The sequence below is a fragment of the Magnolia sinica genome, chromosome 2, assembly GCF_029962835.1.
Source record: "Magnolia sinica isolate HGM2019 chromosome 2, MsV1, whole genome shotgun sequence".
Lineage (NCBI taxonomy): Eukaryota > Viridiplantae > Streptophyta > Magnoliopsida > Magnoliales > Magnoliaceae > Magnolia > Magnolia sinica.
In genome coordinates this window covers 17,452,173-17,517,423 of record NC_080574.1, presented here as the reverse complement: position 1 = coordinate 17,517,423, position 65,251 = coordinate 17,452,173, and the positions used below count along the sequence as shown (strand labels likewise).

Here is a 65,251-nt window from a genome sequence, read left to right as displayed (position 1 = left end):
TCCATCTGCCTACCCTAAGTAGAAAGTTATTTGATACTCTGGCATAGTGCTATTCTCTGGCATAGTGCTATTCTCTGGCTGTTCCATCTGCCTACCCTAAGTAGAAAGTTATTTGATAGGTAGGCACTTAGAAATTGAGGTGCGCTAGCTCTGATTAAGCTGACTAAATATTGAAACCAAATGTGAGTAAGTCACAGGCCCCAGACTATGGAAGGACTGTTTTATTATTTTTCATCTTTAGCCGTCCAATAAATGTCCACCAATCTGATATTTAGATCATCCAATAATCATATTTTTTGGCTCATGATACATCTGAGGTGGGACCGATAATTTGGACGTTTTAATTTAGATACTTGTATGTAATTTCTCAGCTGATTATTGATCCCATTTTGCCTGGGTATAAAAGCTTTTCTCAAGCACGATTATTCATCTTTTTTTATTAGACTTTAACAAACTTACTTATCAATTTAAACCTTTACTTATATGGATAAATTCATAAAGTTGAAAATATTCCTAATCAAAATCTTCTTTCCATAACTTAAAAATCTACTTTTGTAACATAAATTTTTGAGCTTTCATAAAAAAATAAAATAATAATAATAATAATAATAATAATAAAGCATAAAATAAAAGGTAAGCGTCTACAGTGCTAATTTTTTCACAAAAAGAATATTACGAAACGAGGGAAAAGTGCTTCCCCTTGGATGAAATTGTGCTGGGAACTTAGGTGGGGCCCACCATGATGTTTGTAAGAAATCCACCTCATCCATCCGTTTTTAGAGATCATTTTAGATAATCCCACCAAAACTGAGCTGGATCTAAGACTCAATTGGGCCACGTGAGAGGGAAAACTGGGAAAAGAAATTCTTACCATTGAAACTTTCCTGGGCTCCAACTTGATGTTTATATGACATCCAAACCGTTTATAACGTCATTCCCAGTGGGATGAACCGATAACACAAAAAAGATAGCATGATACAAAAATTTTGTGGCCACACAAATGTTTCAACGGTGGTTGCCCAATTCCGACCTTTTCCTCTAGTGTAGGGTCTTGGATCCGGATCCGTTTTGGTCGCATGTCCTGAAATGAGCTCACAAAACGGATAGACGGGGTGGATTTATCACAAACATCATAGTGGCCCCACCTAGTTTCCCAGCGCAGGAAATTAGCGTCCCCGAAATATTAGGTCCCACCAGTGGACCATCTGTACGGAACCAATGAAGGCGGATATCACCGTTTCTTCAAGAGAAAGTGCTCCCATCATCAGAAATAAGTAGATGGGCTCTAACATCAGATTGGTGGAGTCACGTCAACGGTCAACCCACAGTGCTCCAGCATGCACCGTGGAGTGTGATAGTTCATGCGCATGCGCTCAGGAACTGAACAATTATCATGCTTGTGATTCAAATGAATCCGTTGAAATCGTGTGCCACCACCCTTCAATTTTCATTATTGCACTTACACACTGAACCCACTGAACGCATACTGCTAAATGGAAGATTTGTGGACATGACTCTCAAAATGAAAATCAGCCACTGGTTTGAATTAAAAAGAAAAAGTCCATTAATCAAAGGTTGAAATTGAATAAACAATCTCATTTTAATCTTATGATATATCCATGCTAGGATGCATGATTTGTACGGTTCTATTTAGGTAAGACAGATGCCACGTGTATAAATGCAAGTGCATGAACATGATACATCAAACTCCGTCAGGGCATCCAATTACTCCACTGCAACGCATAGTTCAGTTTACCCCGCAACAGACGGAATGGATAATGAGGGAGAAGTAAATGCCTCAGAAACGGACACATGGATGTTGAGCCCACCAACAAATGATCATCTTCCATCCTGTTCGGTGAAATCATGCAAATTCCAGTTTTCTTCTTGGGAAAGAGAGAGAGAGTACCAAACGGTACTCGAGATTTTGCATCGAGGATTTCCCACCGTCCGTGGATGTGGCTGGGAATCCCCATGCACTTCAATGCATAGGAGTCCTGAGGTTGGAGGTGTGAGTAGAGCTGTACAGATTTGGAAACGGATTGGCTACTTCCCCTGCCACCAGCCATCGGCTGATGGTCGGTGCTATGTGGGCCCCACCATGATGTATGTGTTTCATCCATGCCATCCATCTATTTTTATAGATCATTTTATTATATGAAAGAAAAAATGAGTTATATCTCAATCTCAAGTGGACCACATTAAAGGAAAAATTGTTGAATGAACGTTGACCATTAAAAACGTTTTGGTGGCCATAAAAGTATTGGATCAAGCTGATATTTATTTTTTTCATAGATCAAGCTGATATTTATTTTTTCCAGTCATCTGTGTCTTTATGTCCTAATCAACGGATTGGATGTCAAATAAACAGTACATTGGGCCTTAGGAGGATTTTAATCGTGGATATCCAATCATTATTATTTTCCTATGGTGTGGTCTACCTAAGAATTATATCCCTATAATGTTTTATATCAATCCCTAAAATGATTAAAAATGGATAAACGGAATGAATGAAAAATGTACATAATGGTGGGGCCCACAGAGCACTGACCACCAACCCCGAGGCTGATGTCGGGGTCAAGGGGAGTAGCCAATCCGTCTCCGGTTTGGCGGACCTTCCCAACTACCTCGAATTGGGACGCGGTTTTCCTGCGAAAGCCTTTCGCAAGAAGTTCCTGCGCTGAGAACCCAGGTGGGGCCCACTGTGCTGTTTGTGAAAAATCCTTCCCATGCATCCCTTTTGTGAGTTTATTTTAGGACATTTTGCTAAAAATGAATCGTATGTATCCAAAGCTCAAATGAGCTGAAAAAGTGATAATTAAACGTCCACAGTTGAAATGTTTATGGGGCCACAGAAGTTTCGATTCATGCTATTATTTTTGTTTATAGTTCATCCCAATAGGAATGACGTTATTAACGGTATGGATGGCATCTAAACATCACTGTTGAACCCAGGAAGGTTTCAACCGTGGGAATTTTCCTAACCACAGTTTCCTTTAGTACGGCTCACTTGAGCTTTGGATATGGTTCATTTTTGATAAAATGTCTTAAAATGAACTCACAAAAAGGATGGATGGAGAGGATTTCTCACAAACATCAGAGTAGGCCCCACCTTCGTTTTCAGCGCAGGAACTTCCTGCGAAAGGCTTTCCCAGGAAATCCGCGTATTGTGACTTTTCTGGGGCCCACCTAAACCTATCTTGATTATTGTTCGTTGGACCCATTCAGCTGGTGGGCCCGCTATGGATGGACCATCGTGTATCCAGTTGGCAGCTCGAGTACGTGGAATTTATTCCTTTTTTTGATGGGGTGATGATGAAACTTTTATAACGGGAGATGATGATGATGTGGGACATAAATCCCCTACCGGGCCCCACCGTGTTGCATCCGTTACACCCTTTCCATCTGTCCATTTTTCAACTCTCAAAGTAAGGCACTGGGAACAGTGGGGATGTGAGACCCCACCATACATTGTTTATGGGGCCATTGTCGTACATGTGACATCCAATCTGATGATCAGGTGGGCTCCCTCAGAATGAAGGGTCATAGTTAAAATTAATCTAATCGATATCCCAGGTGGGCCACACCATGTGAATTTAGATTTTTTTAATATTTTAATTTTATTTTATTTTTTTTACATTGTTTCATACAGTGTGACTCGCCTTAGTTTTGTATCAGAGATGTGCGGCGGAAACGAGGTTGAGCACCTGATGTCTGGATTGTATATCACGCAAACAATTCCCTACAACTGTTGTGGTAGGAGCCAGTGCAATTAAAAAAGAAACATGGGCCCACCAATTATGTGTGTGACATCAACCCATCCATCATTGGTGCCGGTTCATGTTAGGACGTGAGTTGATAAGTCAGGTCGTTCGAAAACGTAAGTGGGCCACACCACGGGAAACCATGGGAGTGGGGATGGTCGGGTTGAAACTTTCCCGAACCTACCATAATGCATGATATCCAACTCCATCACAAGGTGACTCGGTTGCTTGTTGTTCATTCAAACACAAAGCCACACATGTGATGAATGGCTAGTATTCGATCAAATGTTTACGGTTAAGATTAGTGTCGGGTTTGCTAAAGTCATACTCCTCTTAAATTGATTAAACACTTGCGACCCAAATGCAAAAGGCAACCAGATTAGGATTAGATCTATGACGGTTGATTGATTGTTTAGCCAGCAATGTTGCAAAGAATAGGCAATTGGGAAAGGAATGTTGGTCCTTTAAAGTGATCTTTGTGCCTTACGTTGACGTTGACGGCTTCTGAGGACTTTTCTTTTAATGGTGATCATAATGCCATGTTTCTCAATAATATGATGCTGGATGACTAAGATTAAATATAAGGTTGATCTTCAATGTTATTAATTTACATATTAGAATAATACAATCAGAAAATAAACTAAAGCAAAGAAAAACATTTTTTAAAAAAATAAAAAAATCCCTATGACTACATGTTCAGACAGATTAACAAGTAGAGATTTGATGATTGGAAGTATCCAATTATGACGGTCGTGAGATTATGATGGTCGTGACATATGGTAATGATGGCACTAGGTAATAGCATATCTAAACTAAACGAAATTTCGGGCTTCCTACAGCGTGACTGGACATAAGTGCATTGATTGGTTGTGTATGGGAAGCCTGTACGATTCTGAATCACAAGAGATTTGAGTAATCGGAGGTAAAAATATTTTTGATTTTCTATATAAGCATAGTTTAGCAATGCGTACAAGAGATTACTTATACATATTGCTATTCTGACCATACATAAGATGTTTTATTGGAGCGTCACATTATGACTTTTTTTGCAAAGATTTATTTTGATAAAATTCTGATAATTAATTCTTATAGAGAGACTTGCTTTACAGGAAGTTAGTTTTGATAGAAGTCTAACATTTAATACTTCATGCATGTATTTCTATAATTCTTCATTTTAAAGTCAATATTCACTACATGTCACACAACTGCTACATAATGCATTATAAACTATTTAATCTAGCTATGATCGGCCAGGCGTAAACACTCCCGTTAGGATGAATGGAAAACACTTAAGGCCAGTTTGGAACCCAGGATTAAACTAAATGGAATCAACACCATTATTACAAAATAATTGCATGTCTAGAAATACCATATTATTTTGATGCCCAAATCAACACTTGGGATCAAGTTTTTTATTTGGTAGAAATAGCGTTAAGTGAAACCTATAGTTAGTGGATCACAAAATTGTAATTAATTGTCTAAATTTCACAATTGATATCAGCTACTTCTATACTCATACAACTCAAATGTCATATAAAAAGTGCTTACGTGGACAGATTGCATGTAGCATGGATTAAATACATTCCTCATCAGGGCCACAAATGTAGTCAAAATCCACTGGAAATACCCCAATATTTAATATGGGAGTGGATGACATGATAGGTGAATTAATCCAATTATTCCAGGCATTTTCAAATGTCTGATGGAGTTTGCATAGACCAAATAATGCAATTCCATACCACCAAACCCCACCTAATCTCACGTTCCAAACGGGCCCGGGTCCTAGTCTTGGCTGAGCCGAAAAGATTTCTATGGTACACATTCCCATTACTATTTTTTTCCTGTGGCGTGGCCCACTTAGGTTTTCGATCGGCGTTATTTTCTTGCTCCTGTCTTAACATGAGCTGGCAGGACCCACCAACGTTTTTGTTTCACTTGACTCCTTGAAATCCATGTCCTGTAATCAATGGGCAACTGACTAACACGTACACATGCGCTTGAAGCAGTAAAACGCACTATCTCTGTGGAGCCCACCATGCAGTTTGTGAGAAATCCACTCCGTCGATCAGATTGGAACCCTTATATTAACCCTGCATACCCAAAGATCAGCCTACAAAAAATCTTCATATGGGCCACACTAACGGGAACTGTGTAAAACTGTGTCTAACATCTCTAAAAGTTCACGCGGTGTGGTCCACCTGATTTTGGACCAGGTTGATTTTTGTATATTCCCATCGTAGTTGTGACTCACACCTGATGAACGGGTTGGATGAGAGATACCATGATGGCCCCGCACACAAAGATAAGGTTGGTTTCCGGTATCCACCGTTCATTGTGGTGTGGCCCCCTGAATTGGCCTACATTGAGAAGCATACCTGATGGACGGAGAGGATGTCATACAGACAACATGGTGAACCCACATAGCTTGTGTATTTTAAGGGCCGTGGGATAGATGAGAAGATCACGGTCCCATGGGTGGTAATGTACAAATGTACACCAAAAGACAAGGCCTCGGTGAGGAAAAAAAAAAAAAGATAGATTCATTAGTTGGTGGGCGATCAATCATCCCCTATTTCCTGTGGCCTGATCCAACTTAGATTTTGATCTAAAAATGGATGGACGGCGTGGATATACAACACATACATCAAGGTGGGCCACGGTCACAATCTGACCAAACTCGGTGTTACCCCGACCGGACCTAATTCGTTTCCTACAAAGGCAAACTTTTAGTGACCAATCAATGGTCGAGCTTGCTTGATGCACGGCTAGGATCATGTCAGGAAGGAGACTGCCCTACAATCTCAACGCTAGGATCAGTGGCCCGCATTTTGAACAACTTTAGATCTGCCGCAAGGAACGTGGGTACCACGAGAGCTACTATTTGGAATGGTCACGAGAACCACAAGACATTTTGCTCATTCTGCTTATCCCATCTGCCCCACAACTTCATGATCCGGGCGGTTCATCTGGAATATCCCGCTGAGATGGCCCACTAGGAAAAAACCTGACAGATCAAAGATTCCGACTTTCCATATCAAGGTGAAGTAGTATGAACGGTCTAGGCACAGACTTGTATAAACGAACGATGGAGGTTGATGTGTGTCCCATCTTATAATCGTGTGGTGGGGACAACGTTGGAGCCTCTTTGGCTGTTTAAATGCGTACGTACACCATGCCACACGTGCCAGGGTCCCGGAATGAATGGACCCAGGTGTACCTTTATGGATGCATGCTCATGGTCAAACGGAGGCCAGGAAATTTTGGTCGGGTCGGGGCCCGACAGAGTTCGGTCAGGTCGTGACCCTGGGCCCACCTTGATGTACGTTTGGTATATGCACGCCGTCCATCCATTTTCCAGCTCATTTTAGATCGTGAGCGGAAAGCTGAAGTAGATCCAAATCTTAGGTGGACCACACCATACGAAATAAATAGTGATGATTGAACGCCTACTATTAAAAACTTCCTATGGCCCACAGTAATATTTACTTGACATCCAACCGTTTATAATGTCAAATAGACTAGGATGATGGTTAAAATACAGAATAGCAGTTTCATGAAAAAAATTTATGGCTCACGAGAAGTTTTTAATGACCAATCACCGCTGTTTCCTTTGGTGCGGTCCACCTGAAACTTAGATCTACTGCGTTTCCAAGGGACGCGGTTTGGCTAGTGACGCTGACACCGACCTCGTGGCTAGTGGTCGGTGCTATTTGGACCCACCATGATGTATGTGTTTTTATCCGCGCCGTCCATCCATTTTTTAAGATAATTTTAGGGCTTGATACAAAAAAATGAGATAGTTCTAAATATCAGGTGGACCAGACCATGGGCAGACAGTGGTGATTGAAAACCTTCCAGGGCCTACTGCAATGGTTATTTGACATCTATTCTTTTTTCTTTTTTTTAAACACACTCACGCTAGTGGAATTTCACCACACACCCCATATACTCACACGCTGGTGGAATTTCACCACCCATGGGTGCTCGGACTCTTGACCAGGTGTTGAAACTCCCGAGATATTACCACCCGAGCAAGAGCAAGGACCCATTTGACATCTAATCTATTGAATAGGTAATACGGACTTGATGAAGGAAAAAAATATATATCACTTGAGATCTGGATCAACCTCATTTTTGGGCTCGTACCATAAAATGATATGGAAGAATGGGTGGACGGAATGGATGAAACAAATACTTCATGGTGGGGCCCACAGAGCACCGACTACTAGCCATTGGCTAGTGGCAGGGGGAGTAGCCAATCCATTTCCAAAAATGAGCTGGGAAAACGGATGGATGGCATGGATATACAACATACAAGTTAAGGTGGGCCATGATCAGGACCTGACCGAACTCTGTCAGGTTCGGATATGACTGAATCCGTGCCCCAAATTGGTCTTCATCGTAGAAACGAATCACCGAGGACGGTGGATATACTCCATCCAGTCTACCCTTTTCTGGTAAAATAGTGGGACCCATCACATGAATACCCCGAATGACCAAAAAGTCCCTCCTTTTCGGACACTCCCTGAAAGGAAACTACCCCTCCATTTTCCTTGGGTCCATACCTGCGTTTGCTACAAGTCACTAGTCAGTGAATAATGTATGCACACCAATCCTAACCGTCTAAATCATGGGCCACAGAGACCAAGGATAAACGACTGAGAATCTCAATCCTCTGACGATCCTAACGGTACGATCCCTGTGGATGCGTGGTTGAGGAGGAAATGTTCCTAGTCAAGAGATACGATACGGTAGATCAGTAAAAACCGGGATGCGGTAGGGCCACCTCTCCACGTGGCAAGAAGATCTACGAATCGGAAGAAGGTCCATGTTTCAAAAGGAAGCGGATTCGTTGCTGCCTCGCCTGTCCGTACCTAGAAAAAGATAGGGGCTCTCAGGGGCAACCGTGATGTATATGTTTTATCCAAACCGTCCATCCATTTTGAGATATTATTTTAGGATGCTAAGTCCAAAAATGAGACAGATCCAAGGCTAAACTGGACCACACTATAGGAAGAAACGGTGACACCGTTGAAACCTGCCTAGGGCCCACCGTGATGGTTAACTGCAATCCAATCTGTTCATGAGGTCACATGGAAATGGATGAAGGGAAAACACGAAAAACCGGGATACGGTAGATCAGGAAATGTTCCCAGTCAAGAGATGCCCTGGAACTGCCTTGTTTTTGGGCCTATGTCTTAAAATGATATGGAAAAATGGATGGATGGTATAGGTAAAACACATACATATCAGTGGCTCCTCAGCGCTCTCTGTCCGTTCCTTGCTAGGGACTTGTGGGGCAGTAGCCAATACCCGTCCGTTTTTCTTGATGAATGTTAGCCCATCAACCATTTTCATCTCACATCGTCGCTTTGAAAGGCACCTCTCAGATGGACAGGATAATAAAATATCTGTGTATTTTGTAACACTGCCCATCTGAAGGCAAACTAGGTGGACGGACCGGACGGACCGGATTGATTCGTTACCGAATGTGGATTAGCTGCAACCCCGGAACCAGCCAGGCATGTGCGACCCTGAACGTGGGGCCACCTCGATGTATGGGTTATCTATCCACGCCGTCCATCCGTTTTGACAGCTTAGTTTAGTGCATGATCCAAAAAATTAAGCAGATAAAGATCTCAGGCGGACCACACAATAGGGATTAAATTCACACCGTTAAAAGCTTCCTGGTGGCCACAAAACTAAGTTTTGGATCAAGCTGATTTTTGTGTTTTCCCTTCGTTCAGGTCCGTGTGACCTTATCAAAAGACAGTAAATACATTGCGGTGAACCCTTGGAAGTTTTCAGTAGTGTGCGTTCAAATACTACTATTTCTTTCTTTTTCTTTTTTTTTTTGTTTGCTTGTTAATACACTCACCGGCGGTTCACACTTCACTGTTAGCCACCCCCACTAGGAAATCGATGTCAAGACCTCAGTGTTGAAACGAGACATCTCTCACTCATATTTGGGTGTAAAAGCCACTGTTTCTTGTGGTGTGCTACACCCGAGAATGTATCTGCTTCTTTTTCCGAACCATGCCCTAAAATGAACTGTAAAAATAAATGGACGGAGTAGATATACAACACATACATCGAGTGGTCCCACTGTCAGTGTCACACCCACCTTGCTGCATCTGGGGTCGCAACTAATCCACGCCCTCCATTACGCAGCCACATGTACTGTGGATGTTTCCATTACAGTTCCAACTTCCTTCCACTGACTCCACCTCATCATCTCACACTTGTCCATACACTACAGCTAATGGTCTGGCAATGAACATGTGTTCCGTTTGCATCCAGCCGTAGGTGGACCATGTGACGGATAGAGCCTAGAGGTTCGCTCGAACACACGTGTTGAAATGTGACACGCAGGGACGACTTTAGCATTTGATTGACGTGTAGAAATGTGACACGCAGGGACGCCTTTAGCTTTTGATTGTGGGTATACACGTGTTGAAGCGTGACACGCAGGATGATTTTGGCCTTTGATTGTGGGTCATCCTCCAATCATCCAAGCTGTTTACATGATAAGACCCACTTTGTACGATGGAAAGGCAACATACAAAGCTCTTTTACAATTATTTTCCTTACCTTACTTTAAGGTGGACAATGGACGGTCACCACGTTAGGCTTCGTGTGGCCCACTATATATATATATATTTTTTATGGTTGAGTTTATACATAAGCCTCTCAACGTGGAATAATAAGCTGGGTGGGATATAATTCAATCTATTGCTTGCCACCATCTAAAATTAATTAATTAAGCATCCACACATCTTAATGTACAGCCATAAATCATCCCATCATTGGTCGTGTAACGTGGCCAAGTTTGTAACCACATTATCAATGATGATCTAACATTGATGGTCAGGATCACTCAATCAGAGCAAATACACATGAAATGCCATATGGGCCCCACACGTGCAATCATGTAGGTGGGTGGATCCCACATATCTAACCAGTGTCAAAATCCAATTTTCATGACCATCAAGTGGTCATGAAATGGGACACTAAAGGGACATTAATTTAGATATATTTTTTTTTTGAAAAATAGTTATTTAAAATGTATTTTAATTGGATTGGATTGAAATTTTCTAATTTTGAAACGTGATAATTAAGGCGTAGCCACGAATTAAAGATACAGAGGTGAAAAGGGACTGGGACTGGATAGAAGAGAGAGTGGAGGTGCGCATCTGCCTTTTCCATCACTCTGAAACCTTGAAACAGAATGGGGGGGAGGGGGGTAAGCACATGGCCGCCCTTGTGTGGGTCCCACATGAGCCGTCAACAACTGTGAAAACCATTCATTCATCTCTCCTTTCCATGATCCTTACTACAAATCTTCAAAGATTGTCCAAGATCATTCTTTAAGGACTTGATTGACTCTTCTTAAATCTTATAATTAAGTCAAAATAATAATCAAATTAAGCCATCCTAAATAATCATCACCCATCACATACCATGTAATCAATATACAAACACATTCAATTAATTAAACCAATTAGATTAGCCTTAGTATTCCTAAATTGATCAACCATCCAATTACACCATTGGCCATACAGTGAAATTAGAACATTTGGATCTCCCAAACCATCCACCTAGTGGGACAGCTTCGATCGGCTCTGATACCAATTTGTTAGGTTTTTTTTTTTCATGAAACATAATAGAATAAAATTAAATATATATTTTTAATAGATTAATTTATGAATCACCATCGTGATTAAGACATATTTCTAAAAATAAAACTAACCATCCATCATGTGTCCATACTTGACTGATGATGCAATCAGAATGCCTGTACCGATCTTCCAATCGAGGAAATCTCTCCCATACCTATTTGAGGTTTAAGACAATGAGAAACCAGATCATTATCTCTTGTAGGGTTTGAGATTGGACGTGAGTCATCTCGAGGAGTGGACCCCACACCCAAAGGAGGGGTGTGCACACCTCTGATGAAAGATATGAGGTGGTGTGGCCCACCTTCTCCTCTCTCTCTCTCTTCCAATCTCCATAGCATCCCATGTCGCTCTATGGTCTAATTCAACTAATCTTAGATATTAAATATCCATGAAGTATGGTTTAAAATAATTTAACAGTCAAAACTCAAAATTAATGATTGAAAAACTACAATTAATCAATTAAAAACCGTAAAAATGTTATACAACCTTTAAAACACTTGATAAAAATTCCAAAATCCACGATCAAGCCACATGTAAATATTCCAAGTAAACTAAGTAGGTACCTTATTGAATAGTATGAATTTCGATGAGTCTGAAGAAATCTCTCAACTACACTCATTTTTAGTAGCTCCTAAATAGCTCGGTAAAATAAGTTAATTAAAAACTATTTATCAAAATCTCTCCATTCACACATCTTTGGATCCAAGGATTTAAAAGAGCTGATGCAACTGCAAGTATATTCTTGGTTGGGCATATGATAGGTATCCCTTGCTAGTACTTACTAGTGATTTTACCAATGTGATTGAGCAAAAGTTACAAGTTAGTGCATCATCCCCGATGCATTAACATACTCATGTAGATAGGGCTAAGGCAGAATAACACAAGTCAAGTTCAATGGTAGAAAATATATATCTATCATGCTACCAAGTTAATCTCATTATGATAGAATGAGAATATCCCGTTATCAAAGAAGATGTCTTAAATCTTCTGGGTTGCTCGACTGGTCGAGTGGACTGCTTGACCGGTCGAGCGAGTCGCTAAACTAGTCGAGGATTGCTCGACTCAAAGTCCAGCGTCTTATGATTTTTGGTGTCCAGGCCGCTCGACCAGTTGAGGGGATAGTGCAGATTCGATTCCTGATCTTGTGCGGACTGAGGAAATCTAAGGCGGTTTCGCAAGGGTGCGAAAGTGAAGTTTCCTAAACTATAAATAGGGGTCCCTAGAGCTATTCTAATGTATTCTAAGGCTTCTTAAAGGTATTCTAAAGGGTTCTAGAGTTATCAAAGGGTGTAGCAAGGGTAAGATTCGAGGTTGTTCGAATCGAGTAAGTCCTCTTTCTTTATAATTGATGCTTTCATAGTGGAATTATGTCGCTTTATGTCGTGGTTTTTTCTCAAAAGGGTTTTCCACGTTAAATCTGGGTGTTCTCTTGTGTTTGTTTGGTGCCATTGTATTGTTATCCTAGATCTAAATCTGTGTGATTCCGCAGGCCAAAATCTCAACAAGTGGTATCAGAGAAATCGTTGGGGCACATATCTGAATCTGAGGGATTAGTAATAATGGCAAGCACTATGTATGATATTAAGAAATACTCAGGGAAAAATAATTTTGAGTTATGAAAGATCAAGATGATGAGTTCCTTAATCAAGCCAGGTGAAGATGGTGTTCTTAAGCAGCGAAAGTCTACTATGATTGATGATGAATGGAATATTCTTGATAAAAAGGCTTTATCATCGATCCGTTTATGTCTCACGGATGAGGTTTTCTACAACGTCATGAGGGAGAAAACTGCGACTAAGTTATGGGCGAGGTTAGAGGATGTCTATGTGAAAAAATCCTCTAAAAATCGCTTATACTTGAAGCGGCAGTTGTATAACTTCAAGATGGCAGATGGTGGAGATCTGGAGGCTTACATCAGCAACTTTAATAAATTAATTTGTAAATTGCTGGATATGGAGGAAGTGATGAAAGATGAAGAACAAGCATATATGTTACTGAATTCTCTTTCGGCGTTATATGAGTCATTTAAGGACAGAATGTGATCCACGAATAAAACTATGAATGTCGACACCGTTATCTTAGCTCTTCAAGGGAAGGCTATGAGAAAGCTTAACGTCGACATGGGAATATCTTCTGAGGCACCGCTTACAAGAGGTAGAAAATCTGAATAAAGCTGTTCACGAGTCGAGCTAGCTCGAAAAACTCTCTTGACTCGGCTCGAGTCAGCTCGGATTAACTCAGCTTGAATGGTTGATTCAAGCCAAGCCAAGCTAATTATTTGAAGCTTAAGTTGAGTTCAAGCCAAGTTCGACCAAGGGGCATTTCAACTCAACTCGAAGCTCGAACTCGAGCTCGACTCGGCTCGATTAATAAATATATTAAATATTATATATATATATATATATATATATATATATATATATATATATATATATATATATAAGTTTTAAGTTTAAACTCTTTATAAAAAAAAACCCTAGAGTCTCTACCCAACCGCACGCACCCCCTTTCCCTTTTCATTTCTTCTCTTTCTCTACCAACTGCCAGCCGCACGCCCGCCCGAACCACCACCACCAGTTTTCATTTCAGCTCCACAATAGTATGATTTCAATCTCTTGAGATCTACTTCTTGGGCAAGAAACCCAAGAAATCCGAGATGGGTTCTTCTCAGATTTGTTAGAGCTTCAAGGAAATCATACGATCTGATTGGTTAGAGCTCTTTACTTGGATTTCTGATCTGTGCTCTGCTCTGTTTCTTTTCTAGTACTTGGATTTCTGTTGGTGGAAGAAGATGAAGAATAGATTGGTTCTTACAGGTTTCTTCATCTGATTCGACGCTTTGTTTGGTTTTTTCATCGGGTTTTGCTTTGATTCTCTTAAAAATTTTGAATTTCTCATCAATGGAGGAGGATCAAGAACATAATCCATTACGCTCTCACCCAACAAGCTTGAGCTTGACTCGAGGTAAACTCGACTCGACTCAAACCACTAGCTCGACTCGACAGCTTTGGCAAACAAGCCAAGCTTCAATGTTGAGCTCGAGCTTGAACTCAAGTACATCATGGACAAGCCGAGGCAAGCTTGGCCCACCTCGACTTGACTCGGCTCGATGTCCACCTCTAATTCTGAACAAGGTATAGGTTCTTCAAGTTCTAGATCCAAATCTAATGGCAAGGGCAAAGGAAAGGTAAAGTGTTGGAACTGTGAGATGGAAGGACATGTAAAGAAGGATTGTGAAAATCCATGGATTTGGAAAAGTTATCCTCTTGAGCACAGGTGTTCACTCCCCAAGTATAGGGTTGTGATGTAGTAATAAACTCGGTAAGACCGAGGTCGAATCCACAGGGACTGATACCTGTACGTTATCTGAAACCAAGTAGAACTAGAACTAGACTAAGATGTGATCTAAACCAAATAGAAATTAAGGAATAATTGTGGAAGAATTATCTAAGACTTTAAGTAATTCAAAGGAAGGAAAACTAGGGATTCAGAGGATCCACTCGTAGAGATCAGGGAGATCTTTTTCCTGCATCAGGAATCGTGGAAATCAAACTGGACTTACTTGATCTGGTTTTCAAGAGATGAAAGGTGTATGAATTAGAATGGATTCCATCACCAAACCTTGCCCAAGAGACAAAGCACACAACAGAATTAATCTAATTACCAATCAATCAACATGCCATGAAAGTTAGGCAGAGTACCGTCATCCGACCATGCCCATGAGACGATGGTGAACAATAGGGCTTCCTGACTTCATAAACATGAAAAGGAGAAAAGGAACATGCTCAAAGCTATCACAGACCCATTGTAATTTCAGTCACAATAGACCATTAAAAACTACAAACATTCCCTTAACAATTAAACCATAATCAAGTTCAATTCACGATTAAATAGTTAACCCAGCAATCAGAGTCTCCCATCTCACTACAAGCTTCACCTCTTAGCCCTAGCTAAGAGGTTTAGCCCGTCATGATGCGGGCTAAATTCTAATTAAAAGAAAAAGAAGAAGAAAAAGAAGAAGGAACAAAAAAACAAAGCAAGGAAATAAAGTAAAAGAAAAAAACTTCTCTCTCTTCTCCTTGTCTTCCCGTATCTCATCAAAGAACTCCTCCCATGCACAGCAGCAGCAGCAGCCCCGTTTTCTTCTCCCAAACGAAAACTCCTCAGCAGCACATTCAGCAGCCCCTACCGCAGACCGTCCTTCCTTTCTTCCCGTTTCTTTCCAACCAAAGACGAACTCCCTTTGGTTCTCTCTCTTCTCTTTCTTTTATAAGCAGAGAAGATGGTGGGGAGGTCGGTTGCAGGGAACCGACCTTGCTTACGCTGAGAAAAATCGGAATTTCTTACGCACAGCAGCGTTTTCTGTCGCAGCAAAACCGCGAGACCGGTTTGTGTTTGGATGAGATGTGGACCAGCATGCGATCACGTCCGGGCATTCCGTCAACTTGGGAAGGGTCTAAATTTCCCTCCCAACAGTTTGGACGGTGTCGATCTTTCAACCAATCACCTCCAAGATCATTCAATGGGCCGTAAAAGCCGGGGCAGCGTCCGGAACTTGCGGACGCTGGCTTTGCGCACGGCAGCTGTGCTGGACCTTGAGGGAGCCACTCTCGGTGATCTTCCAGTGAATCAGCGTCGATAATTAGATTCATAAGGTCTACTTAGGCCAATCTTTCAAATTCGAAGTGGATCCGAGCTTTAGGTAGACCACACCACTAATCAACGTAGCAGAAGCATCCAGTCTTTGCATTCTTAATCGTTTACATAGTTGCAAGGAATTGATCAGGCTTTGGTCGATTTCTAGGCCCACTCCTGATGGTCGGTCCGGATTCTACCGTTGGTGTACGGTGGTGGCCCACAAAGGAAAACCGCAGGCTCTGTTTCGTAATAGAAACAGAACTTATGTTTTTGAAGATGAGACGTCAGGGAGAGTCTTGCCATGCAAGTTTAGTGCAAAAAGTGTAGTACGTACACTGTATGATGATTATGAGAAATCCACACCATCCATCTTGTTCCCCATTTCATTTGAGCCGTGGGGCCCGAAGTTAAAGCGTATCTGGACAGCGGGTGGGCCCCAAATCAGGGTTTTATGGACTGATCTATTAGTTCTGCCACTTTCACGAGGATCCAATGGCTGAAATTTGACGTGTACGGTTAATTTATGGTCCCAATCCCATGTATGAAGTTTCGAGCCAATCGGATGGTGGGACGCTGTGATCTTGCATTCGCTTAACTTTCGGCCATTTGAGCTTGGTTTCTCGATTTTCCGGACTCCGGTGTATAATTTCGTCGCTCTTAGTCTTAGAGTCCGTTCCCTGCTTTAGTGTCATCGATCGGTAAATCCATGCTTTTAGTGTCCTTTTTGACCAAGCTCATGAAGACGCCCGCATCACAAATTCAATTAAATTAGGCTATTAAACGGTGTCATGCTTGTACATCCATGCAATAAATGGGTCCGATATGCAATATTTGACCCTCAACACAACTCCCAACCAAAGCATTTTGCTAGTCCCGAGCAAAGTATGCGAAAAATAAGTTGATAATTACGGAGAATTTCTATGAACTCGAGTGATTTTGGAAAACAATCTAGATATTGAATTCAACAATTCATGAATGTTGGGCCTTACTCTCTCCTAGACTCAAACACACGATAAACTTCATTCAAAGTATTAGTCCCTTAATTAGAAATAATCCTAAACATTGAGTTCCACAGATGTAAAGTGTAATCCCAACTTCCAACATTAATATTCAATTCTTTATTTCAGGATATCGTTGGTAATCAACAAGAGAATTTATAATAACCAAAGCTTGCCTCAAAGATCATCTTTTCATTCCTTCAGTTTTTTTGTTTTTTTTTTTTTTTTTTTTTTTTTTTTTTTTTTTTTAATGAAGTCCACACTTATAGGGAGCAAACCTATAGTGAAGATTCTTTGCCTAACCTTTTTCAATGGTATCTCTTCCTTTTAATTGATCTTGACGGGCAATTGTTCAAGTTGGTTCCTTCTATGCTTACTGATCACCAAATTAACCCATCAGTTTCAAACTGAAATCTTAATGTGTAAGCGAGATGTGACATGTGAAATCATGACTCAATCAATGTTTACAACTTCTAATCATGGATTAATAATTAAACTTAACTGTGAAATCTAACGAGCAACTGAATCCAAGAGCAGTAAATCACCAACATTCCATATCCTGTAATTCTAAATCAAAGATGGTCGTCCAATCACTTTGAATTCACCAGAAAGTCCAGAAAAAATTTGATTATGTAACCTAATCTCCCACCCCCAACTTAAAAGCTACATTGTCCTCAATGTAAAGGATATGAGTATGAAATGCGCATAGGACAACAAAAGTAAAGAAAGAGTGAAGGGAAGATAGTACCTGGATGATGAATCGTGAGAGACTTTCCAAGAGATTGCAGCATGGAATCCGGTCAGCACGAGAGAGAAAGTGACACAGAACTAACAAAAATAAAATCCTACCTATACCACTTTCGCAGGTGCTCTCGATTGCATTTAGCGCATGCAACAAGCCTTTAAACCCCTAGGTTACCCCTAGTGGACGAGTTGTAGTCTCGTGAGGGTTTGCAGTAATGTTACCCACAAACATTGAACTGACTAATGAAAAAAATGACATGAAATGAAGAACTGGGTTGCCTCCCAGGAGCGCTAAGTTTACGTCTTCAGCCAGACCAAAGCAACTACCATAATCCTATGAAAGCGATAAACCTACCTATACCTCCATCAGACTAGGAGATCAGTCCTGGTAAACAGGATCAGTCAGAGGCATGGACATGTCCTCTGAATCAAATTTCTCGACAAATGGCTTTAAACGATGTCCATTTACTTTAAACTCCTTGCCATTGTCGGGATCTCTTATCTCGACGGCCCCATGAGGATAAGCAGTAACAACAATGTAAGGGCCGGTCCAACGAGATCGAAGCTTACCCGGAAAGAGATGTAATCGAGAATTATACAAAAGGACTTTCTGGCCTGGTGTGAATGATTTTCGTAGAATATGTTGATCATGAAACGCTTTCATCCTGTCCTTGTAAATTCTCGAATTCTCGTATGCGTCGTTCCGGATTTCTTCAAGTTCATTTAATTGAAGTTTGCGTAGCGAGCCAGCGTTGTCTAGATTGAAATTAAGATTTTTGATCGCCCAGTACGCTTTATGTTCCAGCTCCACAGGCAAGTGACAAGCCTTCCCATAGACAAGTCTAAAGGGAGACATTCCAATAGGAGTTTTAAATGCAGTACGGTATGCCCATAAGGCATCGGTCAATCGGATTGACCAATCCTTACGATCTGGGTTAACCGTTTTCTCCAAGATGTGTTTGATCTCCCTATTAGAAATCTCAACTTGTCCACTTGTCTGTGGATGGTATGGGGTGCTCACCTTATGAGAGATACCGTATTTCTTCATTAAGTTCTCGAATGGTCTATTACAAAAGTGTAAGCCACCATCACTAATGATGGCTCGAGGCGTTCCAAACCGGGAAATGATGTTCTCTTTTAGGAATTTAATGACCGTACGATAGTCATTATTCTAGCGCGAAATTGCTTCGACCCATTTAGTGTCATAGTCTATGACGAGCAAGATATATAAATTTCCAAAGGATTGGAGGAATGGTCCCATGAAATTGATTCTCCAACAATTAAATGCTTCAATAATAAGGATGAGATTTAAGAGCATCATATTTCGACGGGACAATGCTCCCAATTTCTAACAACGCTCACAGGCCTTGCAAAACTCATGTGTGTCCGTGAACATACTGCGCTAATAAAAGCCACACTGCAGAATCTTGGTCGTGATCTTTTTAGCAAAAAAGTGACCACCACAGGCCTGTGTGTGACAGAAGGAGATGACACTCTAATGCTCATCGTCTGGCATACATCTCCTTAAGATTTAATCTGGGAAATATTTAAATAAATATGGATCGTCCCAAAAAAAGTTGCACACCTTGGTAAAGAATTTCTTCTTATCTTGCGCAGTCCAATGTGTTAGTATAGAACCTGTGATAAGAAAATTAGCAATATTAGCGAACCAAGGTGAATGGGAGACTCTAAACAATTGTTCCTCAGGGAACATGTCATTGATATGGGTTGTCTCAAGGGAATCGAGGTATTAAGGCGAGAAAGGTGATCGGCCACTACGTTCTCTACTCCCTTTTTATCTTTAATTTCCAAATCGAATTCTTGGAGTAGAAGGATCCATCGTATCAAGCGGGGCTTAGAATCATTCTTAGAAAGAAGATACTTAAGTGCCGCATGATCTGTATAGATAATGATCTTGGATCCGATCAAGTAGGACCTAAATTTGTCCAAGGCGAACACTACGGCTAAGAGTTCCTTTTCCGTAGTCGAGTAGTTCACTTGGGCAGGATTTAGAGTCCTACTTGCGTAGTGAATGACGTAGGGCTTCTTGTCTTTTCTCTGGCCTAGGACCGCCCCAAGAGCATAATCAGAAGCGTCGCACATAAGCTCAAAAGGAAGGTTCCAGTCGGGTGGCTGCATGATAGGTGCAGTGGTTAATGTGCCTTTAAGCTTGGTGAAAGCTTCCTGGCATTGCTCAGTCCACTCATACGGAACATCCTTTTGAAGAAGATTACATAATGGACGAGAGAGGAGACTAAAGTCCTTTATGAATCGCCTGTAAAATCCTGCGTGTCCTAAGAAGGATCGCACGTCTCTGATGTTCTTGGGTGGAGGTAAGTTAGAGATAAGATCGATTTTTGCCCTATCCACCTCGATTCCTTTGGACGAGATGATATGCCCAAGGACAATTCCCTTCTGAACCATGAAATGGCACTTCTCCCAATTAAGTACCAGGTTCTTTTCTTCACATCTTTTCAGCACACATTTAAGACTTTCCAAGCACTTGCTGAAAGATGGACCGTAAACAGAGAAATCGTCCATGAAGACCTCTAGATATTGCCCCACCATATCAGAAAAGATACTAAGCATACATCGCTGAAAGGTGGCAGGGGCATTACATAGTCCGAATGGCATCCTTCGATAGGCAAAGGTGCCGTAGGGACATGTAAATGTGGTCTTTTCCTGGTCTTCAGGGGCTATCTCTATCTGGTTGTAGCCCGAATACCCGTCAAGGAAACTATAATAGGAATGACCAGCTAACCTTTCCAGGATCTGATCAATGAATGGTAAAGGAAAGTGGTCTTTCCTCGTGACGGTATTCAACTTCCTGTAGTCAATGCACATTCTCCAACCAGTAGTGACTCTAGTTGGCACGAGTTCATTATTAGCATTGGCTACGATGGTGATTCCAGACTTCTTAGGGACCACTTGAGTTGGACTCACCCATTGACTATCAGATATAGGGTATATAATACCCACATCCAATAGCTTAAGAACCTCGGTCTTAACCACTTCCTTCATATTTGGATTTAGTCTTCGTTGTGGTTGCCGAGCGGTTTTTGCATTATCCTCAAGATATATGTGGTGAGTACAAATCGAGGGATCGATTCCTTTGAGGTCCGCTATCGTCCATCCCAGGGCTCCTTTATGCTCAATGAGAGTAGATATAAGCATACTCTCCTGTTCTTTCTCCAGGTGGGCAGAGATCACCACCGGGTATGTCTCATCTTGACCCAAATATGCATATTTCAAATCAGAGGGCAAAGGTTTTAGGTCAAGCTTCGGCGGCTTAAGGTTAGACGGTAGAGGCACTACATCAGTTTGTGGTAATTCTTCAAATTGTGGCCTCCATCGGTTAACTTCAAGTACCGGTGCAGTATCAAGCAAGGCGCACGTCTCCCTAATCATGCCATCATCAAAATCATGGGAGTGGGCCAGGCACGTCTCTAGATGGTCGGAGGATAAGGTCAGAGGTGTCGTATCTTCCACGAAAGAATCAATCATGTTAATGTCGTGGAAATCGTCATCTTCCTCTGAGTTGCTGCCGTTATTGAAAAAAATGTTTGACTCCAATGTCAAATTTCCAAAAGACATGGTCATGATACCATTCCTACAATTGATAATTGCATTAGACGTGGCAAGGAATGGGCGACCAAGAATGACGGGAATCTGAGTGCTCATGTTATTGATGGGTTCGGTGTCCAGGATGATAAAGTCTACAGGGTAGTAAAATCTATCAACTTGGACCAACACATCCTCAATTATCCCTCTTGGTACACGAACAGAGCGATCAGCAAGTTGTAGTGTGGTTAGGGTGGGTTTTAATTCACCCAAACCTAACTGTTTGTATACCGAGTAGGGAATCAAATTGACGCTCGCTCCTAAGTCAAGAAGTGCGTGATCAATTCGATGGTTCCCGATTACACATGATATGGTTGGGCTACCGGGATCCTTGAATTTCTGCGGCACGTCTTGCTTCAGGATGGCGCTCACTTTCTCAGTCAAGAAGATTTTCTTTTGAATAATTCTCCGTCGCTTGGTCGTGCATAAGTCTTTTAGGAATTTGGCATATGAAGGTATCTGTTTAACGACATCAAGTAGAGGAATGTTGACTTTCACCTGTTTCAACACCTCTAGAATATCCTGAGAGTTAGAGAGAGGTTTTGGTGAAACCAACCGTTGGGGGAATGGAGCAACTGGCTTCTCTAGAAGTTCCGGTTCCACTTTTTGTGGGGCATCAGTGGATCCATCATTGTTGTCCTCTTCTGGTTCTTGAGGCTTTTCGGGCCTAACCGGAAGAGTTTTATCAATGATCTTCCCACTCCTAAGAGTGGTGATGGATTTAGCATGCCCCATCTGATTTGAAGAGCTGGGATCATTATTCTCGTATTGCGGTTTAGGATTGGGGATAGGTTGTGCAGGAAGCATCCCCTTTTCTATAACCGTCATACGAGAATCTATCTTTTGCATAAAATCTGTGATTCCCCGCATTGCCTGAGCTAGCTCTTGTATGGGATTTTGAACCGGTTCCTCTTGAGGTTTCACTTGATTTGGATTTTGATTGAAGAAACCTCGAGTAGCAGCCGTCTGTCCATTCCTCCAACTAAAGTTTGGATGATTTTTCCAGCCAGGATTGTATGTGTTGGAGTTGGGTCCAGTAAAAGGTCTTTGATAGTTATTTACGGCATTGGCTTGTTCATTCAACACTCCTCGAAAGGCAGGTATTGTAGGACAGTTTTCAGTTGTGTGAATGTTGCAATCACAGATGCCGCAAACAGTTTCATTGACCTTATCCTTCTTTCCTTCCATGGCCTCAACTTTCCTTATGAGCGTAGTCACTTTACACTTGAGATCATCCTCTTCTTTCAAGAGATATAATCCACCTTTCTCCTTTGATTGAGTTGGCCTAGACGTGGTGTTCGACTTTGGGTAATAGTCCCAAGATTGTGTTTTTTCAGCCAAACTATCGAGGTAGTCCCATACCTCGTCGATGTCTTTATTAATGAACTCTCCATTACACATTGTCTCGACCATTTGGCGCATGGAAGATGTCACCATCATAGAAAAATTTGTAATGCGCCACGTTTCAAATCCGTGTTGTGGGCACGAACTGACCAAATCCTTGAACCTTTCCCAACATTGAAAGAATGTTTCATCTTCCTTTGGGCAAAGTTCATGATCGCTTCCGAGGGTAATCGTTTTATGATGTGGGAAGAATTTTTATATGAATTCTCTGCATGTCGCTCCATGTGCCAATGGATCTAGGACGCATGAATGTAACCACGTCTTAGCTTTCTCTTTTAAGGAAAAAGGAAAGAGTTTCACTCTGTATCCTTCGATACATTAGGAAAACATAATGTAGCTATAATTTCATCGAACTCTTTCAAATGCAAATATGGACTCTCCGATTCAAGTCCATGGAATTTGGGAAGGAGTTGGATAACTCTGGCTTGATGTCCATTTGTCTGTGTTTTCGGGAAAAATCATGCATGAGGGCGTACTCACTCCGCCGGTTGTAGAAAATCTCGTAAAGTACGAGGCGGGGTGCTGTTGCACCTCATTCTCATCATGGTTATCCTCCACCCCGGGTGGAAGTAGAGGAGGTTGGTCTTCACCATACCTCAGTTAACTCAGGGGATTTCGAGCGGTGTCTAATCCTGCGATGGATAGTCAACCCCTCAACCACTCCTCCTTCAGTCAAGAGACGTCGAGTGTTGTCACGGGCCCACTTGGGCATGAAACACTCGCAGCCCTCAGTTAAAAACTTAACCCTAGGAAAGAAAATCTAGAACGAAAGAGAGGGAGAATTGGAAAGGGATTACCAAATTGAAGCTCCTAAGTTAAGGACCTGCAAAATAAAACAAAAATAAGTTAGATTCTATAAAGGAGAGAAACGATACTTTAAAAGAAAAATAACAGTAAAGTAATTTCTAAAAGAAAGTATTCTTTAAAGAAAAACGGAAATTTCTAAAGTAAACTAGGAAAGCCTAAACTAAAAAGTAAATTACTACAAGAAAATTGAAAAATAGAGAGTAGGGAAGGAGTGTACCAAAATAGAGATTTCTATCTTAAAGGCCTACAAAATAGGAAGGTTAGTTTCTAAACAAAAATCCTAAAAATAAATTAAGAAACAGAATTAGATTCAAAAAGTGTTAGAATTAGAAAGTTAATAGAACCAAAATAGAAAGTCAATTTCTAAATAACCTAAATTCTAAAAATAACCTATTTCCTACAGAACAGAGGATACTAGAATTAGAAAGTTTCTAAGATCTAAACCCTAATTCTATAAAAAGAAAAAGTAGAGAATTTAGGAAAGAATTACCAATTTAGAGATTTAATGTCAGGATCCTACAAAACAGGAAACAAGTTAGTTCTAAAAATCAAATAGAAAAAAAAATCTAAAACTAAAGTTAATAAAATCCTAATCTTATCCTAATTCTAAAACTAATTAATTTCAGAAAATCGTAACTATCAGTCCCCGGCAACGGCGCCAAAAACTTGTTCACTCCCCAAGTATAGGGTTGTGATGTAGTAATAAACTCGGTAAGACCGAGGTCGAATCCACAGGGATTGAAACTTGTCGTTATCTGAAACCAACTAGAACTAGAACTAGACTAAGATGTGATCTAAACCAAATAGAAATTAAGGAATAATTGTGGAAGAATTATCTAAGACTTTAAGTAATTCAAAGGAAGGAAAACTAGGGATTCAGAGGATCCACTCGTAGAGATCAGGGAGATCTTTTTCCTGCATCAGGAATCGTGGAAATCAAACTGGACTTACTTGATCTGGTTTTCAAGAGATGAAAGGTGTATGAATTAGAATGGATTCCATCACCAAACCTTGCCCAAGAGACAAAGCACACAACAGAATTAATCTAATTACCAATCAATCAACATGCCATGAAAGTTAGGCAGAGTACCGTCATCCGACCATGCCCATGAGACGATGGTGAACAATAGGGCTTCCTGACTTCATAGACATGAAAAGGAGAAAAGGAACATGCTCAAAGCTATCACAGACCCATTGTAATTGCAGTCACAATAGACCATTAAAAACTACAAACATTCCCTTAACAATTAAACCATAATCAAGTTCAATTCACGATTAAATAGTTAACCCAGCAATCAGAGTCTCCCATCTCACTACAAGCTTCACCTCTTAGCCCTAGCTAAGAGGTTTAGCCCGTCATGATGCGGGCTAAATTCTAATTAAAAGAAAAAGAAGAAGAAAAAGAAGAAGGAACAAAAAACAAAGCAAGGAAATAAAGTAAAAGAAGAAAAAAAAAACTTCTCTCTCTTCTCCTTGTCTTCCCGTATCTCATCAAAGAACTCCTCCCATGCACAGCAGCAGCAGCAGCCCCGTTTTCTTCTCCCAAACGAAAACTCCTCAGCAGCACATTCAGCAGCCCCTACCGCAGACCGTCCTTCCTTTCTTCCCGTTTCTTTCCAACCAAAGACGAACTCTCCCAAAACTCCTTTGGTTCTCTCTCTTCTCTTTCTTTTATAAGCAGAGAAGATGGTGGGGAGGTCGGTTGCAGGGAACCGACCTTGCTTACGCTGAGAAAAATCGGAATTTCTTACGCACAGCAGCGTTTTCTGTCGCAGCAAAACCGCGAGACCGGTTTGTGTTTGGATGAGATGTGGACCAGCATGCGATCACGTCCGGGCATTCCGTCAACTTGGGAAGGGTCTAAATTTCCCTCCCAACAGTTTGGACGGTGTCGATCTTTCAACCAATCACCTCCAAGATCATTCAATGGGCCGTAAAAGCCGGGGCAGCGTCCGGAACTTGCGGACGCTGGCTTTGCGCTGTGCTGGACCTTGAGGGAGCCACTCTCGGTGATCTTCCAGTGAATCAGCGTCGATAATTAGATTCATAAGGTCTACTTAGGCCAATCTTTCAAATTCGAAGTGGATCCGAGCTTTAGGTAGACCACACCACTAATCAACGTAGCAGAAGCATCCAGTCTTTGCATTCTTAATCGTTTACATAGTTGCAAGGAATTGATCAGGCTTTGGTCGATTTCTAGGCCCACTCCTGATGGTCGGTCCGGATTCTACCGTTGGTGTACGGTGGTGGCCCACAAAGGAAAACCGCAGGCTCTGTTTCGTAATAGAAACAGAACTTATGTTTTTGAAGATGAGACGTCAGGGAGAGTCTTGCCATGCAAGTTTAGTGCAAAAAGTGTAGTACGTACACTGTATGATGATTATGAGAAATCCACACCATCCATCTTGTTCCCCATTTCATTTGAGCCGTGGGGCCCGAAGTTAAAGCGTATCTGGACAGCAGGTGGGCCCCAAATCAGGGTTTTATGGACTGATCTATTAGTTCCGCCACTTTCACGAGGATCCAATGGCTGAAATTTGACGTGTACGGTTAATTTATGGTCCCAATCCCATGTATGAAGTTTCGAGCCAATCGGATGGTGGGAGCGCTGTGATCTTGCATTCTGCTTAACTTTCAGGCCATTTGAGCTTCAGTTTCTCGATTTTCGCGGACTCCTGGTGTATAATTTCGTCGACTCGACTCGGCTCGATATCCACCTCTAATTCTGAACAAGGTATAGGTTCTTCAAGTTCTAGATCCAAATCTAATGGCAAGGGCAAAGGAAAGGTAAAGTGTTGGAACTACTATGGGATGGAAGGACATGTGAAGAAGGATTGTGAAAACCTAAACAGAAGAGAGAAGATTTTGAGGCTTCATAAAGGGAAGCCAATGCTGCCACGTCAGATGAATCGAGTGGATATGATAGTAATGTTTTGTCTGTGTCTACTATCATGCGGCCATACGACGATCGTAAGGACGAGTAGATGCTAAACACAGGGACATCTTTTCACATGACTCCTCATCGGAGTTGGTTCACCAGCTACAGGGAGTGCGATGGTGGACAGGTATTTATGGGCAATGACATTACTTATAATGTTGTAGCTTGTAACGCCCTGAAAATTGGGGGTCGTGTATGCACTCGACTCCCAAGTTTCCGGGTATCACTTATAACAAATTTTACATATTTTGCGTGTAATCCGGTTTGAAGAGCAGTATGGAATTACTTGAAACATGAATCACAATCACAACTAGTCTACTGAATTAAAAGTGGCAAAATATATACAAGTCCAAATTAATGTCAATGGGTCGCACAAGGCATTGCCCAACAAAAATACAAATTGCTACGTCCAAAAAAAGATGTGCTAAGTCCCCTACTCAACGATCCAAGTCCGCCTGCGAAGTCAACGGCGAACCGCCTATCAACTGGAAATAGGACAGCTTGTCCTCCTCATCCAAGCTCGCACAGCAAGGTTCTTCATATTCAGTGTTACCTGTAACTACTGAAGAGTCTGGTTGGTATTTTAAAACACCGGCTCAGAGTGAGAGTGAGTGATCAACTCAGTGGGTGCTATTAGTCTTAAGTTACACAAACGTCAATCATATTATAAATTTAATGAAAAGCAACACATTCATAAAGTCCTAACTAATCTTGTTAATGCATATGCATGTATTATGATATGATGCATGCCCTCGCCAAAACACTCCCTCAAGCGACTCCGTCTAACGATCGCATATGGCCAACGCTCCCTCAATGCGACCTCGACTGCCCAGTCGCCAGCCTAGCTAGTGCGATGCGATGATGATATTAGTCAAGTTTTTAGTTAATTCCATTCATCCAGTAGGTTGGAGAAATTGATACACCCCATGTATCAATGCCCTCAACTAGTTGCGATGCCTAGGCCCCTCAATGTGCGAGGCCAAGGCACCACGATCATTGATCCTGTCGGGTTCTCCATTCTCGACTTCAAGCACATGGGAAGTGCTGAGAAAGGGATTGCTTGCTGTCACTACGGGGAGGCTCGTCACTTCAGCGTATGCCGACAACACGGCCACAGTGTCCCATTCCACCATATCCGGCTCACGAGTCAGTGGATCGGCTTCAATTGGTTATTAATGGGCTACAACGGTTGTAGGGTGTTCCAGGTTCCATACATGTGTGAGCAAACAGGGTTAACAAACAAGGTTGGTCAGTAAGTAAACTACGCCGCATGAATTTAGGCGAGCACGTGACAAACAATATTGGGTACAAGCAACCCATGTAGTTGAACTACTGCCGCCCATACACATCCGCTCAAATCCATAGGTTTAGTCCCAGGATAGTCCTACCAACGGGACCACCCTCTCTCTCCTCAGATTCCTGACCAACCCAAGGGTTATAATGGTAGCTCATACCATGCCAATAATTAGGGTTATCAACTAGCATGAGTAATAGCATGCATTCATATTCTCCCAACATAGAATCTCAGATTTCTCTACCAAGCAAAGTCAATCATGTTGTGAACTAAAAGTGCATGTGTAAAGTGTGGGTTAGCGAGGAAACTAAGCATGTCATACATCATAGGAACACAATGCACAACGATTTATGAATCATATATGCTATAAGGAACGTCATACACGAATCGATCAAGACATGAACATGCAAACACTAGATTCCTACCCTATCATATGAGAGACAACAAACATGCTATAAGGAATATCACACACGAATCAACAAGGCATGAATATGCAAACATTTAACTTCTACCCAAACATGTGAGTAACAACAATATTCCATAACTATTCTATGTAAATCGAGAGGACTAAGAGTAAGATATTTCCTAGGTTTCCTCTAAATTCTCCAAATACATCATACAAGCAATCAAAATAATTAAATTCATAATAAAATTGATGCTAGGCCACCTAAGTATAATAGTCCGCACCTATAGATCGTTGAAGGATTGAAAAACGACCTAGGGACGCCGAACTCGGTGTCGATCGGCAGGAATCCTAAGACAAGGTACTTGCATGTTAGAATCCCATGTGAATCCACCCTCAACATAAGGAATTTCTAATAGATGAGGGTTTTACCTACTCAATCGATGGAGAGGGGTTCTTCCCGTTGTGGGTGAAGGATTTGTTGAGGAAGATGTGAGGAGTTTAAAGAATCGGTCTCCTTTGGACCTCACTAGAGCTATGGCTTACCTTCCCTCTTCTTCACTCTCCCTTCCTCTCTTCTTCCTTTCTTCTTTCTCTCTTTTCCATTTCTAGGGCAAAATCGTATCGAGAGAGGGGTGCCTAAAAGAAGCTCCTTTTATAATGCCAGATTTGGTGTAAATGGCCCCAAGTGTTGGGTTTTCACTATACTAGCCCTATGGGAGGGTTTTTCTAGCCTCTAAGGCCCACTATAGGGTGTACATGTGGATATACACCGTAGGATAGTTAGCTCTAATGATGATCTACGTATGGACATGATCGGCCCGCCATTTGGATGCGTCAATCGACAAATATGATTAAAAATCTGTTTAACAATCACCGATGGTCAATCGGGGTCGCGGCTATACGAATATGAGTAGAGAAATATCCTTACTCAACGGGTAAAGTTTGGTCATAAACCGACGGTCCGAAATCCTCAACTTGGGCAAAGACCGAACGCAGATAAGTGACTTAAGTTCTTGGTTAGTTTCAAGAATATTCGCACAACTCATGCACCAACCTTGTAAGTTCAAGTTGAGCGATCCGTGTCACGACCTCGACTAGATGTCTCGCGATGGACATCAAGCCCAGTAAGACGGACATTATTTTATAGTTTTAAAACTAGTCACCCACTAACGAACGATTTAGAGCTTGTTTGGAAAATCGGGTCATTTCTGGAATGAATTAGGTATTGAGATTTCTCGTGAGCACTGATTAGGGTTTGGATTAAATATGTTCATAGTATGGCCTATTTATACTAGTGGAAGTGGAGATTTGGTCATGATTACTCTAAGCCGTTGGTTTTAATCTAAAAGAGTAACGGGATTCATTTGGTCTGTTAGCTAAGATCCCGGCCTTGTCTGACTCGGCTTCGGTTGGATCTTTAAGCTAGTTATGATTGTCTTGATTTATTAGTGATGGGTCGGTTAGATTTGGGCTCTACGTTAGTAAATCATGGGGCTAAACTTGATGTTCAAGTGATCAGTGGATTCGTTGGCTTCCTACTGTTGATTAATCGGACTTGTGCAGTTCTTTACTGGTATTACCCCTGTATAAACTAGCATTGAGTGTCAATGGTTAGTAAGTGATAATATAAGTTAATTACTAAAAAAAATTAAGGATTTTTGAAAATTTAAAACAGTGAAAATCCAGAACGTTACATGGCTGTTGGTTCGGTGCGCATCAAGATGTTTAATGGGGTGGAGCGTACCTTGACTGATGTCAGGTACGTTCCTGATTTAAAGCAGAATCTGATTTCTCTTGGTGTACTTGAGGCAAAAGGATGCAAGTACACGGGTATTGATGATGCTCTTAAAGTATCTAAGGGAGCACGGGTAATCATGAAAGTGCAACGACTCGGTAACTTATAAAGGTTGATCGGGAGCACTTCAACAGATGGAGCTGAAGTGGATGTAGCGAATTCCACCTCTGCACGTGTATAGCATGTTGGGCATGGCCACATGAGCAGGCAGGGCAGGAAGGCTAAGACGTACGGACAGGGATACAAAGCAAGTGGATACAAAGCAAGTAAAGCAGCCACCTGTGAGAAGAATCCAATATCGCAGAAGGATTCGTCTTCTGTTCTGATGGCTCTAGGTGAGCCTGATGCTGAGAAGTGGAAGGTGACTATGAGCAATATGATGGATTCGTAGTACCAAACCGACATATGGGAGCGGGTGGAGCTTCCAGTGGGCCGGAGAGCGGTTAGATGTAAGTGGATCTTTAGGAGGATACAACATAGATACAAGGCGAGGTTGGTAGCGAAGGGTTATGCTCAGAGAGAAGGAATCGGCTTCTCAGAGATATTCGCGTCGACGGTATAACATGTGTCTATTAGATCCGTGATTGGCACTGGTTGGCTAATGTGAACTTGAGCTGGAAGGATGGATGTGGAGTATGCACTTCTGCAAGGAAAAGTGAAGGGCAGATCTACATGAAGCGACCAGAGCGGTTCGAAATTAAAGGTGCTGAGAAACGACTTTGCAGGATGTCGTAGTTCGACCTACGCCTAGGCAGTGGTTTGATTCCTTCATGGTGAGTCAGAAATTGTTGACATGTAGATCGCCAATTATAACATATCTGAAATCAATGTACTGAAAGCTCGGTTAAGTGGGACATTCAAGATGAAGGATCGGGGGGTTGCAAAGATGGTTCTCGGCATTGAGACTGAAAGAGGAGTAGGCTTTGGTTATCTCAAGCAGAATACCTTGGTTAGGTATTGATCAAGGTGGTGATGGACCATGTAAAGCCGAAGAGTGTTCCTTACGCGTCTCTCCTCAAGTTTTCCTCAGGATAAGTTCCAAAACGAATGAGGAAAAGCAGGATATCTCATGAGCCTTATTCGAATGCGATTGACAGTGTATGCCATGGTATGGATTAGACCGGTTATTTCACAGGCTATCAGTGTTGTGAGCAAGTACCCCGGCAAGCAATATTGGGTAGCGGTGAGATGGTAAGAAGACTACGTCTTTCCTTTTAAGAAGACAGGAGCAAAAGTGGTTGAGCACGTGGATTTTAATCCGGCAGACATACTCACCTATATCGTTCCTGCAGAGAAGTTCAAGTTCTGTGTAACTTCTCTGGGCTTGGCGATGGCGAAAAAGAAGGACGGAGTGTGCACGAAGCTATGATGTGATGCAGATATAAGAGAATGAGTTAAGGAGCTACACGTTTGAAGATTGAAGACATGGTAGATATTATTGTCAAAGAAGATGTCTTAAATCTTCTGGGTTGCTCGACTGGTCGAGTGGACTACTCGACTGGTCGAGCAGGTCACTAGACTAGTCGAGGATTGCTCGACTCAAAGTCTAGTGTCTTATAATTTTTGGTGTCCGAGCCGCTCGACCAGTCGAGGGGGTCCCTCAACCAGTCAAGGACTCGGCTCGACCAGTCGAAGTTACGCAGATTTGAGTCCGGATCTTGTGCGGACTGTGGAAATCTGAGGCGGTTTCGCAAGGGTGCGAAAGCGAAATTTCTTAAACTATAAATAGGGGTCCTTAGGGTTATTCTAATGTATTTTAAGGCTTCCTAAAGGTATTTTAAAGAGTTCTAGGGTTATCAAAAGGTGTAGCAAGGGTGAGATTCGAGGTTGTTCGAATCGGGTAAGTCCTCTCTCTTTGTAATTGATGCTTTCATAGTGGAATTCTGTCACTTCGTGCCGTGGCCTTTTTCCAAAAGGATTTTCCACGTTAAATCAGTGTGTTCTCTTGTGTTTACTTAGTGCCATTGTATTGTTATCCTAGATTTAGATCTGTGTAATTCCGCAAGCCAAAATCCCAACATATCTAAGTACCCAAGTTTATCTCATCGTGATAGAATGCGAATATCAAGTACTTACATGATCATAGCTAAAATACTAAAATTCATGAATCACATATCTTTCTGTACAAAGGCTAGCCAGTCCAATCTTAGAGCCCAAGGATCACAAACTCCTCATGATAAATATGTTTTACTCTTAACTAATATGACCAGTCATCGAATGATTATAAAAATAGTATAAACATTAATTTTCAAGAACTTTACCCAAATAATCTCACATACATTATGGTGGGACCATAGAAAACAAGGTTAGGCATGTTATGAAACTCCTTTCTTTACCATATCAGTAGAAATGCATACCCAACCTTTTTTTTTTAACACGTGATGTGTACTTGAATCTACTATTTTGATTCTACATTTAAGTCCAGGGACAAAATGACCAGTGATTAGTTGCACCATACTAAAAAGAAAACAGTTGGAAGGGAGACGTTACATGGGCCACATTGCGAGGGATCCATTCACCTTCGAGATCCACAGAAGACCCAGCGTGTTTGGCCTGACGTACTGCATACAACTAGATGGTATTAAGTGGAATATGATCCTGATTTCCATCCAACCGTCTCTTTTAGATGGCTGGATGTTACTCTAGCGCGGTATACCTCGTAAACTGCATCAGCTGTACAAGGGATTCTTGAAATCTTTCCTTTAGACTTCGCCCATCCCTCACTACAGCGTGGGATATAGAATGGGACCACAGGCAGCCTACCGTGATGTATAATTTTGATCTATACCGTCCATACATAAGGTCTATTCAGTATAGAGAATTGGACTAAAACAAAGGTAGATACAAAGTTACAATGGACCACACAGTAGGAAGCAGTGGTGTTAAGGACACTAGCTGTTGAAAAATGCATATATTGCAATACACTCCCATGAATTTACAGCTGGAGGATAGCCGAATCGTCACCCATCCAAACAGAAAACTCAGATCATGCTAGGCTCTTCCGACCACCGAAAGTTCCCTCATTGCCTTAAATCTAATTCCACCCCGTTTAAGCGTCACCTTCCCAAATGGCACTCAAAGATACAAATGGTTAGCAGCTTGAATTCACTCATCTCTGATTAGGTTGTCCAATCAGCGTGAGTGTCAGACTCTGCAATGGTAATGCGGCAACAATTTGGACGGTCTGGATTCGATTACACCCAAGCCAACATGTATGATGAAAGTTGCCCACTGCTCACTGAGCTGACAGTCTAGCGAAGACATTAATATATAGCCGTTGAGAAAAGGGCAAAAAAAATAAAAGCGATGGAACTGAAAAGACCTCCGATGGATAGGAGATGAATGGTTGAGGAGCTATTTCATAGGGTACAGTCATCTATGTACACGTGTCAAACCATAATAATTAGCGGGAGATATGCTCGTAATTAGACTGATTGTACGGTCTTGATCATTAATTGGTGTACTTTTTTACTGACTTTGGACGGTGCAGTTTTCTTCATCTCTGCCGTATGAAACATGTCTACCATTCTCATAAAATCATTATTTAGTCGGCATTAGAAATCATATAGAAAATATGGGTACTGCCCCGCCTGTCCCAAGCTCGGGATAGGCTGGGACAATGAGGGCCATGTGATGTATGGGTGTGGATCCACACCGTTAATCCATTTTTCCATGTAATTTTAAGCAATGATATAAAAAAATTACAAATATTAAAAGCTCAAGTCGACCACAAAATGGGAATTAAACTCTTACCATTGAAAACTTCACGTGAGATACAGAAGCTTTTGAAACAAGCACAGCGTTTGGCTCGGGATATTAGATGGGATCAGGTGGGATAGACTTGCATTAGTTGATTCAACTCTATCTAAGCATTTTGGAGATGATAGGAAAGGTTGGGATTTGGTAGGATGGAATTACGTTTAGTTCAATGGAATTGCATTTGGTCCCATGCTTGATTTTCATAAATTTTAAAATGTACTGCAGATGTGGGCCCCATATTAATTCATGCATTTATCCATGCCGTCCATCCATATACACTATTTACACATGACATTTTGGTTATATATGAGTACAAGTGGACAACATCTGTTGTGAATTTGGTTCATTGATTACAGTTCCATAATCCACCAAACATGATTTTGCTTAATCTAGTATTTTTCATAGTAAAAATTGTATACCAAACTTGGGATTGGATGGCTACAATACCATGGTATTTCCAAAATATGCAATCATTGTGCAATAATAATGTTAATCCCATCTATTACAATTCAATACCATTTAATTTGATGGTCTAAACACACTCTAATATTTGATTTTTCCCTTTTCCACATGACCTTATTAGCAGGTTAGATAATAAATAAACAACATAATTATCTCTAGAAAGATTTCAATGATGGCATCGTTAGCAACCGTGTTTCCAAAGTGTGGCCCACTTGAATGTTGGATTTACCTCTTTAAAAAAAATAATAATAATAAAAATTCTTGTTACTTAAAATATCTTCAGAACAATTTGAAAAAAAAAAAAAAAAAACCCAGAGGAAAAGTAACCAAACTGCATCATTGGCGGGTTTGGTTCTAGATAAATTAGTATTATAAGCGCACTTTGTTTGTGTGTTTTTTAAGATGGTGTATGTGTTTTATCCCCACTTTCCAATCATTTTAAGAGGTTATTTTAAGGCATGAGTCTAAAAAGAATGAATATTCAAAACTTAAATTGGAACACATCCTAAGAAGAGTAGGGATCGAAAGCTTACTGTTTAAAAAATTCAGAAGCACAAAAATGTTTTGGATCAATATGATATTTATGTTTTTCCGTTCCCACGAGTGTTCCTATCAATATGTTGGTATTATTATTATTATTATTATTTGTTAGGACGTTAGTACACACACCCCACTTGAGAATTAATACCAAGACCTTATTGTTGGAACATTATGAACAGGTCTGTTGGCAAATAAACATAACAGTGGGCCCTTGGAAGTTTTGAACACTAGGAATTCAATCCTCACTTATTCCTATGGAGTAGTTCACTTGAGCTTTCAATCTGCCTCCTTCTTGGGCTTATGCCCTTAAATGATCTATCAAAATGGGCGAGCAACATAGATAAAATACATACATCATGGTTGGCCCTACAAATTTCATGATAAAACTGTTAGTCTCTAACTAGGTTCAAGTGGGGGTAGACCCAACCCATGCCCTTTGGGTGCTACCCTGGTTGTACTGAGGCCAACAAACGAAGAAGGCATGAGCCATGATGCATGGGTTTTTCTTCGTTGTCCATCCATTTTGTCTTATCATTTTGGAGTATAAGCTTAAAATAAGATAGATCAATATCTAGGTCCAAACCTATGACTCAGTGGCAAACAACCTCTAAACTTTGTTTTAGCGCTGAGACTGTAGGATCGAAAAAGGATAGATTCAAAGCTCGAGTGAACCGCACCATATGAAGCAGCAATGGCAATAATGCTAATTGTTGAAACCTTGGCCCCATCATTATGCTTATTTGCTATCTAATCTGTTTATAAAGTCACGTAGACTTGAATGATAGAAAACACAAATATCATCTTGATCTAAAACTCTAGTATCCCAACTGCGTGGTCCATTTAAGCCTGAGATCTATCTTTTTTTTTTTTACTTATATCCTAAAACCATATGGCAAAATGTATGGATAGTGTGACTAAAACTTCTATACATCATGGTTAGAGTCATGTGCAGTGCAGGGTTGGTACACAATTCGCTCCCACGTTTTATGTGAATAACCCGGATAAAGGGCTGTAGGGTCGAAGAGGTCACCACCCGTATCAGGGGTGAAAATAGCTAGGTTTGATTGGTGGAGCTGTGAGCCATAAGAGATGAGGTTGGCCCATTTAGGATTTTTCAACCTTGTTCAGCTCATCTCTGACAGCTTAAAGCGCACGTGTCAAATCTCACGGTGTGATGTGTCGCTAGTGAGGTCCTCTCACCAAGTCATATCACCACCAAAGTTGGTATCGAGTCTTCTAATCTGTATCCTAAAAAAAAGTTGATGGAGGAAGGTGTTAGATTTAGCTCGGAAAAAAACACAGTCGGTGTGATTAAGTTATCACATGAAAAAATTTGATTGAGTCACGTGCCATTGCCAGAGAAACTGATAAAAGTTCACTCAGTTCACTCATGGACAATCAAATCTCACCACCTCAGGACTAACATAATTGGCTCTCCTTTTTTTTCTTTTTCTTTTTTTATTTTTTATAACAACTAGGGATTGATGCCAAGACCTCAAGTGTTGAAACGAGGTATCTCCACTCAATCTGCCAATTGAGCCATGGATGAGCCGCACTTAGCTGGGGCCATGAAACCTGTCATGTGGGTGTGAACTGGCCCTGAGGCCCATCTTCATGTATATATGCTTTAGATATCTTCACCGTCCATCTGTTTTCCATATTATTATACCTTCACTGCCCTTCTGTTTTTTCATATTATTTTAGGGCATGGTTACACAAATAAAGTAAATACAAATTTTAAGTGTGAACCACACAACGGGAAATAAGGGTCATTGAACCCTTGCCTTTAAAAACTTACTAGGGTCCGTAATGTTTATGCAGCATCTAATGTGTTAATTAGACACGGAAGAAAAGAAAAGTCAAATATCTGCTTAATCCATAAATCTTTATGGCCCACAAAAGGTTTTTAATGGTAAATAAGTATTGTTTCCTGTAGCGTGGTCCAAATGAAATTTGCAACTGCTTCATTTCCAGGACCATGCCCTAGATTAACCTGGCAAATAAATGAACGGCATGGATATACAGTGCATACATCGAGTTGGGCCCTACAGTCGGGTCCCACCGACATTGCTGGTTAGGAATCGGCGAATCGCATCCAGGCCCCGCTTCATACTCTACCAACGTTACACGTTAGACCCATCAAATCTCGCCGCGAGAGGGACTCGCCGGATCCAGTTCCGGGGTGGAAGCCAACGACAGGGATGGCAATGACAGGGGATTGATTGGGAGTAGATCAGTTGCGGCGCTGAGCGTGGGGCTCACCTTGATGTATCTATTATAAATCTACGCCGTCCATCCGTTTTGCCAGATAATTTTAGGGCATTAACCCAAAACTAAAGAAGATTCAAATCTCAGGAGGACCATATTATAGGAAACAGTACTGATTGACCATTACAAACTTCTCGTGTGCATCATATGTTTTGAATCAAGTTGAAAATTTTCTTTTCCCTACATCTAGAGCTCCTGGATTATAGAGATGTACCCGAATTGAGCTTGATTCGATTCAACTTGGTTCGAAACTAAGCTCAAGCCGAGTCGAGCTGATTTTTTGAGCTCGGATTTGAGTTTACCCGAGCTCGACTCGACTTGAATTGAACCCCAACTTGAATCGAACTCGAATCGAATTAGTTTGATGACTTGGTTATTTTGACATTAATGTTGCTCAACAAGTGTTTGATGAAATGACTCAACGAAGTGTTGACTAGCATACGAAACAAGTACCCTTGTATTTTGATTTTTATATTGCGTAACGAGTGTTTGATTTGTAAACCGATGTTCTTGTTTACTAATGTTGCTGTTTTACAATTTGTGAGAAATTGAAGATGCACTCCATGGTGTTTGAGAAAATGATGCAGAAGCTCGATCTTGGCTCAAACTCAGCTCGAACTGCCCCGAGCTACAAGCCAACCAGGCTCGAGGATTGAGCTGAGTTGAGTTCGAGCTGAGGTCAGCTAGTGGCTGAGCCAAGTCGAGCTGTGCCAAGCTCAACTCGTTTACAGCTTTATCCATGACCTTATCGATAGATTGGGTGGAAAATAAACACCACGGAAACATGACAGTGAGCCCTAGGAAGTTTCGGTTGTCCGCTTGAGATTTGGATCTACTCCATTTTTAGGCTCTTAACTTAAAATGATTTGAAAAACGAATGTAGAGTGTGGATGTATAATACATATATCAATATGGACCCCACAGTAGTGGCATCACCGTCACGGGTGAGGCAGGGGCTGCACCCGTTCAGCTACGAAACTCAAAATGAGTAAAAGTGTTGCGCAGCATGCGAACAATGCAATGAACCGAGATCTAATCTCCGGTCTCACCCACAAACGATAAACAAGAAGAAATATAAACTAGAAAAGAATCAAAGCATTCAAAAAACAAACCACAAGATAAGATATACATGGAAAAATCCCAACAAGGGTAAAAAAACTATGAATGCAAACTTCCACTATGAAGAAAGACAAAGATTACAAGGCAATATACTAACTTCTCCCTTCGAAGTATAGAGAAAACCATTTGCCCACACCTTGAAATAACTCTCATAATACCTAGAAAAGCCCTAGGGACCCCTATATATAGTTTAGGCAACTCCTCTTTCGCACTTCTGCGCAAACCGACTCAAAATCCGTAGTTCGCATTAAATCCGATAACGAATCCTCGACTGGTCGAGCATGGACCTCGACCGGTCGAGCACCTCGAAACCCAAAACTTGATGCTCGCTAGACTTTGAGTCGAGCAGTCCTCAACTGGTTCAGTGGGCCACTCGACCGGTCGAGCACCTCGGAACCCAAACCTCAGAACCAAAAACTTGATGCTCGCTGGACTTTGAGTCGAGCAGTCCTCGACTGGTTGAGTGGGCCACTCGACCGGTCAAGCGGCCCCCAGATGTGGCTCCACATCTCAACAATCTTTCACTTGTAGACAGATCATCATAAACTTTCATCTTCTACATCCATAGTGCACCACCTCCCCGTCTTCAAGCCTGAAGACCAATCAAAGCTGAACAGAGCTTCAGCTTTTTCCGTGTGACCGCCTTGGTCAGCATATCCGCATGATTCTCACTTGTATGAATCTTCTCCAAAGCAATCAATCTATCTTCCAGTAACGAACATATGAAGTGATATCTGATGGCAATATGCTTGGTCCTTGAATGAAAGACCGAATTCTTAGCCAAGTGTATTGCACTCTAACTGTCACTGTACAGCTTGCAATCTGCTTGCTTCTTACCCAACTCTTACATGAAACCTTGCATCCACACTATCTCCTTACATGCTTGTGTAGCCGCAACATATTCTGCTTCCGTTGTACTGATAGATACTATCTTATGTAACTGAGAGACTCAACTGACTGCAGCACTACCCAAAGTAAAGACATAACCTGTAGTACTTCTTCTGTTGTCGATATCTCCTGCCAAATTTGAATCTACGTAACCTTTTAGCTTGATTTCCGATCCCCCATAGCACAGCCCTATATCCACAGTACCTACCAGGTATCTGAGGATCCACTTCACAATGTCCCAATGTTCCTTCATGAGGTTGTTCATGAACCTGCTAACAACTCCCACTGCTTGAGCAATGTCTGGCTTCGTGCTTACTATAGCATATATGAGACTCCCAATAGCTGACGCGTATGGGACTTTAGCCATGTAGTCTCGTTTCTCCTGCGTCTTTGCACCTTGCTCCTTAGATAGCTTGAAGTGGTTGGCTAAATGGAGTACTAACCAACCTAGCACCTCCCATATTGAATCGATCGAGTACCTTGGATATGTACTTTGACTGTAACAAAACTAATTTCTTGTTTTCCCTGTCACGCTTTATATCCTCATGTCTAGGATTTATTTTGTAGCTCTTAAATCCTTTATGACAAATTCTCTAGACAATTGTCATTTGAGATCTGAGATGTCTTTCATACTTGAATCGGCCACAAGCATATCATCAACGTACAGAAGAAGGATGATGTACAACATATTAAAATTCTTCAAATAGCAACAGTGATTTGCATGACATCTCCTGAAACAGTTTTTCGACATGAAACTATCAAACTTCTTGTACCATTGCCTCGGGGCTTGCTTCAGGCCATATTAACTCTTCTTCAGTCTACACACCTTGTTCTCCTTTCCTGGTGCCACATATCCTGTCAGCTGATGCATATATATTTCTTCTTCAAGGTCCCCATGAAAAAAGGTTGTCTTAACATCTAGCTGCTCTAGATGTAAGTCCTTTGTAGCCACCATACTTAAGACCATGCGAATTGTAAACATTTTCGCCACAGGTGAAAATATTTCAGTGAAATCGATACCTGCCTTTTGTTGAAACCCTTTCACAACCAATCTAACCTTGTACCGTTTCGAACCATCGTGCTCCTCCTTCAGTCTGTAAACCCGTTTGTTATGCAAAGCTTTCTTACCCTTGGGTAGAGTGACTAGCTCCCATATATGATTAGACTCAAGAGAGTCCATCTCATCATCCATGGCCTACTCTCACTTAACCCGTGTATCTAACTGTAATGCCTCTTTAAAACACTCTGGTTCACCATTATCTGTCAGCAGTAGATAATGTAAGGAGGGTGAGTATCGAACCATGAGTCTTCTCTCCCGAGTAAACCTCCTTACAACTGGTGTCTGCGGCTCTGCCTCATAATGCTCCTGTGCATGATCATCCTGTGGCGTTGTAACGCCCGTGTCTGGTAACTCTTTCAATTCTACGAATTCTTTCTCCTCGGCCATATTTTCTTACACATTGTCCTTATGCATCACTTTTTCATTGAAAACTACATCTTTGCTTTTGATGATTTTTCTGTTTTCTGTATCCCAAAACTTGTAGCCAAAATCATGCTGCCCGTAGGCTATAAACGTGCACCTCCTGAACATCGCACCCAATTTGTTTTTGTGCTCTGCATCAATGTGAGCATATGAAGTGCAACCGAACACTCTGAGATATACAAGGTTCACTTCTTTCTCAGTCAATGTTTCTTCTGGTAGCCCACCATCTAATGGTGTTGAGGGACTTCTATTGATGAGATATGCAATAGTATTCATAGCATCTGCTCAAAACGTCTTGGACAACCCTGCATGTAACCTCGTGCTCCTGGCGCACTTAAGGATGGTCCTGTTAATGCGCCCAGCCACACCATTCTGCTATGGTGTCCCTGGAATCATTTTCTGTTGTTGATTTCATTTGCTGCACAATACTCCTCAAATTTCTTATCACAGTACTCTCCCCCATTATCTGATCCAAGACATTTTACTGTTTTACCTGTCTCATTTTCTACCATAACTTTTCACTTCTTAAATACATCAAATACATCAGATTTATGCTTTAAGAAATAAATCCACAATTTTCTACTAGCATCATCAATAAAGGAAACAAAATAACGTGAACCACCAAGAGATGACACCTTTGCCGGTCCCCACACATCAGTGTGTACAAGCTCCAACAGATGCGTCTTTGGAGCGCATCCTGTCTTCTTGAAACTTACCCTCTTCTGCTTATCATACATGCAATCCTCGCAGAATTCCAAGTCAATAAACTTCAGCCCTGGTAGCTTCCCTTTCGACATAACACTTTCATCCATTTCTCACTCATATGTCCCAACCTCTGATGCCATAATTATCCATTCACTCCAGTTGATGCGATTGCGAGTGAACTATACGATCTTGAAGTCACGTACAAAGTACCTTCCTTCTTGCCTCGAGATATCATCAAGGCACATTTTGTGATCTTCTATAAATTATTGGTGAATGTCGTCACATAACCGGTATCGGTCAACTGCTCCACTAAGATCAAGTTATGTCTTAAACCCGGTATATGTCGGACATCCTTCAATTCAAAGTCGTTCCATCTTTCTGATTTATATGAACGTTTCCCTTTCCAACAATACTACACGGCTCATCATCACCCAGGTAGACTCTCTCAAAGTCACCTGACACATAATTACGCAGAACTTCCTTACATGAAGTCGCATGAAATGAAGCACCCGAGTCTATGACCTAAGACTCATTCCTCACATCAAGAGATAAGATCAACGCCTCTATGTCACTCTCCTCAGATAGATTCACTGAATCCTTTCTGCCTTGAGAGCTTCCTTCTTGTTTCTTGAGCACCCTGCCATCACGTTTCAAGTGCCCCTTCTTCCCGCAATGCCAACACCTGTCTTTATCTTTCAGTCCCTTGGACTTCTTCCTCGACTTAGAACGTTCATGTTTATTGCCTCCTTTGTTCAGCGATCTTCCTATTCTTTCAACGTTTAGAGCATTCTTTGAATCCCCTGAAACTCTTGATGCCTTTCTTATAGATTCTTCGCTGAGAATTAGACCGACCATATCATCAAATTTTAGTTTTGTCAACCCTGAAGAATTGTTCACAGCAATCACCAAACCATTTCAACTGTCTTGCAAACTAGACAAGATCAATAACGCCCTGACCTCGTCCTAAAAAATAATGTCAATGGATTCCAACTGGCTCATGACTGTATTGAACTCGTTTAGATGTTCAGCCACGCTCCCACTGTTCAGCGATCTTCCTATTCTTTCAACGTTTAGAGCATTCTTTGAATCCCCTGAAACTCTTGATGCCTTTCTTATAGATTCTTCGCTGAGAATTAGACCGACCATATCATTAAATTTTAGTTTTGTCAACCCTGAAGAATTGTTCACAGCAATCACCAAACCATTTCAACTGTCTTGCAAACTAGACAAGATCAATAACGCCCTGACCTCGTCCTAAAAAATAATGTCAATGGATTCCAACTGGCTCATGACTGTATTGAACTCGTTTAGATGTTCAGTCACGCTCCCACCATCTGACATCTTCATATTGAATAGCTATTTCATAAGATGAACCTTGTTGGACGTTGAGAGTTTTTTATACATTGTAGCTAAGGCTTCTACTAATTCTTTTGTAGTTTTCATCTTGGATATATTGAATGCGACATTCTTAGACAAAGAGAGTCGGATCGTTCCTAAAGCCTTCCGATCGAATAAAAATCATTCATCGTCTGTCATTTTTTTTGATTTCTTCTATTTTCCTCCTAGATGAATATAAAGGTCATTCTGATACAGATAATCCTCTATCTGCATCTTCTAGAAGGCAAATTTTGAACCATCAAACTTTTCAATTCTAGTATTCCCTTCTTCCGTCATTGCTCCTAACAGAACTAAACCAATTGCTTTGATACCAGTTGTTGTGCAGCACGCTAACAACACAGTGAACCGAGATCCAATCTCCGGTCTCACCCACAAACGATAAACAAGAAGAAATATAAACTAGAAAAGAATCAAAGCATTCAAAAAACAAACCACAAGACAAGATATACATGGAAAAACTCCAACAAGGGTAAAAAATCACAAATGCAAACTTCCACTATGAAGAAAGACGAAGATTACAAGGCAATATACTTACCTCTCCCTTGGAAGTACAAAGAAAACCATTTGCTCACACCTTGGAATAACTTTCATAATACCTAGAAAAGCTCTAGGGACCCCTATTTATAGTTTAGGTAACTTTCCTTTCGCACCTCTGCGAAAACCGACTAAAAATTTCGCAGTCCGCATCAAATCCAAAAACGAATCTGCGTAACCTCGACTGGTCGAGCACCTCGGAACTCAAAACTTGATACTCACTAGACTTTGAGTCGAGCAGTTCTCGACTGGTCGAGTGGGCCACTCGACAGGTCAAGTGGCCCCCCACATCTCAAAAAAAAGTAAGTTTATTTAGCTATTGAACCGGACATTAGGAGTGACGTCACGTTGTTCTTCAGGCCCCTCCACGATGTATGTACATCCATTCGCACATATCAATTTAAGGCACGAGCAAGAGCAAGAGAGCGAGTAAGACACAAACTTCAAGTAGACCCCACCATAGAAAACAGCATGACTAACCTATTTATAAGTTAAAAAAGACATGGAAGGAAAATAAAAATATCAACTTGATCGAAAACTTCCGTGGCCCAAAGAAGCTTGGGCCAAAGAAGTTTTTGATGGTAGGCATTCAATCCCCACTGTTTTATGTGGTAGGGTCCACTTTAGCTTTGGATTAAACTCATTCTTCATGCTCTAAAATGATCTCTAGAAATGGATGTACGGTGTGCATACAAGACATACATCATAATGGGTCCACAAAATGTGGTGACGTAACTTCAGTTGCGAGACTCGCTACTATCGAGTTCAGTAGCCAATCCGCGTCCGATAGTCCTCGGACTACTGACTTGCATGATAGACTGCCAGCTGGACCATGCGGATCTTTCTACGACCTACCTAAGGACGTATGTCCCACCATCGATTGCCGTGGGAATTTTCCCTTCAACTGTAAAGATTATCCCAATAACTGGAAAAAATAACTTCAGTACGGATAGATTTGTTTCTTGAACGATTCCGATCGTCCATACAAATGGCCCGCGGACTATAAGACCGTTCAGCAGAGTTCCAGCTTCTCTCCCTGACTACAGGGCCGTGGTAAGGCGATTCGCGCGAGGAGACATCGGAGAGGGAAGTCGCGGCACACTTGCCAGATTACAGTCATGTGAGATATCTGGACCATTACTCAGCTGAAAGCCGTCATTAGCATTCCCTAGCCACGAAAAGCAGAATGTTCTTAATACTAGATGGCCGAGTAAGAATGTTTTGAGTCGTCGGAAAAAAAGTTAGCCATCTACATCTAACGTACACCTATGGCTCACCTGATGAGCTTACCTTCTAGATATTGGGCCTGGGCTTCCACAAGTGGCTCTCACTTGATGATAATCAGGGAACTGTCACACGTGTGCCACCAATACTCTCTTCCTAATCTGTCGCGCAAATCGCCTCCTCATGACGTGCCATCCCATTTTGATTGGCAGAGTGGCGGGAAAATAGGAAAAGGACTGAGTTACTCAGTACGCTTCTATCGTACTGACTAAACTCTGTTAGGTTCACCTTGTATGTACGTGTTTTATCCACGCCATCCATCCGTTTTCCAGATTATTTAATGGGTTCAGACCAAAATTAAAGTATATACAATCTATAGAGTGGATCATATTATAGAAAACAATGAGCATAATGATTTCCTCAGTTGAAATATTTCTAAGGCCCCACAGTGATTTTTATTTGTCATCTAACCTGATCATAAGATTAAGAAAACATGTATAAAGGTAAAACAAAAATATAATCTTGATCCAAAACTTTAGTTGCCCCCATGAATTTTTCAACGGTAGATGTTCAATTCACACTGTTTCAAGTTGTGTGATCCATTTGAGCTTTGGATATGCTTCATTTATGGGATCAACGACTAAAATTATGTGGTTAAATGGATGGAAGGAGTGGATATAATATATAAATTACGGTAGACCCCACGGAGTTTACTCAGTGCACTACTCATTACGTTATCCGCTTCCGGAAAGTAGGGTTTTATCTATCAGTTGCGTACAAACTACAAACTGATTCCTAACTTAAATACTCGCTGTTTTCTTTTACGGTACACGCGCTCTCCCTCACATGCTACAGCGAGTACTGGCAGTTATAGAAGTGCGAGTACTGAGAACGGCACGCGAGTATAGGTTGAAGAGGCCATTCGCGGCACTCATTCCATTGTGGCATACTTACGAGATATCCGATCCACTCATCAGGTCGTTTCGACCATGAATGTTCCCTTGTGAAAAATCAGGCTGATAGAATAGATATGGTGGCCCACCTTCTATGAGAAAAATGGATAGTTAAGAAACATTTCACAAACGGTCTGTATTTGATTCGGTGACCGTTCTTAAGTTTTGGCTGAGGGAATGTTCGCATTGGCCCCCTGTTGCACGACCTGGCCCGAGCTAAGGTATCTATCAAGCCGAGGCCAGTTCCTCTCAACGTTTGCACAATAAGGGCCTGTTTGGCCGAGCGAATCCCATGGGATTAAGAGGGATGGGAAGGATTTTAGGGCGTGTTTGGGCGGTGGGAAGGAGTGGATATAATATATAAATTACGGTAGACCCCACGGAGTTTACTCACTGCACTACTCATTACGTTATCCGCTTCCGGAAAGTAGGGTTTTATCTATCAGTTGCGTACAAACTACAAACTGATTCCTAACTTAAATGCTCGCTGTTTTCTTTTACGGTACACGCGCTCTCCCTCACATGCTACAGCGAGTACTGGCAGTTATAGAAGTGCGAGTACTGAGAACGAGAACTGCTTGGGCGATCTATGCGAGTATAGGTTGAAGAGGCCATTCGCGGCACTCATTCCATCGTGGCACACTAATGAGATATCCGATCCATTCATCAGGTCGTTTCGACCATGAATGTTCCCTTGTGAAAAATCAGGCTGATAGACTAGATATGGTGGCCCACCTTGTATGAGAAAAATGGATAGTTAAGAAACATTTCACAAACGGTCTGTATTTGATTCGGTGACCGTTCTTAAGTTTTGGCTGAGGGAATGTTCGCATTGGCCCCCTGTTGCACGACGTGGCCCGAGCTAAGGTATCTATCAAGCCGAGGCCAGTTCCTCTCAACGTTTGCACAATAAGGGCCTGTTTGGCCGAGCGAATCCCATGGGATTAAGAGGGATGGGAAGGATTTTAAGGTACCGATGGTGGTGCCAGTGGATTTACTTAAGATCCATGGGATTGCTATATACCGGTACAAGTTCACCGTGACTGTTTAGCAAGCCCGGCATATCCCGGGATTTTACCTTCCTATCGGTTCAACCAAGGGATTGGGATCAATTTTAAAGTAATAGTGATGATCTCGGTGGATTGTTTTAAGATCATGGGATTGCTTATATCCCAGGACAGGTTCACCGGTCCGTTTGGCTCGTCATGCATATCCCGGGATATTCCTCCTAATACCATGGGATAGGTCCGGCCAAACGGGCCGTAAGCTTATTCTACGAGGCAGCGTGTGGTTCGCACGTTAATATAAGGGATAGATCCAATCCGTCCAAAATATGTGAAGCTTATTTTCACCTTTCAACCCAAAAATCAGCCCGATCCAAAATAAAGGTGGGTCACGCCTGAGTTTTTGGAGGTTTAAGTCATGATATTAAATGTGGTCCACCTAAATTTTGTATTGGTCTGATTTTAGCTTCCATTGAAAACATAGGAATACTCACATGATGGACGGATTGGATCTTATTTATCCATTCACATGTGGCCCAAAGACTCCGTGGCATAATCCATTAGTCCAAATCATGGATCCTGTTGTCCGTGGTTTATATCCGGATGATAAGATCTATTTAGAAACTTATCAGTATATGTTTTGTTGTAAAATAGAACAAGCCACTATTTTTAATTTTAGTTGCACACTTTGTACGGACCTTCTATTTATCAAATTAAATCCTCAATATAGGTTGTGTTTGGTTGTACCAATATCCTGATTTTTGCACTAATTAGACTGATTAATGTGAAATTTGATACGACCAAAGGCACTCATAACATTTGGATAATGACAATATAAAATGGGACCCTCAGTTTGAACAATTTGGATTGGGCTACAACTTGGCACAGATGCCATACGTGTGTGTCTGGATGGCCTTGATCAGCTGAAGTATGTGACGGCTAATATGCAGGCTTAAGAAATTATACACGTGGCATATATTTAAGTAAATTTAAACTCTTAAAATAATGAGTTCCATTTAGCTGGATCATGAATGAAAAGTTAAGTTTTTAACTTAAACAGTCGATTAGTGAATATTATTGGACGGTTGAGATGGAAAATGCCAACTGTCATGGTTTGTATTATCTAACTAATCTGCTTTTTGGACGATAATAAACCTACCATGGAAACTACAATTTTGAAAGTTCTCCATTTATGAGTGCCTGCGTATCAACCATCAGAGCCCCAGAGTATCAAATAATTCTCCATAAAATAATATATTAAGACGGGCAGATGGTCAGTACACATACACTCAGATATCGTACACGCACATGTTACTCAAACTCAGCTGCGCAAATAGTGGGCCCCACTTTATGTGAGCCGCAAACAGATAAGCACACTGACTAATACCTGAACTGGCCAACTAGAACTAGAGGACATCTAAAGGACGGTTTACATGAAAACAACGGTCCAGATTCAATAAGCATATTCATATTGACCGGTTATTGAAATTCTCAGAATAATATTAGTTTATGATTATGACCTGTCTACATGAGTTATAGTGATTTGGACGGTTTGATTTGATTTAAGTGCATGTCTCTGATTTTCAAGTGCATGTGTATGAAATGTCATAGTCTGTTTAGAGTATTTTAAAAAAAATGGAAGAAAAGCGTTGAAATTCGAAACCCCCGGAGCAGAGGAAGAGCAGCGGAAGAGAAGAACTTTGATACTCTGGAAGACCATGATTGATAATACACAGGCATTTTTAAAATACTTTAAAATTTTAAATCCTTCATACAGGTTATTCAAATTAATCTGTCCAGATTATGTGTAACAGTTTACATTTATCATGAGCCAAAAATTACACTTATTTTGGTGGACATTCATTAGACGGTTAATAATGAAAATATTCAGTGGTCTTATTTCAGTGGACATGTGTCCATGAAACAGAGGTTAAAATTTCTCAACCAATCTGAGTTATGTACTGTAACCTAAAGATAGTGGTTTTCATAATTTAGTCGGTTTAATTTGAGTTAAAATAAGCCACAGGTACATTGCTACGTGCCTGCGTATCAACTGTCATACACAGCTAGAGTATGAAATAACACTGCACAGAGAATGGTTGGTGACAAAAGACTGATTTTACAGCTGTTGCATATCTCAGCAAAAGTCAAAATAAAAACATACTCGAGGAAATATCGGGTCATTGCGTATGCGATCCCGGCTTCCTGCTCGTGGACTGGGTTTGGTGATCCATACCGTTCAATTGATGGGACCCACACTGGATGAGGAAATCAATGAGTCTCGAAATTGGAAGATCAATTGGACGTGGTTTGGCAGCTGGCCCCATCAGCAGCGGGCGAGGCTTATCCACCGAGGTGGGTCGGACCTCTGACTATGAGGCTCATAGTGATATATTTGCCTTAAATCCACACGGTCCAACCATTTTGAAAGGTCATTTTAGGGCAGGACCTCAAAAATGAAGCATGCCCAAATCTGAGGTGGACCACACCACAGGAAAAAGTCTTTATTGAATCCTCACCATTAAAAACTTCCTGGAGTCCAGCAGAATGTTTATTTACCATCCAACCTTAGATAAGATAACAAAGACCTATATGATGAGAACACACAAGTATCATATTGATCAATAGATTTTGTCGCCCACAAAAAGTTTTTAATGGTCAATATCTACTGTTTTCTGTATTGTGGTCCATCTGAGTTTTGGAACTACTTTATTTTTTGATTGATACCTAAAATGAGTTTTCAAAACAGATGAACGGAGTGGATGTAATCACATACATCATGGTGGGCCCAATACTCAGTGTCCCACGTACTCTGGTGGATCCGGCGATCCACCGAATCCGCACCCGGGAACAGCTGGTGTCAAATCTCCGTGGGCTCCACCCCGATGGACGCGGATTGCGTCCTACGCCCGCCATCTCTAGCCTCGAACGGGAAGTTCTATGGGCGGGCCTACTACGATGTATCGGTTTATCCACTACGTCCATCCCTCCTATGGGATTATTTTAAGATACGTGCACAAAAATGAGTCAGATCCAACGCTCAAGTGGACCGCACCAAATAACAAGCTTGGTTGCATGAAAAGACAAAGCATTTAATGGCAGTTACAAGAGTCATCTGTGGTGTGGTCCACTTGAGCGTTGGATCTTTCTAATTTTTTAGTCTGTACCTTAAAATGATCCGAGAGGAGGAGTGGACGGTGTGGATAAACCGATTCATTACAGTGACCCCGCCCACAGAACTGCCCGTTCGTGGCTAGAGACGGCGGGGGTAGGACGCAATCCGCGTCCGCATCCTGATGTATGTGTTTCATCTACACCGTCCATCTATTTTCTCCGCTTATTTTTGGGCTCTCGGGAGCCCAAAAATGAAGTATATCCAAATCTCAAGTGGACCATGTCATGGGAAACAGCAGGGACTAAACGCTTACTTAGCGTCTAAAACTTCTTAGACGCCCACCGCAATGTTTATTCGCCATCCAACCTGTTCGTAATGTCACATGACCCTCCATCATGGGAAAACGCTAATATCGGCTTCATCCAATACTTCTGTGGCTCACAAGAAGTTTTCAATTGTAATGATTCAATCCCCATTATTTCGTGTGGTGTGGTTTACTTGAATTATGTATCTGTCTTATTTTTTCGGACCATACTCTAAAATGAGCTGATAAAATGAATGGATGGAATGGATAAAACACATACGTCTTGGTGGGCCCACAGGGATTTGACATCAGCTGGCTCGCTGGTGTAGGGTCACCAGCCAAACCGCGTCCATCGTAAAATCTTTGTGATTTTGTGGTAGTCCCATCCCCACAGAGGGACCATCGGATCAATGGTTTGGAACTTTGGCCCGATTTCAGAAAACATGGGAACTTTGGATCCTTGATGGACCTACTAGAACCCTTCCAAAGCTGACCTGCTAATAGACGGCTGAAAAAGTACAACAGGAAATAGGTCCACATTCAATCCCATCCCCACATGGCATACATTTGTGGTGATCTGGACCGTTAATATTGTGGGCGTTGCCCTGCCCTATAACCCAAATGTCACACCAATTGAACAAACCCAAGTATCAGAATTTTCCCTCTGAATTTGAACCGTTGATTTTTACCATGTGTAATGTCCTCGAATCAGTTTGAACCTTAGGGCCCTACTCTATCCGAGGTGGGCCCCACAATTCTCATGGTCTGGATTGAAGTACACGCATGCCCCATGTACGGTGTGTAAATGAGTATGATTCACCGTACGCGCATCATACTGCAATTCTCATGGTCTGGATGTATTCGAGCAAACCTCTTGTATCATTGTCTTTCCTATTTGAGTAACGCTGGGATTACTGCATGGAACTGCAGAGTATTTTAGCCGTTTTACTAGTTTGGCGAATGTGTACGACCGTTGAACTTTCGAATCAACGGTCCAAAAATCTCGACCTTTCGAATTGGTGGAACGGTTGTTTTATTGATCTTCTGAACCTTCTAAATGTAGGCCGGAAATCCAAAAGTTAATATTGTCCTTTGGAGGGTGTTTTTTGGGGCGTACATATACAGCGGAGCAATGGTCTGGATTATCGGGCCATTGGGGCCCACTTGTCATAATTGGAAATCCGTGTATGCATACGGTGCAAAGACGCCATGCAAGTATCATATAAATTCCACTGCAATGGGACCCGTTAACTTGTTTCCTTTTCGGTGATTTAGTTACTTTATCGACCAAGGGCATTTACAGCTCACCCAAACCAACGGTTGAGCTTCTCCCGTGGACCCGTGGTAAATTGTACACATACATTGGCCATGATTATAGGAGCGGTGCATGCTGACGGTGGGCCCCACCTGATGAGAGGCCCACGTAATAAAAGCATGTTTGTTGAATATAGGCGCGGATTTGGGTCCCCAGGAGGGTTGAGCTTAGGCTTGCAATGAAAGACCCGATTATTAAACGGGCTAGGTCCAGACCCGCCTCGCGGCTGTTCCTAATTGAACATTGAGACCCTAGTTTCTCTTGAAAATCTTGGCCCCCACTTGATAGGTGGGCAGCCTGACTTTTAAACCTTGGCATGTTTAAGATGAACTTACCCATCGAATGTTAATCATATGTAACAGTGTCTACGTGGCTTAATTAGAGTCATTAAAAGTTGAAGATTGAAAACATGTGAAGACTTGAGCATAAAGAAGTGAAGAAACAGTTGAATTGAGGTATTTTGTTAAGTTTAAACTTAGACTCATTTAGGTTCAAAACAACTTACCTTAGATGACTTATTCCATGCATAAAAAAAATTATTCATTAGATTTATATCAGCTGGTTCATGTGTAAAAAAAATAAAAATTTGAAAATGCATAAGTTCGATTAATCATCGATCAATCGAGTGAAACTTCGATCAATCATAATCGATTGGTGCACAAAAAACGTTCAACAATATTTTACTTTTAAATTGAACTTAAGTTTGAATAATCAAAAGAACGTATGATTGATCAATACTAATCATAATAAAGATCTGTTCAAGCTTTTTTCTATAAATTTAACAACTGGATCTTTGAGTATATAATAACTTTAAATGATTTATAAGTCCTACAGTGTTCTAAGATTTTTCAACACTCATGAGCTATCCCATAAAGAGAATTATGCCTTATTCATTATGATTAATCATTCTAATGAACATTACAAGCTCCATTTAATAAAGAATATTGAATCATGTATTCTCTAAAGTTTAAACACTAATCATATAAGTAAATCTTACTATTTATCATTCTCCAAAATGTTCATTTGGATGAATCTTTATTTGGAATCAATTATCTCATGGTTACAAAAGATTTAACATCTCTTTCGTTACGTAGGTTAACTTATTAGAGCATTAAGTACTAGATAACCGATTTAAGAAAGCGAAAGATTGTTGACTTCAAAGATTATAGGAATATAAAAGAAAATAAAAAAGACAAACTTTTAAAATCGAGAGAGTAGAAGAGGAGCACATTCAATAAGTCATATCTCGAGCAAAGCAATGCAACGGGGTCAATCTTATAAGTATATTAGCATGTGTTAGAGTACATTGTATACTCTTTCTTTATGTGGGATTAAGTATAAAATTTGTGACACAAACTTGATCAAATATTTATATATGCATTAAATGGAAGTGTATATTTATTAAGTCATTATATAAGCCTCCAATAAAAGTATATATGTGTGTATAAGTATCTATTGGAGCTTTTGACGGGAGTGTATTTATTGAAAATATCTGAAATAATAAATTATGATTCACTCGAGGAGAGCACGGTCACTAAAAATAAAGTGAGCAATTAGCTGAACCATTATATATTCTTAAGTTTGTGTTGTTATTCTGCACATTTTTGTTCATGTTTAAAAGTTTAATTAATTAAATTATATGGATACTTGAGTAAATTATATGTTAGACATATAATTAATTGCAATCACACATTTTAGAGATATATCTCACGCATAGAATAGTAATCCTACTTGTTATCATTTGTATAGTTTACAAATATAGTTACTCGGCTTAAAAATGTAAGTATTAATAATTTTTAATTGATATAAATTTTAAATGTTCATATTTTAAAACTTAGATGCCTCAGTGTTAGGTTAGACAACCGATACAATTTCATCAATGATTGTCCTCTGATTGAGATGTATGACACATGACAAGCGTGCAAAAATTTATCTTTAAAATCTGTCAATTTTCTATGACAGGAATGCAGTTACGTTTACCGCATTAGAAAACTTCGCTGTTATCCAATTTCTCGTCGACTTCGAAAGTAAGGAAAGGGTATCTTGGTCATTTACACTTTCCTATATTAAAATGTTTGTATGCCACGACACGTACCCAGCCACCATACACGTGGTACCCCTGCACAATCTAACTGTGGGCCGGCAAATTGATGGTGTAAAAAAGTGATCAACGGTCCAGATTCAACATGCAAAATAAGACCGGTAAGACGGTGGGTCTATTTGATTCTGGGCACTGTTCATCTGTAAAGAGCCCACAGTTTAACAGCGTCGATCATGCAGCTTTGTAAAGAGTGATGGACGCACACTGTGGTCTCTTCCATTTTGAATAAACTAATTGGCGTTGATGCGCCGCTTGGTAACCGTGAAGCCCACAGTTCTGTGATCCAAACCGTGAATTTGATGCACACGGTTTGGATAGTCTAGTGGGTCAGATGGTTTGGTGACTTGAGAAACTACTGGATTCCGGGTTCGAAAGATCCTAATCATCCAATGTTTGTTGATTTGTCCGAAAGATTGCGTACCTTTTTCTTAGCTGTCCATTTGTGGGCCACGAATCAGGGTTTTTCTTTCATCCAATAGGGTAAATTTCTGGGGTTTGGTTGGACGGAAAATAAATATTACAGTGACCCATGGGAAGTTTTTAATGGTCAGCGTTCAATCACTACTTTTCCCTGTGGTGTGGTCCACCTGAGATTTGGATTTGACTCATTTTTTGGGAGAATGTCATGAAATGAACTGCAAATATGGATGAACGGAATGGATAAAATACAGTATCATGGTAGGGCCCACAGAACACTGTCAAGCAGAGTCGCTACTGACAGTCTCACCCCTCAGGGCAGCGGATCAGGTGAGACCCCGGATCCACGTAGGTGGGTGGGACCCCTGACAGTGGAACTCACAGTGACGTTCTTGTCTTACATCCACACCGTCCATCTGTTTTGAAAGCTCGGCATGATCAGAAAATGAAGCAGATCCAAATCTCACGTAAACCATACAACAAGAAACAGTAGTGATTGAATCCCCACCATTAAAAACTCCATGGGATCTTGGGAATGTTTATTTGCCATCCAACCTTTTTCTAAGGTCACAAAGATCTAGATGAAGAGACCATACAAATATCAGCTTGATCCAAAACTTTTGTGGCCCACGAGAAGAATTTAAGATCGATTACCACTGTTTCCTGTATTATGGTCCACCTGAGATTTGTATCTGCTTCGTTTTTGGATCATGCCCTAAAACGATCTTTCAATACGAATGGACCGTGTAGATGTAGTCACATACATCACAGTGGACCCCACAGTCAGAGGTCCCACCAAACCCGGTGGATCCGGGGTCTCACCGAATCCGCTCCCCTGCCTCAGTATGCAATTGGCGTCCAATTCACCCGTACCAGCGCATGACGACACATCCGGACCCGATAATCTTTCTGGGAATGGGAATGGATATGCACAAGAGAGCTACCCCGTCCCTACTCTCCACCTGGCGGGAGCGGCTTTGGTGGATCCCGATCCACCGAGGTGGGTGCATCCCTGACTGTCGAGCCCACATTTATGTATTTTCCTTAAATCTACACCGTCCATCCGTTTTGAAAGGTCATTTTATGGCATGATTTAAAAAATTAAGGAGATACAAGTTCCAGGTGGACCATACCACAGCAAAGAGTGGTGATTGACCATTAAAACTTATTGTGGACCACAAAAGTTTTGTATCAAGCTGATATTCGTGTGGTCCGTTCGTTAAGGTGATGTCAAATAAACATTCACGTGGCCCGCAGGAAGTTTTTAACGGTGGGTATTCAATCACCATTGTTTGCTGGGGTGTGGTCTACCTAAGATTTGTATTTCTTGATTTTTGATAACATGCCCTTAAAAAAATCTTTGAAAACGGACGGCATGGATGTAAAGATTATACATCAAAGTGGGCCCCACGGTCAGGGATCCACTCACCTCGGTGGATCCGGGGATCCACAGAAGCCGCGTCCCCACCTGGCAGGGGAGACGGTAGATCGCGATCGTCCATCTAGTAGGGCTGGCTCCACTACACCGATCAGAATATCCTAGATATCACTATCCCTTACCGTCCATTCGAAGGCCACCCACTGACAGTGCAGCAACACCCTATTCGCTCAATCCACGGTAGGACCCACGAGATGAAAGGTCTCAATCCACTGCCACGTGGACGGTGGAGGGAGCTCCCATATGGTAATTATACATGACAGGGAAGGAAGAAGGAAAAGAGAGTGACTGCTTGAGTAACGTCCTAAAACCATTTCATATACTTCCGTAGTTAAGATATAATTCTCCCTCGTCGTACAAGAACAGTACATCCTTCCATTCCTCTCTCTCTCTCTCTCTCTCTCTCTCGTGCAATGGAGAGCGATGAAGGTAGTAGGAGAGAGAAGAGATCCCCCCAAGTGAGGATTTTCGAGAGCGATGAAGAGCTTTCAACTGCTCTCGCTGACTACGTGGCCCAGCTCTCTGAAGCAAATGTCAAAGAGAGAGGAGCTTTCTCTGTCGTTCTCTCCGGAGGAAATCTTACAAAGCTCTTGAGGTTCTCTCTCTCTCTCTCTCTCTCTCTCTCTCTCTCTCTCTCATGTTTTTCAAGTTCTTATATTTGTTTTTTGGGTCCTTTTTTTATATTTTGGGTATGTTTTTTTTTTTTTTTGGATTTTTGGTAGGAATTTGACGAAAGCTCCATACGTGAAAACGGTGGATTGGTCTAAATGGCATGTGTTTTGGGCTGAAGAAAACGTTGTGGCCAAAAAACACCCTGATAGCAACTACAAGCAAGCCAAAGAAGGGTTTCTATCAAAGGTCCTTTCCTTATCTTTTGCTTTCTGTCTTTTTTTTCTTTTTTTTTTTTAATATTTTTATGTTAGTCATTCTAAAATCACCAAATTTTATTTCTGTTTATTTGTTTTTTTTTTTAAAAAAAAAAAAACATTTTCTTGTGGTTTGTTATTCTTTTCTTCTGTATGTTGCATGCATTGTAATCGAATTGGCTGTAACCAATGAAAGCAGTATCCATCTTTGCAGTTCTTTCTTTATTTATTTTACTTTCTATATTAAATAAAATTATGAGAACTTTCAATATTTTATTTTTTGAGTGAAATATGTTATTTTTTATTTTTTTATTCTAAAGAAATTAAAAAACCCATTGCAAGAAAAGAAAATAATTTTTATATATTTGAATTTCTTACTTATACACCCAAGAAAATGAAAGGGGAGAAACACCACACCCACACTATTGATAGATACACCCACCACTGCTGTATTACCAAAAGTAGAAAATAAAGGGTGTAGATATCTATTTGTACTGCTGTATTGCCAAAACTAGAAAATAAAGGGTGTAGATTTGAAATAAAGAAAAAAGATATTAGTCATTTATGTTCTAATTCCTTCTCTTGCTGTGTCATTTTATTTCCTTTTTTGGGTGTGAAAGGTTAAGAATTGTTTTAGGGAGACCAGCCGTCAAAATCCTGGGCCTTTTTTTAAAAAAATAAAAATAAAAATAATTTTGGATTCTACAATAGATTCTTCATTCGGCTGCTTCTTTCCTGAAAAGAGCAGAGATTCTTGGCTACGGAGCAGGAGTAGTGTTTTTGCCTAACGTGTGCACGCCCTCTAAATTGCGCCGGGTGGGCATGATTCTACCATTGCAAAGAGATTAGCTCGAATACATCCCGACGTATTGTAATAGGATACGTCAGGATATAGCCTTTGGATTTGGGATTTTTTTTTTTTCAATTATCCAAACCGTTTGCTTGATAGGATTTCCCTTGGATGGGATACCCAAAAAAAAAAAAAAGAATCTTGAGATTGAACATTTCAAAACTTTGAATCGAGAAACGCTACGATGGCCCTTCATTTTCATAGCAAAAGAGTCTAGTTATCAGAGGGATGAGATTATCCCAGGAAGATCTTTTATTTCTTGGTTTTCCACCATACAAATAAACGGTTTGGATCGTCAGATTCAAAGGCTGAAGTCCCGACGTATCATAATACAATACGTCGGCATGTATTTGAGAAAACCTCCCATTACGAATTATCTTGAGTTTGTTTTGTATCTAACGCAGGTCCCACATCCTGATATGTTCCATAGCTTGCACGGTCCATGTTATTTTAGTACCCATAAGTAAGCTATTATGCCATAATCACACTTCCGCAACGATCCTATCCTTTGGTTTGATTTTTACAGATGAATGCGAGCCATTGAAATTTTCTTTTCATTGTAATAAATTTATCTATAGATATCAATTATCACAGTCACCCATACACAGTAAGTTTCTTATGGTGGCCGGTATAGCAAAGAGTCCACAAGGTGGATGGTTCAGATCATCAGAACATGCAGCATGTGGTAGTGGAATGCGGTAGAGTCTTTCTCTACAGTAAACTTATCAATCGAGAGCGTCCATCTAGTGGTACCTACTGTTGATTTTAGATGATTCAAAATACGTGTCGTTCTGGTGGGCCTACCCATCTAATCAGCTTTCCTTGTATGAACGGCTGAGACAGCTGAAAATAAATTGGAAAGTAAAAAACTGAAGTTAATAACTGTATTATAGGTTTGATTTTGAATAGTAAGTTGCATGCACCGTTGGGCCCACTCGATGAACAGTCCTGATTGTTGAGTCACTGAGCCTAGTGTACTGATGAGGAATTATACCGTATGTAGCACGCATCTTTGTACAATGTATGTATACTGTTTTTCTTTTAGCAAGGGAACATGGAGCTAGACGAACCGCCATATGGTACAGCCATCCCTCCACAAAACACATGGCTGGATGATTTATAGATCGGGTCCACCCATGAGACTATCCTATCCATACTTTTTCTTCGGTTTATCCCACTGGATATTTAACCTCCAGGCCTGTTTGGATTACCAATTACTAATGTAATGCAAAGGAATTACATCTGACCTTTGGTTTCCGTGTTTGTTTCTCAGTGATAAAATAATAATAATAATAATAATAATAATAATAATAATAATCTATTATATCTAAATTTGGATTCAAAATTTTCATGATAATGTCATAAAAAGTGCAATGAATAAATGTTGCCTGAGATTATATACTTTTTAATGCTTCCCATCTTTTATACAAATAAAATTTAAATGATGATAGGTTTACATTACTGTACCGATTGGTAATCCAGACAGCGGCAAGGCCTAGTATGGTACCATGGATTAGGAATATTTTGATTAATAATGCCTTAGATTTGGATTACTCTAGTTGTGTTTAGCAACCTTGATTTGAAAGCGCAGGTGATCCAAACATAGCTAGCTATGCATTGAAATTACATGGTATGTTTACATGAGTTTAAATTTAATTATTAAATTAGCTTTAATCCCGAATTAGTGTACATATTTGCTATTCGAAACAATGATTGTAATAAGCTCATTTAAATATATATTTTGGCCCAAAGTGATGAAATTTCAAGCTTCGAATGGGTCATAAGCATGATATCACAACTAAGCAACTAATCAGTGTTTTTAAATTGTTGATTTACATGGCCAATGTTTGGACTACTCAGATCATTCTATTGATGTAACTTTAGTGAGGCAGTTGATTATCTGATTGTTTTGAGATATCATTTGCATGCCATGTGTACAATAGATTAGTAGCTTAGCGACACCTATGTTACATGTGCGAATCTCTTGCCTGAAAATGAGTTTTTTAAAAAAAGGAGAGGATGGGTAATTCAAGTAAAATGATGGATTGCGAAACTCCACAAAAGTGAGGATTGCCAATTTCCTCTAATCCCCCAATCCAACAATTGTTACTGTGATCATTTCTTTGCATGTAGACTGTTGTTTTCGAGTGTTAACAGTACACAACAAATCTAAAGGCTAGGATTTTTACATCAAGGATATTTTTTTCTGGAATGGACTGCCCATGATGGGACACCACAGAAATCATTTGTCCCTTCAAACCTATTAATTGAGAACCCAAGCATGGCATACAAAGATGCAGGCCACGTATCACGTAATCCATCTGATATTATTACAACATTGCATATGAACTTTCGCATACAATGGTTTTTCTTCCGGCCAACCTGCCATTTTTTGTAGAACATCCCATCCATTCAAATGATAGGAATCCTAATTAGAGTGATTACGTGGAGGCCCCCTTGTACATAGAGTCAGCCATCGTCTGTCTATCGATATGGATTTTGTAGCCTACCTGATCCATGGACCGTCATGGTTGGTTTAAGTCCGAGATGATGGCCCACTTTTTGCATGGCCCTGAAGTTCTGCACTGATGACGCATACATGGGAAAGAAAGTGTTGCGTGTGAATATAAGAATATTCCATACAGCATTGTATGTGAACATTCCTTTGTGCTGACCGTCATGGTTGGTTTAAGTCCGAGATGATGGCCCACTTTTTGCATGGCCCCGAAGTTCTGCACTGATGATGCATATGTGGGAAAGAAAGTGTTGCGTGTGAATATAAGAATATTCCATACAGCATTGTATGTGAACATTCCTTTGTGCTGACCCTTAACAAGCTTAACTCATTTTTGTTCAGCTATTATTTAATCGTCCAGTGCATTGCATGGCATCAATGCAATGGCTGAGATTTTATCATACAAGTCATCGACTATGAACGACCTATAAAGTAGCCAACTAGATCAACGGTTGCAATCATCTTATATATTACCCACGCTTATCTTGGATGGAGATCACTTGTCTGTAGTCATCTGATCGGTTGTCCACATTGAACTATGGACCCACATGCAGTCGTAATGCTGCTTGTTTTTTTAGAACTTTGTAGGGCTAGATTAGGGGGGTCTTATGATCCTTGCACCTCAAGCTGACCTTACAATAGTGTTCTTCTTGTGGGTGGGCTGTGGACCAAACTCACATTGACCAAATGATCTTAACCATTCAATTGGTGGATACCAAATGGAGGGTTGTAAAGAAAATGATCCATGTTTCAAATTCAATGGACAATCAGATGGTTAATTTCATTGAACTAGTGTGACCTTTGGGCTACAATCCTTTTGAAATGGGACCATCGGTTCAATCTTGATTAACATGCGAGAAATCCCTCATGTAATTTAGGACCTACTTTTTCACCAATCATGACAATAATGTAAAGGAAACGGACAATGATTGCCTTTCAAAAAGAAAAGAAAGAAAATGAGCAATGATCATGACAATTGCATTTGATCTCATTCACGTGTTTGGTTTACCACAATAAAATTTGTAGTTAATGGCATTTTTACATTATTTTAATGTTAAATCATCATTAAAATCAATTAATGTTCTTGTTTGGACAAAGATGCAATGATTACAAATTCTTTTATGCCTCGTACATGCATTTGCATTTGACCGGTGGTTCTGGTGTGTAGTTTGACAAAAGTAAAATTATAATGATGACACATTTTCTTTATATTACTAGGTAATTGGTGAAACAAGCAAGCCTTAATGAAATGTGAGCAAAGCAGCGGCTTGGTTTTTAAGATTCTTTTGTTTTCTTCATCTTTGGTATTTTTATGGGAATGAAAACAGTCCCCTACCACTTGGGGGGATGGCATTTCGTGCAGCTGCTTATTTCTAAATGTGTGGCCTACATCCCACATGTTATGACTTCAAAAGTTCTATTGCACTTGGGTTATCTTCCTCTAATCCCATTCATTCTGGGGTTGTTTGGGATGGGATTTGTGAAATCTATGGACTTAGTCTCCTATTTTTGTTTTCTCTGAAGATTTTCTAAATCAATGAATTTCTCAAATTCATACATCCATAAATCCAAGAATTTGGGACAAATCCAAATCTTCAAAAAAATAAAAAATAAAAATAAAAATAAAAACTTTAAAAATTTTTTTTAAAAAAGTAAAAAGTAAAAACTTGCCAAATCCTCAAAATAGTACTCGTATAAAAGCTACAAAAAGAAAGTAACCCCTTTATAATAAATCTCCACTACTATAATAAACGCCCTCTAGTTTGATTTGTAAACATTGGACTAGCGAATTTACCAAATCTAGGTCCAATGAAAATCTATGAATTCGACAAGTTCATGAATTTACCAAATTCCCATTCTCATTTCCTTCATCCCAAACAAAGCTTTAGAAGTGACAAACCAAAAATAAATAGGCCAGATTGATGGGGTTCTCCTGATGGGATTAGGAAACCAAAATCTACAAATAGGAAAACTCTTGGCCCTTTCTCTTCACTCCATAGGTCTTGTGAGAAAACCCAACACTTCACGCACCTAAAGCTCTAGAGAAAAAGAGAGGTGGCGGCTCAAAGAGAAATCTAAGTCATTAGTACTCACATGTAATGCTTGGATCAAGACCATTCAACTACAAGAGAAGAACATCTACGGTGTCAAGGAACTTCAATCGATCGCTCAAGCTAGTAGCAATTTTCAAATGTTTGGGTTTGATGATATTGTAGTTACATGCATTTGTCTCAAATTAGTGGCTAATGGTTCTGTACCATTCAACTTCAAAATCTCAAGTAATTAAAATCCATTGAAGATGCATGTGCATTGATAGGATTGAGGCCTCACAGATAGTTTAAGATCATTTAGCCATCAACAAACCGTTTCAAATCATGTTGCCTCCTCCCTTATTGGAACAAACCTTGTTTTGGCTATTAAAGAGAATTCAAAATCATATGTTGTTGATAGAGCACATAAGCACAAAGTTGATAGCTATGGACCCCTTGACCAAAAGACTAACGCCGAACCAATTGAGGAGATGGGTCTTGTGGATCGATATGATACTTATACTGATTAGAATCATTGGTTTAAAAAAAAAAATATTTATTTGAGATTTCCTGTATGGATAATTCTAATTTCTTGTTTTTCTTGATTTGTGTATACTTGTGTTTGGATGAAAGTTTAAAAGGTAAGTCTATATAAGACATTATTCTTGGAACATTTGTGATAAGAGGAATGAAGTTGCTACCCTATTGAATTTCCAAGTATTGCCTCGAGTAGAAGTATAGTGGTGCATGGATGGGAGTATGTCGTTCAATGATGTATGATCGTCATTAACCACATTAGTAGTTTCACTTAATTAAGGTCTTATGATGATTCAAATGGTTGAATGTTGACTGGAAGTTCTAAAAAACCAATGATCAAGTGTGTGATATTTCGAAATATGAGATCCTCGGGGTTGTTTGAAAAAATCAAATGTTTTGAGAGAAATAAAAAATAAAAAAATGTAACAGTGGACATACGGGTTAGGAGCCCAAATGTATATATTTTTAAAAGAAAAACTAGGAAATAAAGAGTCAAAGTTGAGGAGTTTTCTTAATAGGGATTGAAAATGGAAATTTATAAATTAGACAACTCTTGGCCCTTTCTCTTCTTTCCATCACCTCACACACTTAATGCTCTAGAGGAGAAAAGTGAGCCCAAGAGAAGATCTAAGCCATTAGTGACATCGAAGTTGAGGAGTTTTCTTAATAGGGATTGAAAATGGAAATTTATAAATTAGACAACTCTTGTCCCTTTCTCTTCTTTCCATCACCTCACACACTTAATGCTCTAGAGGAGAAAAGTGAGCCCAAGAGAAGATCTAAGCCATTAGTGACATCGACGTTGAGGAGTTTTCTTAATAGGGATTGAAAATGGAAATTTATAAATTAGACAACTCTTGGCCCTTTCTCTTCTTTCCATCACCTCACACACTTAATGCTCTAGAGGAGAAAAGTGAGCCCAAGAGAAGATCTAAGCCATTAGTGACATCTAAAGCTTGGATTCAAACTGTTGGACTTGAAGAGAATGACAATCAAAGGCATTGCGGACCTTTTAATCAATGGCTCAAGGTACTCATATTTTCATTGTATATCATTTGGATTTCACAATATTATAGTTGCATATGATGCATGGTTTGAAAACTCGTCCAAGTCCGATCAACTCGGTTGGGTCAGACCCAGGCGAGTCAATACCGTGAGTCTTGTAGCACACGTTAGACAGACCAACTCCAACGAATCACTTGAGAAATGGCTGAGCTGCGATGAGTCAGTCATGTGCGACCCAGTCTGACTTGAACCCTCTTCATTTTATTTTATTTTGTTTCCTACATTTTCTCACCCATTTTTTTGCTACCACGAATTTATTAATTTAATGTAATATTTTATTAAAAAGAAATAAGATACTTATTCAGCATTTTCATACAACAAGTTAATATTCATTGCATTTTTAGGAGCAAATTAGCCAGATTTTATCTGAAAATTAGCATAGCTACTTTCTCACTTCACAATTTTTTTTATCATTATTATTTTATTATATACTCAGGACTAGACGAATATGGTGCATGCTTTCATTTCGTTATTTTACTACTAATGAATGATACAGTGTGAAAGCCCACATGATACAATGTACAGGAACTATGCGATCCTATTATCTTGGGGCTCTAGTCAATATGAATGGGGCCCATGGTTTGGTCACCGTGGATAAATGTGCCCAAAAACAAAAGTCTCGGTTTGGAGAAGATCAAGCCCTTCAATCAGTGGCATGAAAATAATTCGTTCACATTCAAAAAGAAAAAACAAAAAGACTGAAGTCAAACAAAACATGAAGGCTAAAGAGTGGATGCATTTGATGTTCCAATCTTGGAGATTTTAGTGTATGGTTCATCCACAGCACGACCCAACAAATCAATGGTTTTTATTAGTGAACCATGGCCCCACTTGAACGAACTCAGGGCGTTAGGCACTGTGCATTCATCGGGCCAAGGATCACATAATTCCTTGAAACTGTATATGGATCACGGGCCACAGCATTAAATTCCATACTCACCCACATCTTAATATAGGGTACATCCAAACGCGATGCTTCTACATTTTTTATTTAAGACTGAAAAAGAAAATGTGGGGACATGCCAGACGTCCTAACGGTTGCAATTTTAGCATTTAAGCTGTTGTTTTCTTACCTACAAAAAGATTGTTTGGGTACTTAAGATTATTAACACACTCATTAGTGATGAGTGACTCATTTCGCCTAATATGTATTTTCTTTCCTTCCTGTTCTCATTCAAACAGGTTCCCATACTCCCTGCGCACATTATCTCCGTGAACCATGGCGTGCCTGCAGAGTCAGCTGCAGAGGACTATGAATTCAGCATCCGGCAGCTGGTCCGAAACCGGACGGTGGATGTCTCTCGATCAAGCGATTGCCCAAGATTCGACCTAATCCTACTTGTCCTTGGCAGTGATGGGCATGTGGCGTCCCTCTTCCCCAGCCACCCTGTTGTTGACATGGAATCCCAGTGGGTGGCAGCAATCTCAGATGCCCCACGGGAGAGCATCACCCTCACGCTCCCCGTCATCAACTCTGCCGCCAACGTGGCAATCATTGCCACAGGGAGCGATGTGGCAATGCCCCTCGCTTCGGCCATCAGTGATGATCTTCTCCCTCATGGGTCCCACCCGGCCCAGCTTGTATCGCCTGGGGATGGCAAGCTTGTCTGGTTTGCTGATGCCAGCGCTGCGTCCCTCATGGCTGCCGAGAATTCCTGATGGCCCACCAGTAAAAATAGTATCTTTGGGTCTTTTTTTTTCAATGAAAACCAATGCGGATGCTGGTGCACGTTAAGTGCAGTGCGGATCGGGTAATGTGAAAGGATCTTTATTCAGGTTCGTTTCTTGTTTTTGTAAAGCTTGCTATACAGCATGCAGTTTTTCTGTAGTCGGTTTTCCAGCTTTTGTTATATTGATTGTGGTGGTATTGCGATCCAAACGCAAGATATCATCCGAGAAATGCAATGTAACATGATATGGTTGAGCTGACCATGGTAGATGTCAAAATGCAATGGATTGGTTTCTCCTCTTCTTTGGAAACATCATAAACCATTTTTAACACACAGGACATGACCAGATTTTATGTGAGCACACAGCAATAGCAATCTGACATCTGCCACAAGTGGGGTACGCCACAGAAAGCAGCGGGGATGAAGCACCTACCATTGAAACCTTAGTAGAGCCACATAAGCTTTGGATCGGGCTGGTACTTTTGTTTTTAGTTCATCCCTGTGGGAATAGCTTCGTGAACGATTTGGGGGGCATGAAAACAGCTTGTTGGGATCTAGGAAGGTTGCAACTCTGGGAATTTCCCATCTCCCCAGTTTCCTGTT

At 40.7% G+C, this 65,251-nt stretch overlaps 1 protein-coding gene and 1 non-coding gene across 2 annotated transcripts; both read left to right on the top strand.

Annotated features, from left to right (window-relative positions):
* Positions 1-22,912: 22,912 nt before the first annotated feature.
* LOC131238348 (small nucleolar RNA R71) lies at positions 22,913-23,016 on the top strand. The gene has a single exon (XR_009167748.1). It is a non-coding gene; the product is annotated as a small nucleolar RNA R71 (small nucleolar RNA).
* A 32,136-nt stretch (positions 23,017-55,152) lies between these two features.
* On the top strand, positions 55,153-64,947 carry LOC131236472 (probable 6-phosphogluconolactonase 2). Its single transcript, XM_058233679.1, has 3 exons — positions 55,153-55,710; positions 55,838-55,973; positions 64,161-64,947. Exons 1-3 carry the CDS (start codon positions 55,529-55,531, stop codon positions 64,635-64,637), a joined length of 795 nt encoding a protein of 264 aa, XP_058089662.1. The 5' UTR covers positions 55,153-55,528; the 3' UTR covers positions 64,638-64,947.
* Positions 64,948-65,251: the final 304 nt, after the last annotated feature.

Bases quoted from the DNA above. Each gene is read 5' to 3' on its own strand.
- LOC131236472 (XM_058233679.1), top strand. From the start codon at position 55,529: ATGGAGAGCGATGAAGGTAGTAGGAGAGAGAAGAGATCCCCCCAAGTG. The intron at 55,711-55,837 runs GTTCTCTCTCTC...GATTTTTGGTAG, and splicing joins AATCTTACAAAGCTCTTGAG to GAATTTGACGAAAGCTCCAT. The intron at 55,974-64,160 runs GTCCTTTCCTTA...TCATTCAAACAG, and splicing joins AAGAAGGGTTTCTATCAAAG to GTTCCCATACTCCCTGCGCA.